Source organism: Argiope bruennichi, chromosome 3 (genome assembly GCF_947563725.1).
Source record: "Argiope bruennichi chromosome 3, qqArgBrue1.1, whole genome shotgun sequence".
Classification (NCBI taxonomy): Eukaryota; Metazoa; Arthropoda; class Arachnida; order Araneae; family Araneidae; genus Argiope; species Argiope bruennichi.
In genome coordinates this window covers 121632949-121705037 of record NC_079153.1, presented here as the reverse complement: position 1 = coordinate 121705037, position 72089 = coordinate 121632949, and positions in this window count along the sequence as shown.

The window sequence follows — 72089 nt, the reverse complement described above, 5'->3', positions numbered from 1 at the left end:
TACACAGGTTCAAAATGATACTCAAGACACTTTTTTTCCTTATTATATCAGGATCAAACAGCCAAAGTTTCTCAGAACGTAGAGTGAAAAAGATGGCCTCTAACCAAAAATTATACAGTGAAGATTCCAAGCCAATAATAGTCGCTTCTCTAATGGTAAAAGATCAAAGGAGAACTATAGATCCAAGCAAAATGAGATTACATTCAGTTAGCATATTAATATTTATTCTATGAAGTGTTTGGATATCGGAAATATTTAAATTAGTAATTTTATAAGATTACTATTTTCAGTTATGTTTAAATTAGAAATAAGTTTCCTGTGTGAACTTGTATAAAGGTGAATTAAAAATATATTCAGCATTTATAAAAAATGCTTTTCATTTTTTGTGGCACTTTCAAATATGAGTACAAATCAAATTGTGCTTCTTTTTTTGTTTTAAATAAAATAAAAAAATATATATAATATTTTTCTTAAATACCGAACTTTAAAATATAACGTTTTTTATTATATTAACGTATTTTTTTATGAACAAATATTCTTTAAAATGCTAGTTACTCTGATTTTTAAGGCCTAATACTTAATTAATTGAATGTTTCGGCAAACAAAAGGCACGATTTTCAAATTTCACGCCATCGCTCATTATGTAAACATTATTAATATAATATTTTCATTAATATCTTCAAAGAAACATGCAAACAATATTTTGAATAGATTAATTTTTTTCAGTACAACATATTTTACCAGATTTGAAATTCCTTCAAAACAAGAAGCAAATGTTTTAAATTTTGAAGTGGCAACAAATATGTCATTATAAATATAAAATGAATTTTTAATACAAATGATATTGAAAAACAAAATAAATTTAAAATTAAAAAAAATCGATTCTATAGGAAGAAAAATCAATGTAATAGGAGCAATACAAATTTTGATGATATAATTTATAAATGTTCTTAACATCAGTATTTGGTCCAGACATATAACAACAAAAAATCTCTCCTTTCCACTCGGTACTGGAATCAAAATGGCTGATACAAAAAGACTGTTCCCTTTATTTCTCCTAGTATTCAATGAATTCTTTCGGATGAAAACAAACATTTCTGAAATCCGCCAGACTTTATGGAGTCAGGCTTCATAAAATGAAAGGAAGTTCCAAGTCAGAAATTGAATTCTAATCCACATCAGCAGCCATTCGACCACCTCTTCGAAAGTCGGTTTGTTGCATTTCTACTATACTTGATCGGGTCCATTGAATTCGGTTGAAATAAGTTTTCTTTTGAAAGTGATACTTTTTATTGACATATGAAAAACTAGAATTGCTTCAATAAATGATTCAAAATCTTTTTTCCGTGAAAAATTTATTTTGAATTAAAGTTTTCGAATTAAGAAAAGCGGAGCCTTTTCTTGATATATATATATATATATATATATATATATATATATATATATATATATATTATTTTCTTAAAATATTTTTATAAAATGGAGTAATTATTATTACATTTTTTATTTATTTGAAAGAAATTTTTTAACATAATGCTATGATAACAAAGATGGAAACTTACATTACATGAATAGGATAATTTGATATTTTTTTTAGAATTTATTTGTATTTAAAATGCTGACTTTTCCTTTGAAATCTAAAAAGTGGGAAGCAAAATAATCAAAATTAATCAATAGTTTAATTGCATTTTGACCCTGAATATTTAGCATCTGACCAGTCTAATTCATGTTAAAATATAATCGATTTTTGATATAAAAAAAACTCATAATTTGCTTCGAATACGATGGAGGATTACATCATCGTTGAAGATTGTTGATTATTCTTAATAGAAGTGAAAAATAGATTTTCATGATAAGCAGATCGATCGACCTTATCAATTGTTCTTTAAAGACATGATAAATCGATTGTCATGATAAATAAATCGATCGACCGCATGATTGTTTATTAAAGGCATGATAAATCGATTGTAGTGATAAATAAATCGATTGACTTCATCAATTGTTCTTTAAAGACATGATAAATTGATCGACCTCATGAAGTTTTATTACAGACATGATAAATCGGTCCCCCTGATAAATTAATCGAGCGACTCCAGAATAGTTTATTAAAGACATGATAAATTCAATTCACAGAATACGAGTTTTAATATGAACATAATAAATATAAGATTTAACATTAATTTTCCTTGCACCAAAAGTTAAGCTAAGATAGATATATACATCTGTAATGCCTGAAATCTGCAAAAATTCCTGCCTTTAATACCTTAAAAGAAGAAATAAAGCTATATAGTTATATGTCAAATAAATTTTTTTTCTTCGTTTATTTTATTTCTTGAAAAATTGAAAAGTTTAATGAATCATCTTTTGTTCACGACAAGAATTAAAGAAGTTAGTATAAGTTAAATAGCAAGCCAATGTACAAAAAAAAAATTCCTTTACTTAAAAATTCCCTTCTTTTATTAATAATTCCTTATTCCTTTATTAATAACATCACCTTTTTAATGTTTCTTCTCCTTTACCAGCATTCCTTCGTTTTTAAACCCCTAAAATGGTATTCATAACGAATTGCCTAAATAACTTTGTCAGAATAAAATACACAATTTGATGAAATGAAATTTTTTTAAATATTAAATACATAAAAGACGAAGCAAAAAAAAGAATCTTTTTAGAACAGAACTAGACAAGCAATAAATTTAAATGATATTTTTTCCCAAGAAGTTACGAACTTTTCTCCAATGTTTTCTGAAAAAAAAAAAATATTTTTCGATTCATAAAACATTTCATTGAAATTCAATGATCTCAATGAAAGACGAAAAGCCAATTACCATTTTTCAAGCAAATGATCTGTTCATAGTCATTTGAATATTAGTTAGTTAACTATTCTAATTATATTATTATTTTTCATCACGCTCTTTTATAAATACATATGAATTCTTAGAATAATAAAGAGAGCTCATAAATTGAATATAAGAATTCAAACTTCTGAATATTGATAAAGATAATACATTTGTAATTCCTTCCATCAACCTCCATAATATATTTTGAATTGTTTTTTATTCACAGATCATAACAGCTTCTTAAATTGCATAGTTATTAAAAAATGACATCTGTTATTTTTTAAAAATATTATACAGGGGTAGCAAAAAAAAAATTGATATAACTTTCATGGTTTATAAAGTATTAGTTAATGGCACGTTCTTTCTCTCTCTCTCTCTCTCTCTCTCTCTCTTTCATTTCTTGAAAAAAGGCTTATGCTTAGATTTCCCACCATGTAATATTTAATAGTTTGCATTATGAAGCATAACTGTGTTTTCATTCCAGTCACAAATATAATAATTCTTACAGCAAAGGTTGTTGTTGTTTTATGACGATTCAATTTGTCGATCCATACTTTTAAACAAAAATGCCGCCTTTGCGAATAAGTAAAATTTATTCTGTTAACTAATATGATGAAAATAAAGAAATATTGAAGATTTAAAGCTGAATTTTTAAATTAGCCTTAATTTATGTGTTCATGTTAAATGATTTTTTTTTCCACTGATGTTTTTTTGCCACCATACTTTTTTACTGCATTTATGTTGTTTGTTTATTTGTTTGTTTAAATGCTTTTACAACACTTTTATTTATTTATTTTTATGTTTGGCTTTTATATTATTATACTGATTATTTTAAACAATTTTTGTCTTTTTCATAAAATATTCTATACATTTCCTATTAATCTCACTTGATTGCGATTTAATATCTAAATAGAAAAGCTGAATCCAGATTAAATCGCAGCTCACTATGATAATTTATAGAAAAGGAAACACTCTGTAGACTAAGAGATTGAGAATTGTAATCGAGTATTGTTGTTTCTTTGTAAACATTTACCCCCCCCCCCCGTTCTTTCCTTTTTTTTTCTCTTCATATTATTTCGTTTTGTAAATAGCACTTATTCATTAATCTTATTCTTAAATCATTGTTTTTGCCTAGTGCATTTGTATAATTTTGTGCTTTCTGTGTTCTTATTACCAATATATTTCGGTCAAAATTTGTCACACAGAAGAGCAGTCCAAACTTACGTGCCCAATACGTATAGATATTCCTTCAATTTTTATTTTAACCAATTGAAAGAAATACCATTACTGTCAGGGTTTCTGGTTTGTCTTCTACTTCATGTTGACGACATTGTTTAAATAACCTTAAAGGTTATTTAATACAGTGGGCATAAAATGGCTATGATAACTTTAGCTATGATAACTTTAGTACACGGAATTAGCAAAGCATATTGTTCTGCTATTTTTTGTTGGCATCATTTAGGCTAATTTCCATGCCATAAACGCATACAGGTAAGTCAAATAATATGGAGCCAAAAAGCTTAAAAGCTTTTTTAAAACAAGGAAAATTATTCTTTGTGTAATAGAAAAAAAACGACATACTACCCAAATGAAATTGCATAATTTATTATAAGGTAACATTTTCTTTAATAATATATGTGGTCTTACATATCATTGGATGAAGTAAACAGTCATCTACAATAAACCCGATACCATAGCACTCTTTATATTCATTATTTCTTTTATTTATCTTGAATATAATTCTACAGACAGCTGATTTAATTTGAAATGTATATTTAAAAGCAATGAATGTGATAACAATTTTTAATTATCATTGAGGCTTCAAGAATATATCCAAAAATTAAATACAATTTTTGAAAGTTAACAATAATATATTCATTGTTCTCCACCGTATGAAATTTTCACTGTTCTGTTTGAATGATTAACCATAAAAATAATTAACGTCAAAATACTTAAAATAATTAAACGTTAAAAACGTATTAATCACCGTAGAAGAACATAAGATGAGATTTCCTCCTTGTGTATTTCTGATGAGATTGTAGTCAGCCTGTAGCATGCAGCAATTTTTCATAATCGCGCTGAATCCACGTACAAAGCAAGGTTATAACATTTTTAAAAAAAGTTAATTGATGATATAATTTAAAGCAATAACTAAGAAATGTTTTTATTCTGTTATTTAAAAAAAAGAAAATTTGCTGAAACAAAAGTAAAGGTTTGTGCGTATGTCTGTGTGTTCGTTCCTATGTACGTGGCGTGTGTGCATGATGGCGCTCTGTAAACCAGACCACTTAATTATAAGACAGAAATTTTATTTTAATTGAAATTTTATCAAAAATAGATTGAATAAGAAAATTAATCGAAATTTTCTCAGAATAACAGCCGAAAATTGTATGTGTCAAGAAAATTATTTTTATATTATGAATATAGCAGTGTAAGTCTCCTAAAATTGTGTTATTATATGTTCATCGAAATTTGAAGCTATTTTATTAATATTAATAAAAATATTTTATTAATATTTGTAATAAATACTTATTAAATTTTTAGCATCATATAAATCCGACAAATCAACCGGCCGCTGCAAAGCAATTATATATATATACTTGTCCTTATTTCTAAGGGCATATTATTTTTTTAAATCTTACAGATTCAAAAGATTCCATAATTTCAAATAAAATAATTTTGTGAATAATATTACCTATGCAGAAGGCCCAAATTATTCAGAACATAGTTTTAATTTCATCATTTCAATAGAAACTGTCAAATCATAAAATACATTAAATACATACAATTTAGTTGAAAATCATTTATATTTTCGACATATCATTAAATAATAATAAATTAATAATAAAATATTAAAAATATAAATAATAATAATAATATGATATTAAAATACAAAAAATAATATAACACTTTAGAGATTAAATTTATTGAAAAACAATTATACAAATATATACACCCATTTATCGGAGGTACTTTTCAAGTTATTCCTTATAAATTTATCAAGAGTTGTATTTTAATTGAGAATTAAAATTTACTAAGTAATCGCTTCGATATTAAAAGAAAGTAAGGAGAAATATTTAAATATGAGAGTATCCTGTTTTCAAAAACATTGTTTATTATCATGTAAAATGTATCCTCAAGTAATTGAAGTGTCCATTACCAAAGAAAAGCGTTTGCAGTTACATACTTATTCAGATTCATCAGCGGAACAGTTTAATTATGCATGATTTTCTAGCTTATTCAAATTGGAGGTTCATATTTTTCTTAGTAGCACTCTTGAAGATTGAATGTAAGGAAATTAGTTTATAGCTATTTTACATAGAGATTACACTTTTTCATACCTTTGATCTTTTCAAAAGGCATTGCATAAGAAGTAAGAATGTTTTTTTACTCTTCTACTGGTTGTATCAAATTTTCATGATCTGAAAAAGAGAAAGCATATATTTTGAATTTAAAAAAAAATGAAACTTTTAGTCAGTTTTGTGTTTATTCATTACTGAAAAATAATAACGATTGAGCAGTCAGATTTTATTTTCAATTATATTTCTTATATAGAAATGAAGAGTTATTGAATATTTTGTAGATATTTTTCAGTTGTATTTAAGCTTTTTACAAAGACGGAAAAATAATACCAGAACATTTTAAGTCTCCAATTTATAAATTAAAGATCAAAGCCTCAATTAATTATGAATAATTTATTCCCTTAATAAGTAGTTAATGTAATAAAATACAAATTAACAGCAGTAATGCTGTGTTAATAAAATATAAAGTAACAAATGATGAATGAATTACTTAATTGCTTAATAATTTTATAATTCTTTTTCTGCAGAAAATATTTTCACTTAATATAACAATGTTTATATACAAAATTTATCTGCAAACTCTAATGTCAACGCATTTTTAATGATTCCTTAAATAAGAAAATATATGGCAATTCATAATTTTTCCCATTAAAAATGGAATCTGTAAGTTGTCACAAAAAAATTCCTCTGATCTAAAATATTTCATAAAGATTAAATGGAACTAAATTATACCAGAATAATCTCTAAAAGGTTTAGCTATATTTTACATTCCTTTATGAAACCGTAAGGAATATTATCAGAGTGTTCACACCTTTTTAGAAATTACCACAAAACTTTGGTATTAAAGGATCAACTATGTTTCTTCATCAGTCAATTGCTATCAAGATTCAGAAATCATATCTCAGACTACCGCTCTCAAAATTTTAATATTATTTTATTCTACTATTTTTTTTTACTTTTCATTTATATATTGTAAATTATAAACTTTTATATCAATTGAATGTGAATTAAATTCCGCTTGGCAAACGAATTTTCTTTAAAAGTTACGAATGAATAAACAGATTTGGCATTACTCATACATATTTCATGACGTCATCTGGTAAGTATTCAGACAGATTTACGAAATACATATTTTATACATTTCGCTCTTTGTTTTAACAAGATCATAAAAGAATAAATGATATTTACAGTAATAAATAGAATAATAAGATTATTACTGTAATAATATACTTATTACTGTAATAATATACTTATCACTATAATAATATACTTATCATTGTTAATAATTTTATTATTGTAAATATTTACATACGGTTTGAAAAATCATTTACTGTAATAAGTTTAATTACTTAAACTAAGAAAACTTAAGATAATATGAATCTGCGCAAGCGTGTGTGTGTGTGTGTATGTGTGTGTGTGTATGTGTGTGTGTGTGTGTGTGTGTGTGTGTGTGTGTGTGTGTGTGTGTGTGTGTGTGTGTGTGTGTGTGTGTGTGTGTGTGTGTGTGTGTGTGTGTGTGTGTGTGTGTGTGTTGACACACTACAGTCAGATCATTTGAACTGAAATTATTTTAAGCTAGAACATACAAATCATAAATATATACCCAAGAGTGATTTTTTGAAATTTTCATTAGTTAAAATATAAACGGAATTTTGGTATATATATATTATAGCACAAATTATAGTATTATATCATTTGCTTTTATATATTATAGCACAAAATTGAATTTTACCCAATCTCAAAATTTAAAATTTAACAAGATGATTTTTTAATGATATCAGTCCAATAGTCTTGAAAAATGTTCCTGAATTTCGGCAATATTTTTTTTTTAATTTTGCTCATTTCCAACAACAGATTGAAATTAAAATCATTTTTATTGATTCTTCAAAAAATTAACATCGACTTTTTCTCCCATTGTTAAGAAGGAAAGATTATTGCTTATTATATGGAAGTTTAACAGACGAATAAATAAGTGAAGCTATAATACCACAAGATTTAGAAAACAGATAAGGAGCGCATTTATATTTTTTGTAGCGCTATGATACTAAGAATCTTCTCGCACAAGAATCTTTCTATTGGCCTCCAATAGAAAAGTTCATTTGCACAAAGAACATAACATATGTAAGATAATTAAAATAATAAATCTTTATTGTCTCACAATTTGACGGAATTATGCACATGAACTTAAATCGACCCAATTTAACAGAAATTAATTAAAACCAATATCTACGACGAACCAGCAGACAGCCTAAGGCAATTGGTAAACGGCAAAGTTTAAAAAGAAATGACATTGATGGATGGCGAAAAGGAAATATGAACTCAGCGATTGCAGTTCCTATTATGAGGCTAATAATAGCCACACTTTATGGAGAATTAAATATATATCTGTATAACAGACTGGAACGCATATGAAGATTGATGAAATATTATTTTCAACAATCCAATTTTCGATATGGCAGTATGCTACCAAGAAGTAGAACATCGTTTTCACTTCATTAGCGGATGAATGGCCGCCATTCATAGTACTGGACAAAATGAAGGTACATTTTTAGAATAAATATACCTACCACATAACGTGTAAGGGCCAATTCATGAAAGAGATTGTTCAAAAACGGCCTAAATCATGGAATATGCTAGAATTAAAAAACCTATATTATTTATTATTTACAGAGCAATTTCATTCAACAATACATTTATTTAATAATAAGTTACATTTTTCTTATATTTAAATATTTAAGAACAATCAATCGTTGAAAAATGCAGTTACTCACAAATGTCATTCATTGTCTTTTTATACTTGGTTATACTCAAGATATACATTTTGAAAACGCAATGCTTTCTTTCATTAACTGGTCTGAAATGATGCCCGAAATTTTCTTTGGAAATTTGCTATAACAGGGGCTAAGAGTCCTCGTAATTTGATATAAGCTGCATCTACTTGTATTCTGTTAATATTCTCTACATCAGCAGGAAACCAGTTGCTGTTTATAAATAAATATATTAGATATTTCATCATTTCATAAATTGTATCCAAAGATTATTTTTATCTAAAGTCTATAAATCATAATTTTGTATCAAAATAAAAAACACAGACTGTTTTGAGAAAATATATTTGCCTATTCTTGACATGAAGATTTTACTGTTTTGCTCAACATTCATCTTCCTCTTCTTCCACTCGAAGATTACCAGCCAATTTCGGAACTTGTTTGATTTATTCTGTTTCAAATGGGTCTAGATTTCTGTTTCGTTCTATGCAATCTCAACGGCTTAAAAAGTATTGGGAGTTTATTTCCATATTCAGACAAAATCTTCTATAGAAAAAAAATGTGCATATTGATCCGCGTCCATCATGAAAGCAATTCTCTTTCAAAGAAGAAAAGAATATCTCGATTTGGTGAACTATTTCCTTCGCAGAAAAAAAGGATTTATCGCCACACAAGTGATCTGGAGCATTATTTTTTTTTTCTGCCTCAAAAGTTTTCATTCGATATTTTATAAAAAAAGAATGCCAGAAGGAGTAAATGATTCAATCTTCTTGAAATTGAAAACTATTTTTCTTTTTGCTGCTTTGTTTCATAAAAAAAACTTTTGATTTAAAATCTTTAAAAAAACAACAAATAAATCATATTTTATTTTAATTAACAAGGGTTTGATTAAAAAGTATAAAAGTTTGTTTTTCAGAATTTACAAAAAAAAAAGTGAATATGTATTCATTTTTAGAAGAAGTTGTGATGACTTAGACCAATTAAACAACTGTTTGATGCCATTTGTTTAATACTGTGTGGGATGAATGGCGAAAGCAGCTCGATTTAAATTATTATTAGTTTCTAATTAAGTTGACAAAAAATACAAATTCTATTAATTATAAAACATATAAAGACAACACTAGTATTTTTCTAACTATAATTGGTCCGGTTCTATTTCTTTCAATACAGTCTCTTATTTATTTCAACATTAACAAATACCGAACATCCGGTTAAATAATATTGAATACGAAAAGCATACTGCCCTGTCATGAGTCATATTATAATAAAAAATAAGAATAAATATTTTTATATAATTACAGATACAAAAATTTATCTGCAATAATTAACATGTTGAATAAGTTAAAAAAAAGCGTTGAGATGGGAAACTAAATTGATTAAAAAAATATCTGATAATCTGCGCTATCTAGGGACACAAAATCTCTTATGCATCTTTTATTTGACTTGACATCTTTCATGTTTGGCAAGACTTAATTCCGTAATCTATTTTCCATTTATTTCCTAAATTGCTAAAGTTTGAAATTTTATAGATTTTTATTTTTTCAAAGGCAATGCACTACATTGAGATCTATAATGTATATACTGATGAATGTTTGCACGCTATGCAATATTTAATATGTATAAAGATTTTGTTCGATTATGATGAAATTTGACTTACCTTTGCTTTAATAATAAATTATCCTTACTTTAATTAAATGGTCATCACTTTTCAAATTCAGTACTAATTAAAATTTTCTTTAAACAAAAGTTCAGCGATTTCAAGTTTTTCTACAATAGCTTCCAAAAATATAACTTTACCAAAATGATTTTTTGGACATTTTGAATTTTAAATCATTATCTTTTTAATGATCTAATTTAACCAATGTTTTATGTTTTTCCTAATTTAACAATGTTTTGATATTATCCAAACATTTTATTCATCTTGAATTGAAATCTTGATGAAAAAAAATATTATTTTATCCTTTGCTTATATTTTGAAGAAAAAAAAAGTGCAGATGAAGATATTACAATATGAAGGAGAAAGTTAATTTTTAGTATTTTCCTAATAATGTCACAACGTATTTCCTAGTTTCAGATTTAAAATGATATGTTTTAATAGCAAAAATGGCTTTCTGCCTATGTTTTTTTTGTCAGTTATTTATTTCTATTGAGACCTTTTTATCATTTTCTTTGAACAGAAAAATTCATAAACATTTTTTTTTCTTGCAGTGCATTCTTTCTTATTATCTTCAGCAAAAGAGGATTCATTCAAAATTCAACTTAAGAAATATTTGAAAAAAGGAAATCCATTTAAAACAAAGATATACCAAAATGGAAAAATTCTTAACAAAAAAAATCGAAATTTATAAGATTTATTTTTCTAAAAGCAAACTAATAAGCTTTCCTAACACAAATATTTCTAAAAGGATTTCGAAATTACATCTCTTTCATCTCTAAAGGGAAAAGCGGTTTTGTCAAAACATTTCTAGTAATTTTCTAAAAAAACGAATATTTTATTTTATTTATAAAAAAGTAATAGGATGATGCATTTTCTTTGAGATCTGTTTCCATGAGAGAATTTGAATGATTTTAAGAATAAACGATTGAAAAAAGAAATTAAATGCTATATTAAAATAACGACATTAGTTTAGGGGGGGAAAAATTATAAAATCACGTTGCATCAATGTCTAAAGACGCAGTTAAGTTTATTTGCAGTTGTAAATTTACTTATAATTTGAAGATATTCCTACCTCTCCTAAAGTTGATATTGTTTTTCTTTGTGAAATCCATAATAATATTCTTCGTACAAAAGAGCATAAGTGCCCCCCCCCGAAACTCCTTCGCATACTTCATTATAAAACTATCATTCTTTTCTCTTTCTTCATAAAAAATATGAGCTTTGGGCAAGGTGGTAAGTCAGCCATCTAACTCTCCGACCGCCACGAAGGCACACGGATATAAATCATAAAACTGAATGACCGGATCGCCGCAACAGCAACACTGGCTGGAACTGTCGTTGAGCCTTAAGGACCCTCACCGGCCACGGTACAACCCTCCCCGAAGGAAGTAAGTCCCGTCATCGATGGAAGGAGTCAGATCCGCCACCTATTTCTGTACCCTCCAGAATGGCGAGATCCAACCACCATGCCGGAAGCCTCTCATCCTCATTTCGAGGTGCCCCCCGGGGATTTGGGCAAGGTGGTAAATATAATGAATGCTCAAACTTTGATCTATAGATTCCTGTAATTGAGCGTTTTATTTTTCATAGTGTAGTGAAGAAAACAAAGTATGCATTTGAAACACAATTTTTTATCGATTTCGGCAAGAATTTGGAACACAACTACAGTTTTAAATATGAGATCAGATCGCATAGCAAATTCCATTAATCTACACATTCGTTTTAGCTTACATGCATGCGAAAACTGACAGGAACCCAACATATTCCCGGCACTAGTTCGAAACTTGATTCATATCTACATTTTAGATGATAAAACAATTTACTAAATTTAATCCATATGTTTCCTTACATTTTGAAGTCATTATGTCCACTTGCACTCGGAGAGACAAATCCATCCGAAGATATCGATTAAATTTTGTTTTGAAATCTACAAAGTGGATACAAAAAAATTCATAAATTTCATTCATCTAGTTCAAAATGTTTCATAGAGAATTCCAAGAAAGTATATTTTTTTTTGAGCTTGTGGCTAATTGAATTAAGATAGCATAGAACCTGGGACTCATGATTTGATGCCGAGTAACATGACCACAATACAAAAGCAATTGCTCGTGTAGCGTAGCTGTTAACTGACTTATAAGCTTTCACCACAGACTCTCCCTCCAGTGAGTCGGAGGTGAGACGAACGATATGGCTGTTGAGTAGTGATGTATTTAGCTTTTGATTCTAATGCGCCTGTACCCATTTGAGTAGCGCCAAGCGTTACGGCGAGCGTGTGTGGGTGCGTGGTTGCTGATGCTGTTGCTGCGTCAAGTGAGTCTTACGACTTTGGTTGCGGAAAGATGGCGCCACAACAGCTGTACGAAGGTTGAAGGTTCATTGTCCGAGGTCACCAACGTAGCGGATTGGTATGAGCGAGAATAGAACCTGAAACCTTTTGGTTCGCTGCCGAGTAATATGACCACAATACAAAAGCAATTGCTCGAGTAGTGTACCTGTTACTAGCTTATAAGCTTTCACTACAAGCTCTGGGTGGCTTGAAGCATGGAGATTAGTCAGAATATCAGGTTCCATTTATTTGACATTTACAGTACTTTCTCTTTCTGTACTTCTTAGTATAGAAAGTATAACTATACAAATAAAATCTATGTACTTGAAATAAAAACAAACTAAAATAATGCGTATTCACAAGGGAATATGCATTATTTTGGTTTACTGTATTTGATTTGGTTACCGAAAACTAACTACATTTAAATTATTTTTTTAATATAGAAATTGTGAAGTCATAGAAAATATGCCGAGCATTTTACAAATTACGCCCTGTCCACGTATAATTTCATAGTTCATAAAATTTTCCGCATACCTGTTCATTCTTCTATGAATTTCTGATGCATTATTTTCTTGTTCATATAAACTGCGATAATTATAGCTAAATCCTGCTAATTGTTTTAGAAATATGGAATTTAGAGAGAAAAAAAGAGCAACTAACTTTTTTTTTCACTTCATTTTAATTTATTTTAATATCATGTAAATCATTTTTTTCTGGTAAAGGGTTTTGTAAATTTTATTTTAAAATCTTCAAATCGAGGAATAAAAATAATAAACTGCTAATCGAACCACAGTTTTAAATCCTTTTAAAGAATTGCTAATAGTTATTAAAGCGAATTTGTAGCTGTTAGTAAAAATCCATAAACACAATCATTATTTATAACACATTGTAAGTGCCATTTTTATTAAATACATTAGATATATAAGAAAATCGACAATGAAATCCTTCCTTTAATATTTTTCATTAGAAATGTACAAAGGACTTTCTTATGATTCTAAAAAGTCAAAAATGAAGTTCATTTCATGAATTATGTCTATAATATTTGATGAAAAGAAAGATTTCAATAGATTGCAAAAAATAAAAACTATTTAAATTGATATTATTGTTATTTGTCTTAATTTCCACTTAGAAAATGTTTTTATAATTAGTTTCGCGATAGAATGGTATAATAAAATCGATGAATGTTAAGTGACGTAATACAACTTGATATAATTTTTAAATGACAGGATTTCATGTATAATTGTTAGTTATTTAATTGTCCGCTTATGTTAAAAATTTGCTGAGTTCTGATTCCTATCTTGTATTAATCAATTTTTTCGAAAATATTTTTGCTTAATTGAATTGAATCAATCAGTTATGTTTCTTTCTCCTCCTTCTACTAAATAATACCAACGATTGCCAACATTTTTCTACTTATTCTAATCATTTTTTTAGATTTAGGTTTTTATAATACTATTATTTTATTAAAAGAATCTGATTTTTGTTAGACAGTTGAAATAAATCGTTTGCTATATTTCTATATGCTATCTCTTCTTCTCTTATTTCCCGTGAGATTATTTTAATTTTTATATCGCTCCGGTTATGTTCCTTTACACAAGATTCTCTCATATTCAATAAATAAATTAATATCTAATTTTCCATTATTCCGAATATTTCGAAATGAATTAACTATGTAAAATTAATATTTAATTAATTTCCTTTGCTAAATCTTAATGAAATGATGCATAATTAATGAATATTTCAAAGAGTATTCAGCAAAAAAACACACGATCAGTTCTCTTCAGAAGGCTAAATTTTTTTTGTGCGAATCTTAAAATGTAACCAAGATTTATTGCTAATAGAGTTATATACCTTCAACCGTTACAAAAAAAAATACGATATTCAAATGTTTAATATTGTTGGAAAAATATTATTGAGTTACATGTGGATAATTGTAGGTAGCCACATCAAAAAATATTTAATCTTTGATTTTGGCCAAAAAAAATTGAATAGTTTTTTTTAATATTCTTCATATTTGATAGCATATTGTGTGTGTGTGTGTGTGTGTGTGTGTGTGTGTGTGTGTGTGTGTGTGTGTGTGTGTGTGAAGCAAATTTTAATTCTTCTTTTACGTTCATTTTGTTGGTGATGGTGGGGAGGAGTTACATTCATTTTTATTTTGCTGAATCCATATTTTTTATTTTATTTTCCATCTTTAAAGGCTATTTTCTCTCATTTGACAAAATTTTCTTATAGAAAACAACATAAATTAAAATTTAATGCATAATTGTTTAAATGTGGTACAATAATTTCTGAATATATTCTGCTGCTTTTGGAATAAACAATAAGCAATCTGTTTGACTCAAAAGCTTTTGACATTGTTTAAATGTTTCAAATGCAAAAAAAATATGTATTATTAGCAGTCAAATACCACAACCCCGTAGTCCTGGCCTGTGGGTAGCGCGTCTTCCCGGTTGTCAAAGCGTCCCGGGTTCAAGTCCTGGTTCTGAAATGTTTGATCTTTACCCTGCGTTCTATCTGAAATGTGTGTCAAAGAACACCCTTGTAAAAAGGGGTTGCGCAAGCAGGTGTCTGAATGTCATCTTCATATGAGATAAATTCAGACTTCTGTCCTCTGATACTCTTAAACTTAAAAGTTACCCTTAAAAGTTACTGCACCCCTATTTCCCAGATCTCTTGCCTTGGTTTGAAGTGGTGTTCAATCCAAGGGGGAGTAGCAACAAACATGCCATCATTCAATGATTGCATAAAAATAGTCTATTTTCTTTTCAAGGATTAGGCAGCATATTTTTTAAATAATTAAAAATTTTGGAACAATCTTTTAATCGATTTTTAAATTGGAATATTTTTTGCTTTATATTTCTTTTTAGCTAAATAAACCTTTTAATAAATTTTTATTTTCATAATCCTCTTGCCTTTTAATTGACATATTTTTTTAATTATGAGCGTTTTTTTTTTAAATTTATGTTTTACTGAATGTAAAAATGTAAATATTTTATTACATCTTTTAAGCCATCCATCAAAAACATAGTCATATACCTTTAAATTGTTTTTAATATATATATTGCCGCATTGAAAAGAGACAGTCGACTCTCCATGGTCGAATGGTCATAGCACTGGTCTCATAATCAAGAGATCGTAATTTGGAATTCCTGCTAGAGACAATGCGATTCAAAGTATCTGTAAATATTTAAATCCTTGATTTTATGTTTTCTTTTATTTCATGTTCCAGAAGATTCTATACCTTTCTTTAGTTTACCAAATAAGTGTTCTGGACTTTTCCTACTGTCTCCAGAAAAGTATTCTAGAACTTTCCCTGTTTATATAAAAGCAGAAGATCTGTCAGTCACTGGCTTCTGAGTTCAGAGTTGAGTTAATAAATTGGTTTAGCTCTACTTCTTGTGTGTGTCATTGCATTCCACACTAAAATACCTACGTGACAATATTTAAAGGTATTGAGAAATGCACAAAAATAAATAATATACCCAAATAAGTATGCAAAATATTTTTTTCGGATACTTTTAAATTCAGAATAAATGTCTGGGTGCATTTGATCCTATGGTCGTTGTAGATATCACACATTGACTACTCCGACTCGCTCTGATGCACACGGATAAAATATGAATGGCCGAACTGCCACGACAGCATTGACAGGAACTAACCTTGAGTCCTAAAGGACATTAATGGTCATGGTACAATCCTTCCCGTCATCCTTAGACGGTAATCGACCCCACACCATTTTTATACCCACCTGAGTGGCGTGAACCAACCACCATGCTCGAAACTTCTCATCTACATATCTGAGGTGACTTCTAATACGAGGGTCATTTTAGATATAGGAGAATTGAGAATTCAAAAGTCCTTTTTCAATCTTCAAGGATAGATGAAGCATGCAGAAACATGTTAATTTTACAATGCAGCAAAGGCTGGCAAACCCAGAGGAATACTACTAGAGGATGCTCTTTGAGAGTTATAATGCTCTGATCATTTCCTTCAATCTCCTTGACAGCTGAAAAATCACCTAGACTCGTAAAATTAAGAAGTATCCAATAAAAAAGTAAAAACCAAGGGAGAGAACAATCCATCTGAATGCATTTAAGCACCACATTACTATCTTGAAATTATTTTCATGTTATGGATATAGTTTTACAAACTTCATAATTTAAGTTGGTTACTCAATTTGAGAGTTCGTTCCTTTTTGCTTGTACAATATCTTTAGTCACTCTCAACATATATTTTAATATCAATTGGTAAGTAATGAATTGAGGAAAAAAAAGGGTAATTTTAAAACCCTTATTACAATTTTGTATTAAAGTATGTAAGAAAAGATAATAAGACAAAGTGCATAGATCATTTTTAATTATTGAAATCCCACAATAGCATAATAACCCAATTATATTGATAAAAAATACTAATCACGAATCATTATAATCCACATGTATTTCGATTTATTATTTCCACTATTACAAGGACATGCTATCCAACTTGCACTTGTATCCGTCCTGCTACGAAAATCATGGAATGCTGTTTTTTATACAACCATGTTTATGTAATATTGCAAATGAATATTCCATTAAACTTGTGCTGTTCCTTTTAACTGTTATAAGTTAAGAAGAAAGTTTACTAATTTTTATTTTATAAAAACGGTTTATTTTATTTTATAAGCTTTTAATGTTTTGCATCATGAGTGATTAAAATAAGATTTTCAGCATTTTGTTATTCCTATGATTCTTCATTTTTGTATCCTGTATTATATTTTGTTACGAAATTGAAAAGGGTTTGAGAAAAATTTTAAATATAGATTTTACAGATACCTTTTTAAAAACTTTTTTAGAATGTTTAAAAGATAAAACCAATTTGGAAATTTTTTATATTTTTCAGGACTTTCTTATACTAAGATAGACTGATAATGTCCAAATTAAAATAAATATTAAAGGGAGTTTTTTTTTTTTTTTTTGTAATTTAGAATAATTTGAATACTTTTTATTCTTATATGATGCAAAAAAGATCTAAAAATAGCATTGAACGTTTTAAGTTTGAAATTTATAATGCATGAATCCACATTTTTTTTCTTAAGTTTGAAGCAAAAATTCTTAACTGTCCCTTTTTTAGAATTCCCTATGGATATAAAATATTGCATAAGTTTTAACAAAAAAAAAATCTTTTAAAAGAACGAAATTCCACAGAATAAATTAAACTAAACAAATGTGTCACTATACTTTCAACATTATTCCCGCTTGTGCATACTTTTTAATATTTTGCGGCAAATGCAGTAGACAGCATGGCGACAGAAACAACTTTTCCTTCAACAAACCATTTTCTTTTTGCGACATTTAATAGCTGAAAAAAGGCTTTTGTGAAGAAGCTATGAATAATAAAAAGAACGCGCCCCTTTCGTTCAGAGTTTCAGTAATAGTTAGTCATCTGTTTCTTCGTATCTCAAAAGTGTGCTAGAATATAAATAATTTACAAAATACAGAAGAGATAAAAGAATGGTGAGAGAATTCTGGGCACCCCAACAATTTTTCTGACCGAAAAAATGTATTCCTTCTATAAATATAATGCATGAAATAATTTTGATGTCAATTATATCTTCAAGTATAACCGTTACAATGTAATGGAAGTAACTTTATTGAATACTCTCAAATAAAAGCGTTACCTCTCCCGCATGAATTTGTGAGCTTTAAATAACGTCGTAAATGACACAAATGCTCAGGTTTTTATTTTAAGAATATCGCACAGAGATGTAATATCACAAAGAAAACCAATTACACATTGTAACTCTTTTCTTTTTTTAATCGATTGCTTAAGACCAGAATTTGATACAGGACTGAAATTATAGGCATAAGAATCACAAAAGAAATTTCAATTGGCTAAATCATTATATTCTTGAATAATTACGGTTGCAGGCAAAACAAAATGCAAATCAACAAATGGTTGAACCCTTTTATTTAAATTTATTACGAATCTTACTTTTATCTTCTTACTTTTCAAAATTGGATATGAATGCTAAATTCGTTGCTAAATTTTTTAATGCTAAATTTGTGCTCCAAATTTAATCTAGTTCAAAGTTTGATAGGAATCATCAAATTTGATGCAAATAATACATAAAGAATTTCATACTTCTAGTTCAGTAGTTTTTTTTTTTTTTTTAACTATCTTGTTCTCAGAAAAACCTAATTCCAAATATATATTTTTCGGATTAAATGAGGAGATTTGTCGAATTTACTTAATACAATTTTTTATGATTTACTTAATACAATTTTTATGATTACTGTGTTTTCTCCTTGTATATTTCGTTTTCGAGAATGTAAGAAAAATTTTTTATTAAATAATATTTTTCGAATTTAATATTTTATCAAACTGAAGAAAATGTATATCTTCTATGAGTTTTCTGTAATGAACTTCAGTTTTACTTAAAATCGATATATTCATTTTCAACTTTTTTCTCATACTTCATTTGTTTAAAATGAAATGTTCCACAAGTATGAAAATATCGATATTGCATAAAATTATGTATAATTGAAAAAAGAAGTCATTGCTTTTCTTTTCAAAAATCAGCTAAATTTAAGAATTAAAGTGCTATAGTCAAAGTTTATTTCTGATGTTTTTATATCAATTCGTATTTTAGTACTAAACTTATTAAATTCATCTGTTATGCCTGATATTTTAATTAAAATCACATATTTTCCAAAAACTGAGATGTTTTCTATAAAGTCGAAAAGTGAGCTTTGAATAAAGAGTATTTTTTCAAAAAAAACAAATTTGGCTGGTTAACTAAAAAAGAACATTTATATCCTTAATTTTAAAAAAAGGATAGCTCATTAATTAAGAAAAAATATACATCTTCTGCAAATAGAATTTGTGATAGGATTTCTATCAAAATAGAGAACAGATTTAAAATAATTTGTAATCTGTCTATCTTGCTCTTCATGACTGCATAAATTACTGTTATGGAGTAAATAATGAAGGAGCTTCCGTACGGATCTCAGTTAGTTTACGATTACACTTTATGGACTCTATATTAAAGGTTAACTTCCGGCGAGTACCCCCTCTAGTACTAAGCACTTTCTCTGTGTCAAGAACATTGTTGTCAAGAAAAGATTTCGCGACATGCAGGAATAGTAGTACCCACTATATTTCTCCATTTTCAGACATGATTAATAACATGAAAAATATTAATTTCAAGGGGTTTGTTTGCTCTAATTATTTTGAAAAATTTATTAATTGGCATAATTCTCTATAATCACTTGCGAAATGGATATATATATTTAATGAGAGAGAAATTGGCGAGTTTATAAACTATAACGAACCTAAAAATCCAGTTATAACAAATGTTATATTTACTGTTTAATTTAAATTTTATACAAAGCTTATACTTATATCCATTACCCCCCCCCACTCAACAATGACATCTTACACCATAAATTTAATGCTTAAATATAATAAAAAACCTATGTGCTATTCAGTGAGACAATTTACAACTTCCTATCTCGAAAGCGGTGGAAAATGTGAGAAAAAAGTCAGATGGAAAGTTGTAGAGATATCTCGATTTAGTATGAAAGTATATCTTGCGTGCCTTAATATTGAAAACAGAACATTTATTTGGTCATGATTTGGAAAATTGTCTTGTCATAAAGAGTTGATAAAAAAAACTAAGAAACTTTCTTTTCTTTAGGATAATTTAATTATGTTGTTCAAAATGCTCTCCATTAACCGCTATGCACATTTCCACTTTGGCCTGGGTTGCTCGCTGCGTATTTTGCAACACGACAGGTATCACGGAGGCACAAGCATCAGTAATGCATTGTCGAAAACTCTTTAATGTTGACGGAAGAGATCACATAAATCTTCCCTTTTATTTATCCCCCATAAGAAAAAAGTCCAGTGGGGTCAAGTCAAGCGAGAGTGGGAGCCATTCTATAGAACCACTACACCCGATGACTTGATTCTGGAATGTCTCCATTAAATACCGCTTAACGTTGAAATCTTCTACGGAGGTGAGCCGTCATGTTGGAATCATTCATTGGTAAGGAAGATACATTGCAAAGGTAGATCGCAGTAAAATCGGTTATTGCATCCTGCAGAAGTTCAAAGTACTGTTTCCCGTTAAAGTTCCCTTCTGAAATACTAATCTAATGTGCCTGTCATATGTCAACCAATATTGTTGATAGCGAACTTCGATAGCATATCTCGTATTTCCCAGTGACCAGGTCTGAATTCTTCTATATTAAACATTCCGTTTCCGAAAATAGTGCATCATCTGTCTTCGAATTTAATCCCTGAGGTGATCTTTCCTCGTTTTGCTCACATCTCACGATGTCAAAGTGTTCACAGTCAAATGTTCATTTTTTAAAATAATTTTTCAAAAATTCATATACGCAAGATTTAAATTAAATCAAGAGTGTTTGTAATTTTTTATTGACTTTTTTCTCATACCTTTCACGGTTTACAAGATAGAACGGTTAATTCAAACGTTTACTGAAAGATGGCTGTATAAATTATCCCTCCGAGTAGAGCAAATCCTTTTTACAAAACTTAGACACCAAATTCATGGCCTTTTATTTATTTACTTTTAAACTTTAGAAGAGGGGGCTGGTTTTATAACATATGTGACCTATAAATTTCAACAGCAAAATTTTTATTGAGCTTGTATTTCACTTTGTCTCTTTTCTTTTGATGGACTGTTAATTTCTATATGAAGAAGAGGAATCATTGAGCCGTTGATAGCAATTTTGCTTTCAAAGTATTAAGAAGGGGAAAATCCACGCCAAAATCGCCAATTTCCATTACATATAAGATACCAAGGTGGTTGATGATGATTTTTGGCGATTTATTGCCGGAGATGTACAAATAAATAAACATCCACTTTATTAGATTTAAACTCTTTCATCTCTATTAAAACACCTTTACACATCAATTATATTTACTACTTATAGATTATTATATGAAAGAGTGCTTTCATTCTTTTTTCTCTTTAAATTTAATTCATTTTCCTAAAACAAAAATTTTGCACAAATAGAAACTTTTTTTCTATGTTTCAGGATATAAAATTGTTTAAAACTTTATATATCTCATTATACTTCATGGTTTTTAAGTTCCAGTGAAATTTCTCTTTTTATTCAAAGTTTAGTTTTTTTTCATTATTTCTCGTACTAGTTGAAGGAATTTCACCTATTTTTCTAACTGTATTATTGTTGGAAGGAAAAAGTTCGAAATTGAAGAAAACAAGTTCAATATCGCGGTTATGTCTAACTTGATAAATAGAAGATTCTCTGAGAATACTGATGAAGCTGGCTATTTTGAAAAAGTTTTTCTCTTCATTTTTTTTTTTATTTTATATATAATTTTAGTGTACAATTGTCTACCAACATTAATGAGTCGGTATTATTTGGTATAAAATATTCGTTTTTCTTTTAAATTTAATAAACAGGCTACCAAACTGGATAAAATGCTGGAGAATCGTGATGAAAATAATAACTAAAACATATAGTTAAAAGTTTAACAAGATCGTTTTCTTATCAAAACTAAAATGATTCCTTTCGAACTTTCATAAGTCTCAATTTTTTTTTATTCTATACACTAGTGCTAATGTATCAATTAATGAGAATCCAAAACTTTTTTCGATTTTTCAGTCAGTTTTATTAAAATGCATGCCTGAAGGATCTGTGCATATAATGGACTTTTCTTGCAGACTTCCGATTGGATTACATATTTCTGTGCTTTATTATTAAAGAATCTAAAATATTCAACGATATTCATTGCTTCTATCAAATAAATTTTCTTAAAGAGCATTCCTAATTCTTTCATTTTCTATTTTCCTTCCTCTCTGTCTCTTGAAATGGGGCCGTGAGTTCGGGACCCGATTGCACATAAAAACAAACGCCTATACGATGACGTGATCTTGGCGATATGTTTGGCGATCATTTGCCAATACTTCGAATGCCGTTTCAAAAGCAACAAAATTTAAAGCTGCGCGATTTTATATCATATGTGCCGGCGTCCTGGCATAGGGGTAGCATGTCTTCCCCGTGATCTGGGCGTCCCGGGTTCGAGTCCCGGTTTGGGCATGGTTGTTCTTCTGTTGTTCTATCTGTGAGATGTGTGAATGTGCCCTCCTGTAAAAAGAGGTTGTGCAAGCGAATGAGTGATGCGTGAGTGGCAAAGTCGTACTCTTGGCCCTAGTTGGCGCTGCTATAAAAAATAAGAGACGTCCCCCTCAGGCTTAAATCGCTGCCTTCGTAACAGTGGGCTTGTCAGTGGCAAGTGCCATAAGAAACAAACAAACATATCATGTGTGTGGAAGAAAAATAAATGATACTGTGTCGTATTTCGATTCATTAATGTACGATTTGAATTTGAAAATCAAAAAAATATTTAAGTAAATTAAATCTAATTAAGAATGTAGCTTTCTTAACTGGATTAATAGCACAATTTTTGCAACTTTTTTTCTGTTTTTAAGGTGCATTTCTAAATGAGTTATACACACTATTTTGAAAATAAATGAACCACAAGAAATTCTACAACTTCTTTTATTAAAATTACATTTTTATTGCTTTACGTTTTAAAAAAGCAAAGGAATTCAAAATCCAGAAGCCTTTCCTGTAACTGCAGAAGACCAATTTAAATTAGTTACGTCCAATACTGATCAGTTCAATTTCTATAAGCTTGCATAAGTGTTTTGATTAATTGAACAGTAATCAGAATACTATTGTTACAAAAGAGGCAGTTTCTTTTGTGGTTGGTCATGTTTCAAGATAATTACAGTTTTGCTTTTCTATTTGGGTAACAAATAATCATTATTAAAGTCTAATCAAGTGGCGTCACAGCAACTTAGTTGCAAATGCCTGTCGTTTAACATTTAAGAGAACTTTATTATTTGCTATTCTGTAACTCTCCTCTCTTTTCTTTTGGCAAAGAGGGTGGTGTGTCTTAAAGATTGTTTTGTTTCATTTCATATGTATCACGTAAATTTGAACTGACAATATTTGTGTAGTTTCTTATTCCATTTAATTTTGGGCCACAATTATCACTTTTCGAATCTGTAACCTTTTGAGGATGCGGTGGCTCGCTAGCAAAATATTGTCGGGGGACTAGCGGGTTTCAGGTGCAAAACCGATTCTGCCGAGGAAACAATGTGAGCTGTCCTAGCACTTGTTAATTCCATCGGAGCCAAATGACCCGCTGATTTGGTACGAAAGTTTGGCAAAGGGTCACTTTCATTTAACCATATATCTGACCACGGTTCAAAATTAAGAGCTCAGTTCCAAATCAGCCTTAATGCTTCTTTAATCAGGACATTAATAAAACTAAACAGAAATTTAAGTCTTTATTTAGTGTGCTTTGAAACTTAAAAATTTTGGAAACCAGTTTTAAAGTACCGCGCTTCGGGATTCGTGTATATTGAGAGTTGATAAAAAAAATCTAAAAGATGCAGGAAATTACAACAGTTTACGAGTCACAATTACACAGCTCCAATTCAGCTAATACAACATGAAACAACTTCCAAACTCAGAAGTCTCTACTACCTCATACAGATGACTTCTGTGCACTAGACAAGTATTCAAGTTTTCACTACTCTCTAATGATCATGGTCAATGGGGCGGTGATATTTATACCTAACTTGATGTGAAAATCTAGGACTTTCGCCAAGGTTCTGGAGGGTTTTAGGCTATCTCGCGTAGTAATGGTCCTAGAGCTTAAGTTATGGAATTTTCCAGAACTATCTATTTTTTGCCAAGAATCTCGCCAAAATGTTGCCAAGTCGCCAAATCACTAGAAATGTCGTATACATGTCCCTATAATGCGTGATTTTCGCCCCAGAATCTGAGTATTTCAGATCTGTCTGAGATATTTCAAGACGAATACAAATATTTACAGAAATGTTTACAAAGTTTGTAACAATATTCATAAAGATATATAACTACATATGTTGCTTATTTTTCCCCCTTTTTTAGCGTTGTAATACCATTTGAGGAAGTCTGTCTGTCCATCTGTTCGAATAGAATTTAAGACAATAACTACAAGACGTAGAAAGCTAGGTGGATGATATTCAGTGCACATATTCAGCATCTATAGTGTAAATACTATAGTGTCAGAGATTTCGTGACTACAAGTATTGTTTTGTGTCAAATGTTTGCTTCAATCGATTGAGAAAAGCATGTTTAAAATACGAATTCGATTTTCAGATATTATTAACAGCATGCCAAGGATTAATGGCCAAAAAACTCGCCAAGGATAACACGATAGACTCAATAAAAATGCTGTAGCCATACAACGGATTCTCTGGTATAAAACCTTTATTCAATAGTATGCTAGAAAGTTCTACTGTCATACTACTGTCACTGATTTTTAACTATGGACTCATCGTGAATCTTTTTGTAACTCTATACTGTAAATATTCCTCTATAATCCTTCTAATAACTGTTAAATACTTTTATAATATTGCAATTAATATTGAAGATTTTAGCCGTGATTTCATGTGTATTTGAAATAAATTTCGATATTTATTTATAAATTGTAAAACGATTCCTGAACTTTGAAAACTGTTTTCATTTATTTGCAATGAATATATTTTAAAAGTACTATTTTTTTTTATAATTTCTCCTCTTCAAATGACTCTTTAATGAAAACGTCACTACATCTTTTTAAGAAAATAAAAAGTTCATAGTTCCAGCAATAGTTAAATTATAATTTATGAATTATTTATTAATTATTGAAGTTCTTCAGAATATAACATTTCCCCATTCATCTCTGCTTTCAAGTCATGAGTTTTAACATACAAAACCAGTTCTTTTCTGACTAATTAAATAGTTTGCATCATATCTTGAGCAGAAAAGTTTTAATTACAGAAGTCTTGTTTCGCAATTCTAGATAATCAGACAGACATTTCGTAATGTATCAAATTTCTATTAAAAAATAGATGCATATCTTTTTCTTTTATTCAACTAACGAGAAACGTCGTTCTATCGTTAACTTTCCTAATGTTTCTGTCTTTTTCATTTACTGATCTAGCACTTGCTCTGAAATAGCATTGAGTAATGACAGCTAAAAAAATGTATTTCATTCCTTTCGAAAGAAAGCTGGAACTTTTGCAATTCTCCAAACGTCTCAGATTTCTTCACTTTCACTCCAAATTTCAGTCAGACACAATGATGTCGTACAAGACATAAAGGAAAAAAATATATACTATTTTCCCTTCTCGTCAGAATAATTAATAGACTGTCTAGAAATTTTATTTTGTGTCAAAAATTAATAATGCCATTTCACTTAATCAAATAGGCGAAACCAAAATTAATACATAGTTTAATTCGAGTATCTTCCCTTTCATCCATTGTTTGCCCTCTCACCAAGTTTAAGGCCACAGGGCCTCAAATTCTAAATTCCCTTGCACCAAAGATATTCCATGTACTCTTCAATTCAGGAAGTTTCCACATGTTACAGGATTTCATACGGCAATTGTAAGTATACAATAAACCATTTAAATCGCAAAAAATTAAGTAATTTTTTAAAACTAAGAATTAAGTCTGAAACATTTTCATTCTGCAATGTCTCATACTAGAAAGTTCATATCCGAGTTTTCTTCACAAATTGACATATATATGCAATGCTCGCATATAATCATATTTTATAATCCAATATATTTATAAAGCAACAGAATTTTCTCCAAATAATCTGTCATTATAAATAGCAATAAATAACAAGTCTTCATCAGAATAAACAACATAAAATTAAAATTTATCTTATGTATTTAACATAAAGTTTCGCGCTGTTATATGTAAAAAAAAGCTATAACATATATGAGCATTTCCTAATCTAAAACCTATAAACTGAAGATTTATTTAAAAAATTTAGATTACATTCTTCCCTTCTCCCCCCCCTCGAGTTCTTTCTGTCGTTGTTTGTTAAAAAATTGCCTACGGTCTACAGAGATTTTCCAATTTTGGAAGAAATCTTTAATACAAATGCAGGAACCTTCCGAGTGAATGCAAATTTCAATACTGATAATTAAATCTCATTACAGATCATTGTTGGATTCCAAATGAGTTGTATTCAATTCCAATTTGTGAAATGAGTTACGACTGATATTTTAAAAAAAAAAAAAAATCTTTTTTTTTTTCCATCAAGCAAGAAAATATCCTCTAGCCATCCTCTAAATCTTTTATTCCCTGCCGCGTCTAACGGAGTATTTTCTCCGCCTGTCTGGATGATCGTGAAGGGTGTATGAAAAAGTGGTCGATCGGTTTCGGAAGGAAACTATGCTTGAAAAGTCTCTGTCAGCAGAAAACCCGCGGGAACCCGGCTTCAGTGGAAAATTGATGGGCCTTATGGAAGAGATTTGGCATGGAATTCTGAAGAATATTATTCGATTTTTCCTTCTCTTGTTGCCTATAAATGCTGATGGAATTTTTGATGAATTAAAAAAAAAATTGATAATCATATTTTTTATTGTAATTTTCATATTTTTCTGCAGGTAGATTTCCCTAAGTAAACGTGTCTAAATATGTTCAAAATAATGGTGAACACTTAATACTGATTCAAGAGCATTATTACTAATATGTAAAATTGTTTCTTCGTGCAGTTAGTGATATGGAGAGATTAACTGTGATGGATATTAGGTTAATGACGTCCGCTTGGTGACGAATTTGGCGATTGACACAAACATGGTAGTTTTCGAAAACGCAGGAATTTCGGCGATATCTCTAGTTTCTTCGAGACTCGAGATTCATAGTTTCTTCTTGGAAGTTCCATAACTTATCGAGGAGGTTAAGAAGATAAGAGGAAAAAAATTCAATCAGTCAGTCTAGAGGATTCTCTCTAGACTGACTGGATTTCGGAAGTGTTGATCTCGAAGACAATTCTCAAATTGTTTTGCTCCATGTGCGTTGTGTTGCAGCGGTTGCTTGATAATCATTTGCTTTCTGCTAATGCATCTTTGATTTTTGCAAGTATGTCTTTGTGTGCCCTTCGGTTGTGTTTCGCTAAGAATGTTTTTGTCCTTTCCTCTGGATTAAAACATTTTTATCGAATTATCGAATTTCCTGGCCTTCTTATCATTCTATCGATGATTTTCGTAACACTATATTATAATTTTATTTTGTCTGCTAGAAAGCATTAAAAGACATGGTAGACTTTATTGAAAGAAGTCATACATATTTCAGAAGATATTTTGATCTTTTAGAGATCTTCAAATTTTAATTTAGTATTTTAAAATCGTATATCTATTTGAAGTTGATTTTAGTTTAAATTTATTTGCTTTTATAAATAATTTGTATTATTAAGTTACGAATTTGAACAATATCTTTATTATTCAAAAATTTAAGCCACATATAAAAACACGATATCCAGAATTGTCCATTTCTGATGAAAAAAAACAAATTTTGCAGAAAAGTAAAACGTAGAATTTCTACACATATTTTTATTCTTTAATAGTTTACGTAAATTTCAACATTTTGAAACAAATATTTTTAATTTATTATAGATTTTAATATTCACAATACGTGTTTGTGCCATGAAATTCAAACATTTTAAATCAAAATACGTACGGATTTAAGAGTTAGATTTCGTATATTTACGTCTTGTTTTGAGACTCCACCATACATATTTTGGAATGATATCGAAAATTTAAAGGATGTCTAAATAATAAGAACAGAAACTAAACTAGCAGTCCATTCTAAGTAAAGAATTTTGAGGGACTATGGCATAAATATCTTGCATTGACCCATGTACACATCAATCCTTCAGTGAACGCATGAAAGCTGATTCTCTGTTATAATGCTATATAACATCTTCAATATCCGTTATTTTACTATTTTTAATTTCGCCAAAAAATTCAAAAATTTATCGCCAAAAAATTCAAACTCGAAATTTTGATGCATCTCCTTGTTTCAGACTTTTCTGGACCCAAAAAATATTTTTTTTTAATTATCGTGTCTATCTTTAAACACGATTACTTAAAAACGATTTAAGTTAAGCGTTTTAAATTGTTATTGGTATATAATGGATTTCAAAATTAAATTGCCACTCATATTTTACATTTAAAACTAGAGGCACGAAGGATTTCATTCAGCTCATGCACATAACAAAAAAAAATCCACAAAAATCTCTTTGAAATTCTGAAGTAAATTTAGGAAGTAACTGAAATAAAAACACAAACAGGAAGGTTTATATTTTCTCGAATATAGAACCCCCCAATAGTAGAACCCCAGAGGTGAGTACTCAGAAATTAGAAAGACTTCTGCATAGTATTTTCATTTTCTGCGTGCTTTTACCGAACTTTCTAATTCTATTGACATAAATCGGTATAATTTTTTTCATTGGTATAAATTTATGTTTCACTGAATTTTTTAAAAATTAACGGTTATCAAGTTTCTCTAATAACGATCTCTATTCTTTCACAAAAGTTCAAAACTCATTAAAACCATTTACTGTTATTTTAAGTTATATCGAATATATTATTTTTCTTCAAAGAAATATGAGTAAGTTAATGGAAGTTCTTAGCTTACATTAACTTACTTTATTCTTACTTCTATTCAAGCTCTGAAGAAAAAGAAAAAAAAAACAATAAAACAGCACAAATTACATTCAGCGAACTGCCAACTTGCTTCTATTGATTTTTATTAAAAATGGCCGCAGTCTTGACAGTAATGCAGCCATGGAAAGTAAAATTCAGTCAGTCAGGAACATTAACGGATTTTCTAGATTGTCTTAAACCTTAAGAACAATAGATTACATTCTTAGAAAATCAAAATAGTTTTGACTTGATGAATAAATATATATAGAATGCCCTCTTAAATCCCTTACATCCCAACTCTTAACTTCAGAATGACGGAAATTATATTCTATATTCATGAAAATGATGTCGAGGCACAATAACTGTACAGGCGTTAGGCTGAGATAACTTTGAGCACCACTTAGTGGCAGCCTCCTATCGTTCCTATTTCAAAAGAGGTAGAAGATGAGTCACATCACTCACTCTCCGACTCGAAGACACACGGATAAATAAACTGAATGATCGGACAGCTGAAACAGCAACACTGGTGGAACTGTGGTTGTGTCGTAAGAGCCATCACCGGCCACGGTACAACCTTTACCGAAGGAAGTACGTCCCGTCATCTATGGGAGAAGCCAGACTCCTACCGTTTCTTGTAGGAGACTCCTACCGTTTCTTGGCGAGATCTAACCACCATACCGGAAGCATCTCATCCTTATTTCGAGGTGACCCCCGGGAGTTTAAAGGTAGAAGATAAAGAAAAAATTCTCCATTATGAAATTGCAGAAAATATCCTATTTAGTACTAAATTGTACCTGATGCAGATTAATGTTAAGAACAAAATGATCAAAATCAAAATTCGTTTACTCGTGGCTTCCGAAATTTTGACTTTGTAAAACATGTCAAAATGGCACACACGCAGAAACAAATAATTATCGCTGTTTTGAAATAGATTATAATTTAATAATTATTAATAAATGATAATAACTATTATAAATAATTATTAATAAATTTTAAATAATTATCGCCGTTGATTGAATTTTATCTCGCACGCCTTTTATCATATCATTTGGTGCTCTAGCACAAGCAATTTTAATACGAAGTCTTGCAATGTTTATGGAAACGTGGTATTTAAGCTTTTTGAGTACTTTACTAAAATTGTGCCAAGTTGGCGAGCTCTCATTCTAGGGTTGCATTGTTCGTATCTGTGCGGGTCATGACCCTCCAGAAGCAGAATTGATGACCGAATGCAATGCTATAGCCCTTGGTAGGGACGACTCCATGTACTTTCTCCTAGTTCAATGAACCGCTTTTTATAAAAGCATCATATTCATCATTTTTAGCTACACGGCAATTATTGGTTTACATTCATTAGCATTTTATTAGCCAACATTAGCCTTTACAGAGTTATTCGTGTAAGAAAAAAAATATTTTCCTTTTCTTGTCAGAAAGATAACATTTTCAGTTTTTGTCCATATGTTACGACAGAGTTTTAGAAAAATTTAAACAGGAAAAAAATATTCATTGTAATCATTCTGTTCCAGGCATAAATGTGCAAAAGGTGTCTTTTTGTATTAAATCAATAATTCTCTGCAATTCTGTAAGAACATGAGGGATATTTTGAGGCACCATTTTTATCCGTCGTCAAATGGCGAGGAAACGCATGTGCCGACGAGCCTTGCTCCTAATTTCTGGGGTGGAGTTTCGCCTTCAACATAAGATTTATGAACCAGGCTCACATACCGTATATTTTTAGAAATAGAAGGAAAGGAAATTCTTAGTACGAAAATCCTCCACAGCAAACACTTCTTCCAGGAGGTGGTTGTTTAGCCATATAGCAAACCCCAATTAACAGGAGAATTAGTGGCTTAGAAACTTTTATTAATTCTGAAAATTATGAGCAATAAATACAAGTTTCAAATTAAAATAGTACAGATCAAGATGAAAAATAAAAACAGAACTTGCCGGAATACGTTTTTCAAATACTAATAAAATGAATTTAACAGGAAATGCTGTCAAAAAGGCGCATTTCAAAAGTAGCCTGATAGCATGATCTAGTCAAAATTAACCTTCTCTGAAATAGTCTGGAACATATTCCAAATTTTCAGATTTCTTATAACAGCTTTACCGTTGTTTAGAATGCTAACATATTTTTTGAATCTTGAAGACTACTTCCATTGAAGTAGCAATACATTTATATCACGTAAATACCAATTTTTCAACAAGAAAAATTCAATTTCCAGTTGTATTTCATAGTATGGAAGCCATTCTGAAAAGGAATGGAAACGTCTATTATATAAATTCCTTCACTCCACGGTTGTTGAGACTCTGAGAAGTTATTGTCGCTCAAAGTTGAATGTTAGTTGAATTGCATTGTATTTAAAGTATGTGATTATGTTCGGGATAGAAATTTTGAAAAAAATAATGCGATGAAATAATTATTGTTTTGAATTTTTCCTTTAAATAGATAAAAGGAAACACTTATGAAAAGAATATTTGTCAGCTTAAAGCCAAAAATGGTTCGAAAGTTAGGAAAAATGATTCTAATTGTGAAAAGATTTTTACCAAACCAATTTTTTTTTAGTTTTGGTTAAAGCAAAAAATTTTCTGTTTAGAACTTTATCAAATGATTTACTCAAAATCTTGCATGTAGGAAATAAATATTTATTTCCTGAACTTAGAAATATGCTTTATTTCTATACACACTCCTTTAAATATTAGGTTTCAACTGATAAAAAAAATCCATGGAGTTGTCACTTTATATATATATATATATATATATATATAGCTGTGAAGAAGTGCAAAATCTTCTTAAGTATAAATATTGCTCCTTTTGTTGTTTTGAATCTGCAATGCATTTTGAGACAATATTATGATTAATTTCAGCAAAAATAAACATTAGAATTTAATTTGTGAAGTTTTACATAAGAAGATTTTGCCAAAAATTAGTGTTTTGGAAAATAGCGTTTAAAATTATAAAAAAGTATTAAATTCAAAATATGTGAAATAAAAGTAAATGGAACTTCTTAAAGAATAAAAGAAGGATAAAAATTCAAATAATTTTGTTTAAAAAAAAGCCGTCAGAAATTAAAAATGTTGAATAGAAAATAATCAATATTTCCGCCAAGTATCGATCTTGCAAAGTGATCACATACTTTAATATTAAAAGAAAATTTCAAAAATGCAAAATTTTAATATGCAAAATTTCAGATTATGCATATTAGTACAATCTCATAGTTTGTCGCTTATGTATTAAAATAAAAAAATTGGCATTTTGGCCTTTCTTCTATATTGATTTAGTTTCACAAAAACATGCTTAGAAAAAGTAAAAATATATATAAAAAATGGCACTAAAATATTTAAATTCATGCTTTTAATATTCAAAGAAACTAATATCGAGAACATTTTGTTAAAGAAAAAGAAACATATTTATTTTATTTTGTCGGCATTCAGAAACTCGTTAATCTGTAAAAAGAAAATCTTCTGACCTTTCTTTATATTAAACTTTTTCTAAAAATATTTCTTGAAGAAAATAAACACATTCTTTGTCATTCAAATACATGAACATGCCCTTAAAAATATAAAAAAGTGCCTTGTATTATAAAAGGAAACTTCTAAGACAGAGATAAAGTTTTAAAGAAAAAGTACCTGCACTTGAGTGAAAAATAGCAATTAAAAAAATCCATTTTTAACGTAGTAAGGTACTTTGCTTATGTTAGCTGGCTTGAAAAAGAAATTATGGGATGTCCCTACAGACTAAAGTAAATATCTGCCTTATTCTTTCCTATGAAATAAACTTCTATCCTAAAAAATTTTCCATCACTATAGAGATAAAGAACATTTATGGATAAACATTTTCTTTTTTCATATTATCCTGTTAAAAAGCAATTATTAATTGTCTAAAGAAAATTCGCAATGTTTTTGTTTTAATGATAATTAAAAAGGATTAAGTTGGTGCTATGCCTAAACCTTTGTTTGAGATTTTCAATGACTTATTAGCATATTACATTATTCGTATTTTGATTATTTCGAATTAATGAAAGGAATATTACATATTTGAATAAAATATTTTTATTCAGTTTTCTCTCAAAACAAACTACTGAATTTATGTATGAAAAAATATCTTAATTTCCAGTAAATACAGCATTTTCGTAATATTTTACTATTTTTTTAATTAACATTATTTTATAAACTGATTCCCCATTAATTATAAATCTTTTTTTCAATATCTGACAGTTTATGTGAGGAGGTTTTATTTCTATTTATTGAAATGCAACGATGAAAAAATGTATAAAAGCAAACAATTTTACATTTTTTTTTCTTTTTAGAAAGGCTTTTGTTAAAAATATAAATTTAAAAAATAATGCAGTTTATGAAAATTTTAATTATGTTCTTTTATATCCAAGATGAAAAAAAAATTCGTTTTTGCTTGACATCAGCAATAACATTATTTTTTATATGTATAAAAGATGTGGGAAATTCTTTTTATTTATATTTAGTTATTTTTCAATCGATTTATACTTTAGTAAGTATTTGTCATTGAAGTTTTCCGTAGGTGTGTACTCTAGGAAAGACCTAATAAGTGAGAATTCAGAGGCTTAATTTCCTTTCAAAACCGATTAATGTTTCAGATTTTAAAAGTCAGGATTACACTTGTAATATATCTTTTTTAAGTGTAATTGACGGGACGTGTGGTATAAAAGGTTGTATGGTTTCTTTTGAATTAAAGTGATAAAGCAGCTTCAGTCTGAGAATAGACTGCCTCATATGCTCTTCTAGAAGACTCAAGCTTTAAATCATACTTCAAACGGCCCCTGCATCACAAAGCAATCTCAATCACAAAGTGTTTTACCAATTTACGAAAATCCAATTTTACTTTTACATAGTTACCAATCAGAATACTGATTGCTACTTTGACCATGATATCAAACAAAGCCTGCTGCAGTGATCGACATTTAATCCAGTATCATTTGTCATACAAGCCTAGAATATAAGCCTTTGTTATACAAGCCTCTTGACATTCTCAAAGTCAACTAATCAAATTTGCCAAGAATCAAATCTAAAAGATTTGCATCAATTGAAAAGGATTTGTAAATGGGAGTACAGTCTCCTGAGAGAGAAAAAGGGGAGATAAGATTTTGATTTGTGAATTAGGATCTAATTGTTCAATATTGATCTGAATCATGATGTCAGTTTATAAAAGACAAACAGAAGGGTGTATTATGCATTTTTTTTATCTGACAATGTTACGGGTAATTTTAAGAGGGTCTGAAAAGTCTGAATTCTTTCCTAATTCAAAATTCCTCATTTCAAATTCCGAAAATCAGGAAATATTTATTGGTGTGTATATTTTTAATTTATAATAATTATATGGGCGTACATTATAGATTTCGATTATGAATCTGTAATCTATTAAAAGTAAAATGATTCAAAATTGTATAAAATTATAGAATTAATTTAATATTTATCGGTTTCCAAATATTTTAAAACATATTTGCTACAATTCTCGCACATATAAAAGCCTCGACAAAACTCAATTAAGCATTTTATCCCCAATGACTCATAACGAGGATATTATGAAAGTCGAAATTTATTTATTGGTCAATTGATATAATTTTGGAAACCTTCAATTCATTTATTGTTATCGATCTGAGAGCACAAAATTATAAAACACATCACACACATCAGGAAGCGATTTCAAAATGGTGGTAGAATTTTTATTAATACAAGTGTGAAACAAGTCATATTAAATAAAAGCGCGTGGAGATTTAAAAAATTCTGTTTGAATGATGCTTAACTATGATTTATTGTTTTGATAGTTTTAATTCTAGTAGTTTAATTTCAACATTACACAGGAGGTAGAAATCACAGTATCTGTTTTTGAAGAGGTATCACCAGTTCTAATCCTCCATCAACACTATTTCAGATTGTTATCAATTTGAAGTTTTCTTTTTTTCAAATAGAACAGAAAACAGTACAAAATAGGATTTTGTACTTCTAAGAAAAGCTTCTGACTGGTTGAAGTTGCATGGACAAAAATGTTTTTTCTATTTGGATTTGTGATATTTCATATTAGTTTCTATACTTTGTTTCCAGTTATTGTATAAAGTAGGCCTATTGATCACAAAAAGTTCGCTTTGAATTTAGAATTGTAATATAGTCGAATGCGTTGGCATCCAATCTAATCAGCTATTGCATTAAATAAGTCTACTGATGACATAATCTCCATTCTGTTTGGAATTATAATATTTTTAAATGATCAGAAAATATTCTTGAAAATATTCTTTTTGATCAGAAAATATTCTTTTTATTGGGAATAGTAATATATTCAAATGAGCTGGTTTCCATTCGATCTGGTATTTTGAGCACATAATATTATTTCTAGTTAGGATTTTAACTTCCTTTGTATTTAGAATTGTAACAATTTAAATAGAGATAGCATCCACTCTGGGAAGTTATTACATAAAACGCGTCTATCGTGAACAAAATGTTCTTTCTATTTGTATTTTAAAAGTTGCAAATCGATTATCCATTCCTTCCAGATATTGAATAAAACTAGTCTATTGAGGGCAAAATTTTCTTGCAAAATGTAATATTTTTCAAAAAAGTTGGAATGCATTCTTCTTTCCATAAATTCAACTGCTGCATAAAATAGTTCTGTCAATGGCAAAATAGTCTTCTTATGTAGAATGAATTGTAATCTTTTCTATTGAGCTGTTATCCGTTCTGTCCAGTTATTATGCAGAACTGATGTTGAGAATTACCTTTTTCTATTAAGGACAGTTACTGCATATAAGGCTGATTTATAATTAGCCTCTTGAAATTTAAATGTTAAGAAAGAGTTCTTAATTAGAAAAATAAAAATCTATTATTGTGGTAAAGCATATGCGTAGGTTACAACCGTGGCGAACATCGACAACCAAAACATCTGTTGCCAACATTCGTTTTCACAAGTTAACATAAGCTAAACGATTACAATTCTTTCATCGATACACAAAGTGAACCTTACATTCGGCCCCGCTCAATATAAAATTTAGACAGACAGAAGAAATTTTAAATTGAAGCGTAAAAATAAAAGAAACAAAGTTTTTGATGAAATCATAGTTCAAGTCTCTGGGGAACACAGACCAGTTAATATCTTTTTGATGATGGCTCAGTGTCTCTCATTCTCTTCGTCTGTGCTGCTTTCCTCGATGGTTGGTGAATTTCGTTTAAAGTAAGGGCGAAGATGTTGTACGTGGACAACCTTGATAAATTTGTTTTGCTGTGTTGTAGACTTGATCTCGTAGCACACGGCCCCGACTGGACGTATAATCACAAATGGTCCTTTGGAAATAGGAGAAAGTTTGTGATCTCCTTTTTTCGGCCAGTCGTACAATACGAGATCTCCTGCCTTGAAGGAATGGGATCTGCGATGGAGATCAAATCGTTTCTTGTTCTCCAAATGTGTTTCATACACATTATTTGCTGCTTCGGCCCTGGCCAAAGTTAAAAGGTCTAGTTGGTCTTCACGTGGCGTGTCATCTATGAAGCTACCAATGTGAAGTTCCCGTGGAAGGCGTGGCTCATATCCATGAAGTAAATAAAATGGCGATTTCTTAGTAGAATTTTGTTTTGTGGTGTTAATTGCGAGTAAGGCATTTGGAAGTAATTCGTCCCATTTATTCGGGTTTTTGTCAATCATTTTTTTCAAAGAGGACACAATGATGCCGTTGGCTCGTTCAACGATACTATTAGCTTGTGGTGAATAAGGTGGTGTCGTTGATTGTGTGATTCCATATTTTTGAAGAAACTGCTGAGTGTGACGTGCGGTAAATGCTGTTCCTCCATCTGATAAATACACATTTGGTGGTCCATATCTAAGTATTATATTATGATACAGAGCATCAGTCACTGTATGAGCGGCAAGAGATGCAGAAGGTGTTGCAATTACATAGCGTGTGGCGTGATCAATTTGGACAAGCATATTTGTATTTCCATTTCTTGTTTCTGGCAAACAGATTATGTGGTCAGCAGATACAATTTCCCAAGGTGTGGATGGAATCGGCAATTGCTGCAAAAGACCATAGGCATTAGCAGTACGTCGGTTGACAATTTGGCATTTATGACAGCTTCGAACATATGCTTTACAGTCCTTGCGCATATTTGGCCACCAATAACGTAATTGCAAATTGTGAAGAGTTTTTTTTGCGTCCATATGTCCAACATCATCGTGACAAGCGATCAGAGTTTTCTCTCTCATTGCCTTAGGAATCACTACTACAGATTTCGAATTATTATCTTTAACTCGCACAAGAGTGTTGTTATCGATATTATAATTGCATATGATTGACATTGTCCTTTGACAATACTTTTGAATGAATTTCTATTCTTCTATTAAAGCCATTCTACTGATACCAGATTTTTCACTCTATTTAGGATTAAGGTAATTCCAGATTAACTGGTATCCGTTTTGTCCATCGATATAGATGGCCTTCAGAATTGCTCCAACCCATCCAAGAAAAAAGATCATTGCCGTGATTTCATAAACATCCAATCCGAAATAAATAAAGAGTCTAATCCAAACAAAAAAGCGTCTCACCAGAAACCTGGCTTTGTCCAAATCCATCTCAATGTGCAAAGAGAGATATGTATCTCCGATAAAATCACGAATTAATCGCAGATCAATAAACAGAACGACAGTAATAAATCGCAGTCAAAATTACCAATCGCACTTTTCAGTAGCAAAGTACAAAATGTGATAAACAATAGCTAATAAATGAAATAATCAACTTTTACAAACAGTGTAATACTGAATTGTTTTTAAAATAAACAATTAAATTGAAAGCCTAACACTTGATCTTGTTTCTAATAATTCTAATTTCAACAATGTAAAGAGACGATATCATTGTGTTCTGAATATTTCTGTGGAATTATGTATATTTCGATAAAATAGTGTAAAATCTTTTAATTACCTAAATTAGAAAACCTTTCTAATTCTATAGTTTATGAAAAATCCATTCATCACTTCAGCAAAATTAAACAAGATAAGAAGGATATCATTATTCAAATACAATTCTTTATCGATGCCTTTAATTTTAATGACTAAAATTAAATGCTGATTTATTGCATTTCATGAACCCAGTGATACAAAAATGAAACTATACAAATGCAGTGAGAAAATATACAAATATAAAGCATCATAATCACCGATCAACACGATCTGAATTCTGTCAAAACTTCCCATTTGCGTTTCCGATCGTCCTGCATCTAAAACACATTTTATTAACCATATTCTTTAAATGGATAACTGAAAGTAGCAACAGACATAAAATTTGGTTTCTGGTATTGTCAGCAAATTTCCAGGTTTTTGTCAAAATTTAAATGGTTTGGTTTAGTTATATTAACGTCCCGTTTGAAGCAACACTTGGGCTATTTTGGGACGGACCTCGTAATTTTGAACCCTCGGTCAGATGACGAGGTCGGCACCTGAGCTAGCACCCCCCTCTCCACAACACACCAAACCAGCGAGAGGACAAATTTAAATGACATACGTGGGCGAAAGATATCGTGTCACTTAACAAATTAGAAAGCTATTCCTGACTTGGAATTTCAGATGAAGCACTTTTAGTTTCTTAAATTTTTTGAGAGATAATGAATATTTTTTAAGTATTTTTTTAAATTCAATAATTATATCGAAGGTGCAAAATTAACATTTTAGAATGTTGATTGCTTGTTAGATTCAACAGTGTGCAGAACGTCTTTTCTACAATCATTAAAAACAATATTTGGGCAAAGATGACAAGGAAATCATCTTAAAGAACACAAGAAATAAATTTTTCAAGCTTTAATATTCTTGTGGTTTTAAATTACAGCATTTACATTCATAAATAAAATCTGACCAGCTGCTTATTTTGCCTAAAATTTCACAAAGTTTTAAAATTGTGATGTAGAGACAATGTAAGAAACCTGACAAGAATGCGTTATTGAGTGACATATCTCTATCACCGATCATTTAACTATTACATAAGATACCTGACTGCATGCATTGTTAATAACAAAATCATCTCCAGTATATGACAAAAGAGGCGACAAAATGGCTTCTTAATGATGCGAACCAAGAGGAAAATAAATGTTCTATTTTATCGTTAACGTGACTTGCAACAACCCCGTCTCTTTTGTTTTGTTCTTGTATCTGAACCCTAATTAATCACTCCATCGTTGAACGGGATAATTAATTTACAAAGAATTTCCAAAGTCGATACATGTTTTCTTATAAATATTTGATTGCTTTATTTTTCTCAATTAAATTCGGTTAATTTATTACATAAAAAAAAAGATTTTTTTTATTTACTCGTTGATAACCCGTAGCGAGTAATGACATCAAATACATACGAGAACAAAAACAAGCTGATTATATTTTATCTAATCAGACCCAAGTTTAACATGTATTTTGCGATTTTATGTTTTTAAAACAAATTTTTTTATTAAATATAAAACGAGGTATAAATGGCACAGGAAAAATTATAGAAACTTAATATGGGAAATAAAATCACAATTAAAATGAATGATTAATGTAGCCATTTTTAAATAAAAATTTATGTACTAAGAGACTTTTTTTTAGTCAAGAGGATAGCAACTAAAAAAATGTCCTAATTTAATCCTTTATAGCAGTCGTGGGCTATCTGTTTGATCGATGAGACTAATAGCCGCCAACATTTTAAATTTCGTATTTTCTATCAGTTCGTCCTATTGATCAAGCATTTCAAGCCTAAATTTTTATAATAATATAACCTGTATATTATTTTAGAAGCATCACACCATGGTAATGAGCATTTCCATAATTTTTAATCACTTCTTAAATTTGAATACAACGTAAATGATAAAACTAATGCAGAAATGTTTTTGCTGAAACCAAACATATTTTTAAAAGAATATGAGTATGGAGAGAGAATAATTTATTAAACTCTTATGTATATTACTGATAGAATAATTTAACATTAATGTCTTATGTATAATACAGATTGATATTAAAGTCTTATGTATACTGCAAAATATATTTTTATAATTTATGCGGTATCTCAGAGGATTATTTTTTAAAAATTTTGATTTTACATAAAACTCAAGTAACGAAGTTAACAATGAATTTATTAATTATAAATCTTGGTACTGAAGGTCTGTTAAATATTTTAAAATTCTTTTTTACTTTTGCCGGGATTAGTTCCCCTTCCTAACCCCAGATGGCAGCGCATTCCCGTTGTCTTGAAAGTTATGCAGAAAAGATTTCTTGTTTACCTAGGCAGTCAAAAAAAGTAGACGATCAGGTAGAGGGTGAGAGATCAGTAACTCGTGAGGAAAAGCAGAGCAAATTTATTTTAACTATCACGTAAAAACCCAGCGAGTTTCTTTTGAAATTAGTACTTTATGAAGAAAATAATTTTTATTGTCCTGAAGAAATATTCATAACCATGATATGGAATTGCTTATATGAAATTGTATGAAAATAAGGTTGTTCGATGTGAATAAATGAATGACTAGTCACGAAAACTATTTCCTGATTTTTCTTGCATAGAATCTCCTTTTTTTTACAAACAGGAGCACAGGGTATGTTCTCACGAACAGTGCAGAAATACTCCGTTAGAGAAATGTCGCCTATATTCAACAATTTTATATAGACAGTTTTTCTAATTATCTGTATTATACTATTACTAACAGTTTAGAAATTGGCTGCAGAGTCATAATTAGAGTGACTGTCTCGTATGCACAGTATTTATATTTTATTTTAGCACCCAATCAAAGTTTGAGTGACTGAACCGTTTCTTCTCATCTTAGATAGATTTATTAAGTCAAATTGTTGCATTTAAACAAAAATTATAACCAGAAAAAGCATGCATTTTATTTGGGCATTGGCATGACATTTTTTTCCAACTTTTATTAAAATCCGCTTTGATAAAAAAAAAAAATGCTATATATTAACAATCTCTAAAAACGTATAAAGAAAAATATCAAAGAAAATTTTCCAAGCAGTTATTTTTGTTATCATCTTGTTGGGATATAATAACCATAAAAAGTAATTTAACAAATTCCTTATAATTCAATTTTTTTCAATGCATTATATTAATTATTAGTTATCTCAATAGATAAATATATTTCAATTATATGAGAAAACAATAATTTTTTGAAATTATTTTAGACAATTTTTTTCTACGAATAGGAACTCTTACTTTATTCATTAAAAAAAAATATTTTCTTAAATTGTTTTCATACAAAAATCTTGCATAAATTGCCTTTTATTACAAACAAAGATGGACGAAGAAATAAAAAAAGCACACTAGGAAATTGTCTTCCTGGTAATTATGAATATTTAAACAGCTCTTTCCTTCTCAGAAGTGTCTTTTTTTTCCAGTTCTTAAAAGGATGATATTTTTAGATACACATTTATGTTCTTGTTAATTAAACTAAAGTTCTTCATATCTCAAAGAATAGCATTTTATTTGCCTTCATGAAGATTTTCAGTTCCTTTTTTTAACATTATGGTTAGAGGCGAAATATAAATATATTAATTTGAAATTGAGTGTTTTCTTTTTCTTTTGTATAAAGTTAATTTTCTGCTCAGAATTTCTCAGAAATAAGGCTCAAAAAACGATTCATCTTTTTATTTTTTGAGATACTTGGGCTTCTTTTTTTTTTATTTTTCATTTTTAAGAATATCTAATTCTTTATTAAATGAGAGAAGCTCTTTTAAAACGCATTTAATGTTTTCTACAAAAAAGAATAAGTTCGTAGCTTAATTTCGTAAACCTTAAATGTTCACTTTTAAGAAATTATAAACTGAAAGAAAATTTATTTTTAATTGTCAAAGATTGGTCTAGTAATCAAATTCTATAAAAACAATAATCAGAGAAATGTTATTTTGCTTAGAGATTATTAAGTTTCCAAAAGGAAATCAAGCCAACAATAAATGAAAGGTTTGAATAAAAGTATATCTAAAGACATAATGTAAAAGCTAATAAAAATTTGTCAACAAGATAGGAAACGAGAGAGAGAATGATTTTAAGAAAAAGTATAATTCTGAAAAACTACAGTTGAGTATATTTAATTGTTGGGATACAAATACAGCACTATCCAAAATATTTTGGCAACGCCTGTTTCATCTTCCCCTTTGTGTTATCTTTATATAAACTAGAGAATCATCGGGAATAAAATTGGATTATTAGATTACAATTTCGCTTGCCGGCGTTCTAGCCTAGAGGTAGCGCGTCTTCCCCGTGATCCGTGCGTCCTGGGTTCGAGTCCTGGTTCGAGCATGGTTGTACTATATGTGAGGTGTATGAAAGAACCACCCTGTAAAAAAGTGACAGACAAGAAAATGTGCGAATGTTATACTCTTATGAGCTGTAGTCAGACTTTTGCCCTCGGTTGCACAGAGGTCTTGACCCTCAGCAGTTAGTCAAAAATAGTCACAGAGGGTGACATGATATATTCAATAAAGCAGCACCATAATATCATAGAACTATTGAAAACATAAATATCCGCTTCATCTATCTTCTAAATTTCGTGATATTTTAACCATTTTTTTTTATTTGTCTAGTAAATTGTATGCATGTTAAACAGAATTCTATCAACAATGGAAGAAAATCTTGCAATTAAATACTTGATTAAACTATGGAAATGATTTGAATTTCTACGCAACAATGTAAAAAAGTGCAGGTTCAAACTTCATTTTATTTATTTCATTGTTCATTTTTATTTATTTATTGCCGTTCTTTCTAGTGCTCCTTCAAGTGAATATGAATCATTTTATTATCTCATATCCTTTTATCCGTACTGATTTGAAAGCTTCATGATCCCGGGCACATAGACAGGCAGCAGTGTTAAACATGATAATGTTGTACTTTCTTCCCTGATCTTTAGCATTCTTCTAATTCATACAAAGGAACTTAATTTCTATATAGAATTAATAAGTTCAAAATACACAGATATCCTATAAACGACTTGCATTTAATAACTAATTTGTCTTTTTGAAAATAATAATAATAATGTTATAAAACATACTTTATGATTCCATATTGTTTGAAACTTTTTCTTAAGCTAAACAAAACAATCTGATGCTCAACATTTTGGTAGTTCAATAACTAATCATTCATAATTTAGACGGTTTCTTTAAATGCATCATTATCATAACCAAAATTTTTAAAAAAAAAAAAAAAAAAAAAAAAAAAAAAACTGGAGTATTTGACAATTTTTTTATTAAACAAAAAACATGCATTATTTTTTTACAAACTTTCCCTTCTTACGTTAACATAAATATATTCGTTCCATAAAAAGACATTTATTTCCTAATTGAAAGCCGCAACATTTTCCAAGCAAGATTTTATGCTTAAAAGTCGTCAAGTAAATGCGTCTAAAAAAAAAAAAATAATCTTTTCCTTCATCTGAATATGGAAGATGCTTTTCTTTCCATTAGAGTGAGAGAATTTGCATCTATTTCAGGCCTTCTGTAGATTGGTAGAAAATTAACGATCTTTCTGAGCTTTATTTTTCGCAACATCTGAGAATTAACAGAAGCTGAAGAAAAACAAAGTTGCGTGGTCTTTTATTTTACATTGCCTCATTAATGTTTAATGAAAAGAATTGGAAACTTTTTGCATAAAATAATGATTTTTGTAAAATAAAAGATAAGCTGAAAAGATTAAAACTTTTTTTTAACAATTTGCTACAACTGTTTCTAAAAAACTGTCTATGTTAACCATTAATGAGTAGTAAAAATGTCGCCATCTTTCCCTCTCTTTTGCATTACATTTTAAGAGTTGCCATTTTGTCATTGCAATGGCTAATTTTCTCGTTTCAGACTACTCTAATTCCGGAAAACACAATTTTGGAATTATATATGTTTCTCTGCAAAAGACAGATACAAACTGAAAAACACTTTCCACTACATGCATGAAATTTGGACATATGATCTTTACACCATACGTGTAGATTTCTGTTAAATTTTGAACGAAATTCATTAATGGGAAATCCGTCTATTTATCTGTCAGAGTAAAAGAAAACACGATAAGTGCAAAATATAAAGAACTAGAAATGTAGAATTCAATACACAAGTTTAAAACTGTAATGTAGATTTGTATTAAATTTAGAAAAAAATCCATCAAAAATAAAATGTAAATCTACCTGAATTTTTGCATGCATGTAAGCCTGATAATGCAAAAAAAACTTAACAACATAGTTGTTCGAAATTTGATTCGCAGATTTAAGGTTACAGCTTATATCCCTTTAAATTTTGAATTAAATCCATCAAAGGGTGGACCACCTGTTAGTCTTTATTTTCACAAGTATGTAAATCGGCTCCAAATAACTATTTAAGCCTGTAAAATTGCTATTAATTACTGTTATTGCTTTTTTTAACATTTTGATACTTTTCATGAAAATTGGACTTAACTCTAAACCACTATCATAATTTTATTTTAAAAGAAAAAAAAATTAAACTAGATTTTAAAAGAAAAAAGTATTTGGCTAAACAGAAAACAGTTACATTGGAACTAGTGAACTGAAAATATAAGAAAAAGAATGAGAAATTTTGGAAAACTATAATGCAGAAATAATCATGTAAATACAAAATAAATAAATAAATATCAAAACTGTTGTACAAAGCAAAGTTATGCCATGAATTTAAAAAAAATTCTTGCAATGAAAATAACACCTTTCTCTTTATCTTCGCCACTCGCTTACTGTAAAATCAAAAAAGAAGGAACAATTTAAGTATCAAATACATAATATTACATAAGCAGCGAGAAACTTACAGAAAAGAAATTTCACAAATGATATACAGCAGCCACTCGCAATCAGATAATAAAAGTCTAATATCCTAAAAGATGATTCAGAGAGGTTTGTCCTAAATACAGACACTTTGTTCTCTTCGACTCTCAGATAGCATAGAGAAAAATTCAACAGAAAAAGGAGTGTATCCAGAGCTTCTTAACTGTCTGTCATTAGGCTATTTTTTTCTTTAATATAAAAATTACGAACTGTAATTTGTCAAGATTTGTATGAAAGGCTTCCGAATAAATTCATCCACTTCTTCACTGAAGCGAGTTGATAGAGTGGAACACTAAATTTTGAGTGATGAAAAGTGAATGGCAAGTGAATCTACGTAGCATCACAAGTCAAAAATGGATTAAAAATAAAATTTTATATATCTATTAACAGGTAAATTAAAGTTTTAATATTATAAAATTTATCGACTGACATACATTTTGTAAAATAAGTGATATTAAAGTCATGTATACACAAAATGGAATACTTCATCAATAAGATCATTGATTAGAGCTACAAAATGTATATGCTTATGTATTAACCCATTGGCGATCTGTAGGTTTAGATACTTCATTGGCCGACATAGTCAAATAGATTAAATGATATTTTCGACGATAAATCGCTAGTTGCAATAAACGTTACATCTTGGTGATTTTTTTTTAATTTTTATTTATTTATTTGGCAATACATGGGGTATTTTTGTCTGCGCCCTGACCGCAGAATAACGCATCTCCCCCGTAATTTGGGCAGCCCGGGTTCGAGTCCTGATTCGGACTCGGTTGTTCTTTATCCTGCATTCTATATGTGAGGTGTGTGAAAGAGACCCTCTATAAAAAAGGGTTGTGCAAGCGAGCATGTGAGTGTCATCTTCATCTGAACTAGAAGTCAGGTATCTGCCCTTGGGTAATCAGGGGTTTATACCCTCAGAAGTTACTGAGTAAACACGGCTCAAATCGCTGACTTCGTGAGCGGGCTTGTCTATGACGCCATAAGTAACAACAACGGCAGCATGGGATACTTTTCAGGTGGTATATTATCATTAAGAAAGGTATTCTCAAAATTTTATTTCAATTCTTATTAAAATAATTCAAAAGGTCAAATTCTTCCTTAGTAACTTTGGAGTATATTTTAACGTAAAAATTATTAATACGCTACTTTGAAACACAAGCAATTAGATTCCAGCAAAAGGAGGTTTTTTTTTTTACAATTTTTTCTCTGCTTTTCATATATTTTTCAAAATTAATTTTAAATCCTATTTGTTAAAATATTTTTATTGTTGTAATAAAATTCAAACCAATTTTATGTTCTCATCAAGCCTTTTATTCACCTATTTGTGTACAAGTTTTTAAAAAATATAATAATTCAGATTTAAAAACAAAAGATTTTAGCTTGGAATTCTTTTTGTAAATTATGTAATACCGAGATCTTAATGCAACGATTGCTGCTATCGGATCAGACGAAGGCGTAACAGAATAATCAAGCCAGAAACGCCATCATACTATGAGTTTTCGTACAATTAGCTCTAAATATAAAGAATTTTTTTTATCACATTTCTTCTCTTTCTGCTTTAGTTCCTGGAGACAAAAAGGGCCTACTTAATGCCTTATTTCTTCATATTCTCAAACAATCGAAAAGATTATTTTACAAGATTTTGAATATTTTACAGAGTTGTTTAGAAAATATCAATAAACGAAATGTTGCATTATGACAGTAAAAAGTGCCTATAGGCAAGAAAATTCTTGCCATGAAGAAAAGATGTAAACACGCATACTTGTTTACTTTGCAATTATGCAGTGATGAAGTAAAACTTTTTTTTAGAAAATGTGCAAATTCTTAAGGTAATTGCTTTATTGGAATCGTTATAAGTAGTCATTAAACAAAAAATTAAATATTCTGTCCATTCAGCTGCTCATTTAGAAACAATGTTGATATTATCTCTTTCAATTTACTCAATGAAAATACCTTAAAGCGCTGTAGTTAGGATATCACCCTCGACGCCTATCATAATGATTTACATCTGTGTGAATCCTCAAGTAACGATAATGATGATGTTACCCTTTGAATCAGACAATGAAGAAATTGCAGTAAATTGGATTTCTGATGACTTTGTGGTCTTCCTCCCTAAGGTCATGTCATTTATTCTCCTTGTTTCGGGTTAATTACACCATCTGAAGTAAAAGAGTATGACATAAAAGTTACAAACCATCAGAAAGTGTGTGTTTCTCCACATACTATAATGGTACCAAATTACAACGCTAATAAGGAAGTGTGGATTTATTGTGAAAAGAATTATTAAAATATATTGAAATATAAATGTATTGAACTTGTATAAAATATCTGAAATGGAGAGATATACAATCAAGAAGTATATATAGGTAATTATGTATGGATTCTATACTGAATAAATTTATGATAGGAATTCAAATCGAAGTTAGAAATCAAAACGAATCTCTTTTGATTTCAAAAATTTGTATGCACATAAGTTATCCTGCTATCAGACACAAATTGTGTACAAAATACTGGTTTCAGTTCGAAAAAAACAGCGACACCTTTGACAATGTAAAGTTTATGTCTTCTTTTCCAGTTAAATTAATGATAATTAAGGAAAAAATGACAATAAAATTCTAATTAAATTGTCCACTTCTTTTAGAGTTTATTTCTCATGAACATATATTTTTCTTCATCAGTGTGTTACTTTATACAAATATTTATCAGATATAATTATTTTCGCCTATAAAAACTTCTAAGAAAAATCAAATTAGCTTTTGTTGAGACCTTTAATTTTTTTTTTTTTTCAAATTTGATATTTAGTCAAAATTTTATAAACTGTATTTAAAAGAATTAAATAAATACTAATAAAATGATGTCCCTGATAAGCAGTAAAAATCAATCTTCTTGGGTTACTTTCATTAGATAAAATTATAAAATGAAATTTTTATAACTCTGTTGGAATTAAGTTTTTATATTGTCATATAGACCGTTGACGTTCTACAGGACTGACCTTTGATCTGACCTTGAGCAGCCATACTTGGGACATACAGACATACATACCACAGACTCCGGAAATTTTAATCTAGGAGCGATTTAATTGAAATTTTAGTTAAATTTTTATTAAAACGAAATTTCACCGTTAATTTTCTAAAATAATCCACTAAAAATGATTTTTACATCATCTTCAAATCCAAAACAAAAAATTCATTGCTAAATATTATTATGTCATGTAATTTTTTCATTTAAAAAAAGCATTTGAAGCATATTTTCCAGCAATATATTTCCCACAAAATAAAATTAAAATTTAACCAGTATAAGCGTATCATGCTTGTTGGAAAAAAATGATGCTTTTATCAGCCTGTTGCCATCAAGCTGACAGAAATGCAAATTAAAATATTAAGTTAACTCTCACTACAAACCAAACAAAGAAAAATGTAAATTTTAACAAGTGTGTGCAAAAAATAAATAAATATAAAGTAGTTATTTTCAGGGGAAATTAATGGAAGAAAAATGTCTTGTTACTTTTTTTAAATGTCTGTATTATTAGTTAAAATATTATGTGTAATTTTAAGCGAGCTTGGTTTAATATATACATCATATCTACTGTAATACAGGCTCAAAAGCTACTTCCTAAACAATAAATAACAAGCATATGCATCTAATACTATAATATCAAAATGGCCTAAGTCAAGTAAAGAATACTATTTTACGCAGCTTCAATCAATACAAGTTCTTGTGAATTAAAAATTTTATATTTTTATGCAAACTTTCGGTCCTATAAGTTATATTTTACAAGATATTCTTGAAACACTAAAAGGTTAAATGAAAAGAAAAGTCTACTACATTTCGACAAAAACCAAGTGAATAATTGAAATTTAAACATTACTATCTTATAAAAGCGCTCAACTTAGATCGTTCCGTTTCAAAGAAGACGCTCCAATCTGACCTCAGATTTTCTCCAAAGCTATTTCACCTAAAATTATGAAATTACTGTTTAAAACTTTTAAATATGATCCCTTAGAAACAAAAGATTGCATAATACTTTCAAATATACCTTTATTGACTGAAACAAAATAAAAATATTATTATTTGCGTCATTTAAATCCCTTTAAAAGTAAAACTAAAAATTGAATTTTATGAGGAATCAGAGAAAATTTTATCGAATGATTTTTTCGATATTGGGCAAATTATCAAATATATATATATATATATATATTGTAGTGCATTGAAGATTTCATTGCTGAGCAGTTCTGTTTTCTGTTCTGAAGATTTTTAGAAAATCGGTTTCGTGTTAACTTAAAAAAAAAAAAAAAAAAAAAAAAAAAAATCAGCTTTAATTATTTCAGTTAGTTTCATATTAAAGTTCAAATTTTACGAGAGCTGGCAAAAGATTAAATATATGCATTGTGCAATCAACAGAATGATTCCTATAGATTCATTTAGAAAAATCTGTAGAACATTTTAGAAAATTCCATGTCCTGCCGGAAAACCTAAATAAAAGTTAGAAGCTAAAATGGTTGTTAGGAAAATTTTGTTTTTGGATGTGATAACATTAATAGCGAATGCATAGATTGCATTAGTGCTGTTGTTGTTTAATTAATTTGTTTATTGCATGTGCTTACTTAATTTCTTGTAGTACTGTTTTGGTGTACAATTCGAGTGCATTTTACAAACCTTGTTTCATGTTTTCTTGAGGAATAAAGTATAATTTTGCTTTATTGAGCTTATTGGATGATGAAGTCGTGCCCTCGTTACCACGGAAAGGGGTTGCAGTAGAATCAGAGAGTAAAGACCCCTGAGCAACCGAGGGCAGACGTCTGATTTCAAGCTCATATGAGGATGAAACTCACACATTCGCTTGCACAGCCCCTTTCTACAGTGGGGCACATTCACGTACCTCACAGACAGAGCACAGATGAAGAACAACCATGCCCTGAACCGGGATTCGAACGCTGGACACCCAGAGCACGGGGAAGATGCGCAACCTCTATGCAAGTACGCAGCGCTTACTGGATTTCTTATGCCTTAAACCCACAGAACAAATTTCCGTCGCAATATAATATTTTATTAATAAAGTTTATCTAAATTTACATTCGCTTATTTAGTGTCATAAAATAAGTTTATCAAAGCACTTAAACTTTTAATTGCGCCTCATATACGTACATTCCTGCAACTTATCCCACTGAAACAACTTCATTTCAATATTTTACTGAAATAAATGCTTTTATGAATGATAATTTTTGTTTAACAAAGCAGTGTATAATCCTTCCTAATGCCCGACTGTTTAAAGCTGTTTATCAGTCTTTAAGACCTGAAATAATCACGGCATATTTTAAAAATATTCAAATAGTTCTTAGTATATATATATATATATATATATATATATATATATATTGAAGGATCGTATGAAATTATTCTCGTAATTATGTAATAATATATAACAATATGCTGTATATTATTAAGAATATTAATGATAATATACTATAATTAATGTTTCAGAATGAAATAGAAGTGGATAATCCCCTTTGATTTATAATGACTGAGCTTCAATTTTAGTATAAAACTGATCATATTTTAGGTACTACATGACAAAATGAAGAACATTTCCTTAGTAGTTAGTTAATCAAATTATGTATATATGTTAAACTTTAGAAAACTGTCATTATTCAATGCTCTATGATATATTCGCGCAATTAAATGATGTAATATGCATTGAGATCAAGTATATTCTTGGCGCTCGAGTAAGTTCATGGAAATTCAAAGTAAATTTAAGGAGCTCGAAGCGCTTTTGAGTTATCGTGTTTACCGACCTACAGCTATAATTCCAAAAATGTGGTTTTTGGGCGTAGAGATGGGGAGTAAAGATTCATCAAAGTCTTAGATTTGGATATTTTGAAGATTGAAATATTTTCTTTTTATATCTTTCTTATTCGAAAAACAAAACAAAAAATAAGAAACAGTTGATTTCATTTTAATGGCAATGCGTTCGTTAGTACTTACTATTTGAAATTACTATTCAATTAAAATACTTCGCCTTCAAGTATTTTTATATGTAACATTTTCCAATACACTGATGTGGAAATTAAGTGGTTGCGTATTAGGAATACAATTTATTAATTTAGAGCTTTAATTATTAAAAAAAAGAAATTTTTAGTCTTTTTTAACTTATATTTTTTTATGATAAATTGTATCGTTTCTTAATTATTATGCCACAATTTTTGAGAAATTTAAGACTTTTGTCAAATTATCACAAACCGATTACGTAAAAAATTGAGATCAAAACGTTTTACTTTCTTTTAATGTACCGAATTATTTACATTTGAAATAAATTGTTATCTAAAAAAAACGGAAATCTTCGTCTTTATAATTATTTTAGACAGTTCTTTGAGACTTATTCTAGATTTGAGACTCTATTCTAGAGTTCTTCCGCAAAGCTTTTAAAATATTGCGAAAAAATTTAGCTACTTAATATTTTATTTCCTCTGATTGATTGATGATTTTAGTAAAATGTCCTTACTTGTTATGTACTTAATTTTAGACTCCAATTTATATATCTCTCAGTTTTATTTTGGACACATTGCCGTGACGAAGATTTATGTATCTGTCTGAAGTAGCTATCTGTCAGAAGGAATGAAATGATGAATGGTAATATTTGCCAATGCAAGCATTGATCATCAAAAAATTTCTTCTAAGTGATTGGCATAAATTTGTAGTTTTCAAACTTGATTAATGTCTCAGCTTTTTTTTTATTTTATCGCAAACAAAATGTATAAAGAAAATAAATCTGCAATCGTGAAAAAATTCCAACTGGAGATTTTAACGATTCTTCATGTTTCAGACATTCCGGAATTTCAAAATTGTATATATATATATATATATATATATATATATGTGTGTGTGTGTGTGTGTGTGTGTGTGTGTGTGTGTGTGTAAATTTGTCGATTCTTTTCAAATGTTGAACAAAATCCGTCAATAATAGTGCAAGTAAACACGAAAACTACAAAACATAAAGGATTAGATAGATAAAATTTGATATACTGATACAGTATCTAAATTGTACATCAGTATCAAATTTTGAATTGGATTCCTCAAGGGGTGGACGTCTATAGATCTATGCAGCACTTCCACAAGCATATAAACGTGACAACTCTAAAATGGAATGACCTACATCAATGAAATTCTATATATGATCTTATTACTAAATTTACAATTCTTTTGTCAAATATTTTTCTACAAAAAAGATGTCCAGAATAGATATTCTTATGCACACATGCACTATTTCAATTTTTGATAGACAAAAAGATATGCAGAATACCGGGTGTTTCAAAAATGACCGGTATATTTCAAAAATCAATAAAAACTAAATGGGCAGCGATAGAAATACACCGCTTGTTTCAATATGCTTGGGACAACAGTAAATTTTCATGCGGACAAACTTGTGAGCTTAGTTACAATTTTTAACAACAGATGGCGCTGCAGTCTGGAAAAAATCTAAACTACGATATTTTCCAAATATCCACCATTTGCAGCAATAACATGGCGTAGTCTCAGAATAAAATGAGTAGAAACCCGTGTAAACGTCTCAGGTGGGATGGCTTCACATGCAGAACCGACTTATTGCTCCAGTTTCAAGTGTCCCCACAGAAAGAAGTTTCAGGGGTTCATGTCTGGCGAATAGAGAGGCCAATCCACGCCGCTTCCTGTATGTGTGGGATAGTCCAAAGCAATCACACGATCATCGAAATGTTCGTTCAGGAAATTAAAGACGTCTGCCGTGCGATGTGGCCAGGCACCATCTTGCATAAACCACGAGGTGTTCGCAGTGTCCTCTAAGGCATTTTGTACCGCCACAAATTCACGAAGAATGTCCATATAACGTGGTGCAGTAACATTGCGGATCTGCAAAATGGTCCAATTAGTCCTTTGGAAGAAATGGCGGCTCAAGCCATTACTTTTTTCTGATACAGGAACGATGGGACTGCAACATGGGTTTTTCAGTTCCCCATATGCGCCAGTTCTGTTTATTGACGAAGCCGTCCAGGTAAAAATAAGCTTCGTCAATAAACCAAATGCTGACCAAATGGATATCGCTGTCATAAATCCTTTGCATCATATCGTTAGCGAATATCTCTCGTGCATTGATGGAAGCAGCGCTGAGAGATTGTTGATTTTGAGTTTTGTATAGACGATACGTGGACGTTGTCTTTATTTGGACCGCAGCTGCAACACGGCGAATGGAAACCTGAGGCCGCTGTTGGTGCCGCCACAAGCTGAGCATTGCCCTCTGTGGTTACCGCGGTCGCCCTATCTTTCCAGCAAGTTCATCCTTCACGTTCCCAGTCCGTTGAAATTTTTCAAACAGATCCTTTATTGTATCGCTTTTCGGCTCTTTGGCTACTTTAAACTTTCGTTGAAAACTTCGTCTTGTTGCAACAACAGTGTTCTACGCGGTGGAATTCCAACACCAGAAAAATCCTCTGTTCTAAGGAATAAACAATTTTTTCACAACAAACTTGCAATCTGTGAACAGCACACGCTTAAAGCAGAAAGACGACTTACAGAATGACGAACTCAGACTGCGTTTTCTTCTATATCTTTCAAATCGCCTGCAGCGCCATCTGTTGTTGTAAATTGTAACTAATTTCGCAAGTTTGTCTGCCTGAAAATTTACTGTTGTCCCAAGCATATTGCAACAAACGGTGTATTTCTATCGCTGCCCGTTTAGTTTTTATTGATTTTTGAAATATACCGGTCATTTTTGAAACACCAGGTACATATTCATTTGTTTCTATGTTTTTTCCCGGAAATGCACATATACCGAATTCTGAAAATAAAAGTGTGAACACTCGTCGGGTTCAAGATATAATACTCATGCTAGAAGGAGGAGGAAAAATATGGAAAATAATCGCCTGGACCTACTGGTTCGCTGAGGGCATTGGTTACTTTTAATTTCAGTTAAATCGTTTAGATATAACTTCATATTCATGATACCGTGAAATTAAGATGGGCAACTTTAATTATCTTACATATGCTCTGCTTCTTTTTTTTCATGAAAGTATCTAAAGGAGACAAATTCTACAACAAAATGTGTATTAAAATGTAAATATGAGGTTCATGTATCTTATGAATTACGTGGTATTGCTTAAATAATACAGTTATTAAACACAACCTTTCATTTTCAACCATTCATTCAGTGCCAGAAAATTACGCGAATAGATAATTGATGAAACAATAATAATGGTTTGAACTTCAGGGCAACAATGTGTTGTTGGAAATCCGGAAAAAAATTTAATAATTCTCAAAATTCAAAAGAAATAAGAATTGCTAATAAATTGATATAGTGAAAAATTACTTTTTAAATTTTGAAACGGTGTAAAATTTACTTTTTTGCAATAATACTTTTGGAAATTTTCGTGGGAAAATACCAAACTTCAACTTAATTATTAATTAAATAGAATTCTAATTAAAATATGAAAAAAATTGCTCCGAAGTGCATATTTCAAAGCCAGCAATATATGCACATTTTCAATTCCAAGCAATATGTCAAACAACACATCATTTATTAAACAAAAGTAATAGCGCAATAATACAATTCTCAGTATGACCATATTTAAAATGGAAGGTTCATTCATAGTATGAGTGCTGTGCTTTTTATAACATCCCACAAGATATAGATTTTTCTAGAAAGATCTCAAATCTCTTTGCTTAATGGAGATATCACCATAATTCTTGTATTTTCCAGAATTTTCATTTTTCTAGTTAAATTATCACAATCTGACATCCATTAAGAATAACTGTAAATCACTTTCCCCAGCGATGATAACAGTATTACAGAAAAAGAATGATACAGAATCGCAATAATACTAATTGTCAGCAGAAACTAAATCGTAATAATAATGAAGTTCAGTAATAAAGATGGTTGCCTAATTATTAAGATATAACAAAAGTTTTTCTTAATTCTAATTTTATAGCCTAATTTCTCCTTAATTTTATTTTTAATCTCGTTTTCTGACAGAAAGTACTCTCTTCATGTGACCTTTACAGTGGAACATCACAATCGTTTTGATTTATGGTATGATAATGACATTTTTATCACGTTTGGAACAGTGTTAGAAACGCATCGGAAATAAGCATCTAATATTGACAATATATATCTAAGCGGGTCATGTTACTAGTTGAATCAATATATTTACTGGATTAGTTTCTCATTTGCAAATAATCTCGTTGGTTTATATCGAAACGTCTGGGCCGGCCATTTTAATATCTTTTAGAGACGGAATGCTCGATTCCGAAACATTCCGATGAAAGATTGATTTATTACGAATATTATTTCGCTTTTTTGAGATTAATAGAGATAAAACGTTTTAATGTTAGAAAGAAAAATTCTTTTTCATGTCTTTAAATTCGTTTCTGTAATAATTATCGACAAATTAAACTTATTTAAATGACAAGATTACTATTTGGATTCACAAGTTTCATTATTTGTTTCTAATGATATTATACAGTAATTTCTTATCAGCAACAATACCATTTAGATGTAAAAAGTAACTAATAAAGCTAACAGATGGAAAAACTATTGTAACAGATGAATTTTTAAAATCAGTACTTTAAATTAACTATACTACTATCTGAAAATTAACGCTTTTAAACTTTTAGAAACAAGAACCTCAATCAAAATCACATATCACAAATGACGTTTTTAACTCACAAACGCCAACGAAAGCTTCAAGTAATATTGAAGTAATTAATGAATTAACTTTGGAATAATATAATAAAATAGTTATGCACAAAGAATATGTATCAGCTAAATTAAAATGCTGCCTTTTTACTACCTGTAGTACTCCATTTGAGTACTTTTATTATGAAAGAATTTCGGCATTATTTTTATTATTAACAAAGAGATTTAAATAAAATAAAACACTGATTTTTTTAAAAAAAAGTATTAAATTCTTATAAATAGAAAATACTTATTTATTTTAATTAATTGGCATTACAAGTATATATACTATTTTTCATTAATACAACAATAGCTGTTTCGTGAATTCCCAATCGAACGAAAATTCTAAATGGAAAAATTTTTTCTACTATTTCTGAAGTAAAAATTGTGCACTTCTTGGAAAAATTACATCGAAATATATAAGATTGCATACAACCATTTATTAAAATAAAAATTTATAAGAAATGCATGGAAATACATAGAAATTTTGGACTTCCATTCTTGCAAGCATGTTGCAGACACTCATATTTCTCAACGGAATTCTGGGAATCGAAATATTTGTAATGTGATTTTGTTATTTGTCTACATTTAAAGTTCGGGCACACAAAGCTTTTATTTTAAATAAAAACTCCATTACCTTTTCAAACTAAATGGCATTTCGCAATTTAGGGCAAAGAGTTTAGTACGATTTCGCAAACCGAAATTTGAACTTTGAATTCGGGTTTTTCTGTATCTTCTGAGACGCATCTGCACTTCTTTTACTGGATTGCGAACACGTATTTTTCTGCAGACAAAGAATAAAAAATAAAACTTTTTATCAAAATGTCGTAGTGATATTTGTTACATGTTCTGCTTGAGATCTGTCCAAAAGCATTGGATAGGTTTAAGATACCAATACTTTTTTTTACAGATGAGAACTATAATTTTGTCACGGCTTTTCAATTAAAAGTAAATTGTCACAATTCCTTATAAAATACGGCGAAATTACTGTTCTCACATTCCTGGTGCATTTTCTTCAAACAGTTAAAAGTTTCTTTCCCTTAAAAAGTTGAGAATTCTGGTAACAAGACATTTCGATAAAAAATAGAGTCATTAATCTTAAACCTTTTTCCATCGCACAAGAAACTTAAAACTAGAAATTGCTTGAAAAATTTCCTAGTAACTTGCAATGAAGGAAGATCTATTTTTTTTCTGTTGTAATACTTTTTTATTGCTATTTTTTCATCATCAAATATATTTAACAATTCTTAGAATTTTCAAGGTAATTTAATCTTTTGAATTTTTTTCTGTGAACAATCTCTATTCAAGAAATCTTAAATATTCGTGAATAAAGTTAAAATGAAATAAACAAGTGAAAATTAAACTAATAATCTTTAAACTGGCTATTAATATGTAATATAAAATAATGACATAACCAAGCTGATTACTAAAGATATTAATGCAATAGATTTTTTTAATTAATCGCAAAAGTTTGAAATCTGAAGACTTTTTACTTGAAGATTATAAAAAGCAAATAGCCATACATGTGTTAGGTTCATTATTGTAATTTGATACAAAAGTGTAACTTTGCTTTCCATCACGAATAGTGTCATCATAAGAAAGACTGTTTTACAGTCATCCGTATCGGATACTGCCAGATGCCGAGCCAGTCATCCCAGAGCTTGGCGACGAATTTGGCGAGTTTGGTGACAAAATGAATAATGCTCGGAACTTCGAGAATTTTGTCGATCCGTCCATTAGGAATCGAGACACTCCTGATTGGTGTAGAAGATTCTAGGCTCGCCTCCTGGGAACTATAAAAGGCAGGCATTCTGGAGCTGTGGTGTCGCCGAGAGTCGTCGAAGTGAATTGTAGTCGGAGTCGCCGACAAGTAACGAGTCTTCGAGAGGATAGCGAAGCAACAGCGGAGTACCAACGCTGTGTAGAGCGAGTGCTGAGCTGCTGTGTGTTGTCTACTGTGAAAGCAGCGTCGTATCTTTTGTATAGGAGCCAGTTGTGAGAAGTAGTGAGTCGGCAGCTAAAGCGAGAAGAGACAATGAGAAGTTCAGCCGTTTTGGAGAGACCATAGAGAGAAGCTCCGAGGATCCCCTCTCCTGCTGGATTCTGTCTAGCCGCTTTGTGCGCTGTGGACGATTACTACTTGTGTGCTACTATATGTTGTAGTGTGGTGCTGTGTGCTATCCTGTGTTCGTTTCGGCTGTAAATATTTGTCGTCCGTGTACTCATTGTCTTCGTATTACTGTCTTCGTGTAAATAAACGTCGTTGTTTTCTATTGTCGCCTGCTAATTGTGTTCTTACACCATACACCTACTACCAAAAGAACCCGGCGGTGAAATTATATCCGTAATTTCACCGCCGGGATCCGTAACAAATTATTTTAATCAATTGTCGGAATTATCATGTATGTAATGATATTCATCATTTTGATTCGTCTAACTCTATTTCAAAAAATGAACATTTTTAACATATATCAAATTTAAATCTCAACTGAATAAATATAAAAAAAATTATGTTGACGAAAATTCACGTAATAAATGTAATTGCAAATCATTATTATAATTATTTCCATCATTTGTCGAAAATGATCATGCATGCGTTGATATTCATCATTTTGATTCGGAAATGATCATGCATGTGTTAATATTCAACATTTTGATTCGTCTAACTCCATTTCAAAAATTTCACATTTTTAAAGTATATCAAAATTAAATCTCAATTTAAAATATATAGAACAAACATAATGTTGATAAAAATTCATGCAATAAATGTAAATGCTCTTCCAATGAGTTCAATCAATGAACTTAAGTCATGTTTGCCACAACGAAATTATGTGAATGAATTGGATAGAATGTGAAGAACAGAAAAAGGGTATCTTCCTAATTAAAGCAGTTCATGGAGTTTCGAACTTTTCTAAAAAAAAATGTATACTTCCTGTATAAAAACCATTAATTAATTTCGTCCCTGAAATAAAATAAAGAGGAGAAATGGAATTGGGCGGAGTGATATAAATATTTTTATTATACATTATTATTTATAGAAAGTGTCGGAAAGAGATTTTATGTTTTCTGAGTACTGACACAAAATGCTTAATATTTGAAATTGCTATTAATTTTTAATATCAAATAGAATGGATCAGTAAAGAGAAAAGAAAATGAACATAAAACATGCACTAAAATAACTTTACATCAAATTCTTAGAAATGAAATCGTACTGAATATTCTTTCAATAGGGAAAGTAAGTCAAATATTTTAGAAAATCATTGATCATAAAAAATTTATATTGAACTCAATATCGAGCATGCGGCTCGAATTTTTAAAAGGTCGAAGTTATTTCAGAAATATACTACTTTAAAATATTGAAATATTTAATAAAATTTTGTTCAGTCGATTCTTAAAAATGACTACATTTTTTTTTCTTTTTCTATACATTAATAAAAGAAAGCTAGAATTTAATATGCAGTTGTAAGTCCGAAAAAACTGTTTCATATTTAAAATACATGTGTTGATCTGAAGCACTTATTCAACTCATATGCATATTCGATAAGTGAAAGGTTATAACGGAAAATGTATTTACCATGTCAAAATTATTTACATTTCAATAAGGCTTACTCTTATGAGATGGTCCATAAACGTCTCTGTTGAAAGAGTAAACATAACAAAATGTACATTTTTAAATAGTAATATCAATGCTGACATCATTTATAATAAATAAAGAATTTGATCAATTTTAACACTTTAATGGACGCTCGTGTATGCAGTCAAATGTCTATATAACCTGATAATTAGGGATTGCAATACCGGTATACCGGGATACCGAATACCGGTATTTTGAGCCATTCGTACAATTTTGTAATAACGGTATTCACAAGTTTAAATACCGGTTTTTCAGTATTTACCAGAAATTTTTAAAATTGTCTCCACTATATGTTCAGGTATCGCGAACATAGCAAAATAGTATACGTTTTTGTTTTTATGTCTCCCTAACAGGCGAAATTAATTAGCTAATGAATGGCTTAATTAATTACTTAAATATAAATTAGCGAAACATGGATTATCCCTGAAAGAAAATATTTTATCCATAACGACTGATAGAGCAACAATTATGAAAAAAGTTGGAAAGTTGATTGGTGCAAATCAGCAGTTGTGCTATGCACATGGAATTCAATTAGGAGTAATAGATGTATTATACCAAAAATATAAAGAACAGAAGAATCCAAATACTGTGGATATAGAAACTTCGGATTCCAACTTTGAAAAGAGTAAGAGTGAGAGCGATATTGACAATGAAGATAATGACAATGTAATTGTTGAAGAAGACATTGTTAATGAGGATGAAATATTAGCCCATCAAGAATTGCTTCCTATAATTTATAAAGTTCGAAAAATTGTTAAAATATTTAAACGTTCCCCTATAAAAAGGATACATTACTAAAATATATACTAACTGAAAATAAAACAGGATATATGTTAATATTAGATTCTAAAACACATTGGAACAGTTTACTCCTAATGATGGAACGATTTTTGAAACTGAGAAATCCAATCCAAAAAGCAATAATCGACTTAAACCTGTAAATTAATTTTTTGATATTGAATTCGACTTAATATTCAGAACTATATCAGCTCTACTTCCAATAAAACGGACTACTGAGGCATTATGTCGGAGAGATTCTAATTTATTAACAGCTAATGCAATTTCATGTTGCAGTCACTGAAAGAACAGCACACATTAGTATCTGAAGAATTATATATTACATTGAAAAATCGCACAGAAGAAAGGCATACCGAAATAGAAAATGTCTTATGGTATTTACATAATTTTAATTATTTTAAAAATGAAAAGAAGAAAAGAAAATAACCAATTCAAATCTGATGAAGTTAGAGTAAAGTTTCTTAAAATATTTTTCGCACAAACCCATCCACATTCAAACTTCGGTTCAATTATCGAAGATAGTGATATCACTACTGTCGATAGTGAAAAGGAATTATCTCTTGAACAAAAATTAGAATTAGTGATAAATAAAAAAATTTCAACGAACCAAAATACAATACAAAAATCAGCTATATCCAAAACCATCCGACGAGAAATCGATTTATTTGAAGATGAGGGATTTAGAGCTAAATACTTGGAAAAAGTGTATCGCGCATTGCTGACAGTACCATCAACTAGCGTAGATGCCGAAAGAGCGCTTTCGACAGCAGGTAATTTTTACACCAAATTACTTTTCAGGCTTAATGACACTACAATTGATGCATTATGTTTTTTTATATCACATTTCAAAAATTTGTAATAGCACCACAAACTGAATTAGTGATATTTACACTTTTTGTGATTTAAATAAATAAGATGTTTCTTTACTTTTTTGTGATTATATACTGTTATAATTTATAAGTTACAAATTATTTTTTGTGATATTTACATCCTCTAACAAAATTGGCAAATAAAAAAAGAAACACCTGTGTTTTCTTTCTTTTTCCAAAATTTCTAATACCGGTATTAAAACCGGTATCCCGGTATTAAGATTTAAAAAATACCGAATATCGGTATTGAAATTTTGGTCCGGTATTGCAATCCCTACTGATAATATTTTTAAAGAATTAAATTTTTAAAAAGTCACGTAAATTCATGAAATGATTCAGCATGTGAGAAAGTATATATAAAACATAATGGTATCATCACACATGTTTGGATATATTTGTATTTTAATAATATTTATTTTTATATTAAAGAATTGTATCTAGCAACCAGTTTTATTTCTGATATTTTTAGTAAATGACAACGCTGCCGTAGTTTGAATTCTGTATCCATGGCCGAAATGTGTTACAAGCATATTTATTTGTCTCTTTATTTATGTGCCATCCTCTTCTTAAGTGTGAAAGCCATTGTGCAAGAACTCTCGTCTTTCTGTTCAAAGTGACTAACACACGTGTTGTGTGAGTGGAAATTATTATTTGTTCCAGTTATCCCGCATATGTTGTGTCAGGGACTATTAAAATGTTAAAAAATGAAAAAGAATTCAAAGTTCAAGTGAAAAAATTCTAAAACACAAACAAATTGTTCTTATTTAGGAAGGACGAAGAATTTGTATCTTGAGTTAAAAAAGTATAGATAAACACCAATTAATATCAACAATGAACAACGATTAATATTTTAGAATGTTGTTTCAAAGGTAATTAAGATTTCGTTATTGTATGAAATAAATATGCATATTGGATAAATTCATATTAGGAATATATATATATATATATGGATAGGAAACGGAATACACATCCTTCTTAAACAGATAATATTACCTTTGAACCACCATATTACTATTTAGCATCCTTTCATTAAAACGTGTCTATCAAACGTCAAGTTCTAAATCCACAGCCAAAATTAGACTGACCTCTCAATTACCATTCGTGAGCGAAAGGATAAGTCTGCTGCATTTTACAATTATATTTACTTTCTCTCAACTTATATCAAACGACTCGATTCTGTCGACTTGAAATTATTGTATAAACAATTTGTATGTCCAGTGGCGCAGAATTAGAATTACATGTTGGCGGCAAATTTAATTGAACGAGTAATACGTGGATAAATAAATTCATTTATTATATTTATATAATAGTGTTACAAACCTGTAATGTTGCTTCCCAGCATGGTTAATTCAATTAATGGAAAAACCGTTTTACGATTAGCTATGTTGGGTGCTGATCGGGTGCAGCGTCAGTAATATCAGAATCAGCGACAAAATAGATATTACTGAAAGCTTTCGGAATTTTAACGATTGAGCCATTTGGAACCGAGATACGCCTGGTTGGTTCAGAATCTTCTCAGCCCCCGGGAAATATAAAAGGCCGGCAGTCTCAATCTGTAATCAGTCGGTGTCGTGTATCGAATCGTAGAAACGATAACGAAGCAACGGCCGAATAGTCCAGCGAAGAACAAGCATATTGTGGAGCTCAAGCGATTGCTGAACTGAGTTGTGTGTCGAGTCCCGTTGTTTATTGTAGAAGCAGCATCGTGTCGTGTGTGGAGTAGCTAGTCATGTAGTAGTGAGTCGACAGTTGGATAGAGATAAAGCGAGGAGACAGTGGAGAATTTCAGACGTTTGGAGAAGCCGTAGAGTGAAGTTACGTAGATTTGATTTCCTACTTCTACTGAATTCTCTCTGGCCGCTTTATGTGCTATGGTTGTTATTACTACTGATTACTGCCGGCGTCCTGGCATAGGGGTAGCGCATCTTCCTTGTGATCTGGGCGTCCCGGGTTCGAGTCCCGGTTTGGGCATTGTTGTTCTTTTGTTGTTCTATCTGTGAGATGTGTGAATGTGCCCTCCTGTAAAAAGGGGTTGTGCAAGCGAATGAGTGATGCGTAAGTAGCAAAGTCGTACTCTTGGCCCTAGTTGGCGCTGCTATAAAAAATAAGAGACGTTCCCCTCAGGCTTAAATCGCTCTCTTCGTAACAGCGGGCTTGTCAGTGGCAAGTGCCATAAGAAACAAACTACTGATTACTACTTGTAGGCTACTGTTTATTGTAATATGATGCTGTGTTTTGCCTGTTTCGGCTCGGCTGTATATATTCGTCGTCTTTTATTACTGAAGGACTGTTTATTTCTGTATCAATCAACAAATCGCAAAAAAACCCCGTAATCTGTAACAATAGTTTTTTAAAGCTGTGATTAAAGTCACAATAGACACGTGAAAGATAAAGAACCAGGTAAAATCACTGACATAATTAGTAAATATAAAGATATAATTCAGAAATAAAAAAATTATGTCAAATATGTCCATGATTCAGATAACCTTTTGCAAGTGTATTCATTGATTTTGAAAATCTTTTCGACTTTAAAATCAAAATTTTGACCTTTAATTCAAAAACAAATTAAAGGGCAAATTTTTTGAATCACATTCTTCTAAAATTATTTGAAGTTTTATTGAAATTTCATTTCGAATACAGAATCAAATATATTTGAGTTCATGAATTGAATGTAGCAGCATCCTCTTCATTCACTTGCTAATTTTCAATAATCATGAATACATCCTGCAGCAGAGTGAAAAGAGGTTATTGTGGTACAATGAACTCCTTGGCCAAGTATCCAAAAATCGAATTTGTGCTTTAACACATTTTTCACAAAAGACTGAAACAAAAATTTGACATAAAACTGAACTATACTCATAAAATCCCATACCAAATTTGATATGTTTGCATGTTTGAAACTTGCTTCTGAAAGTATAGGTAGACAAACAATCAACTAACAACTGGATTTAGCTGAAAATTTGACAAGTATATAAGCAATAGATGTTCAAACTGTGTACCGAATTTCATCTATCTAGCTCTCTTCATTTAGCTATTGGCGTGTTAAATTATATTTAAACAGCCGGATTGACGGACTTTCTCTAAACAGATTTCACTGTCAAATTCACAGAATTCTCCAAATTTGGTATTAAAACCGCATACCAAATTTCAACCGTACAACTCAAAGCGTTTTTGAATTATCTTTGTCACAGACAGACAGACGGACATTTACCAAAAAACGTATTTTTCGAATTCAGGGAGGTCTAAAAGGTGTATATTCGTCATAATCTCGGTTGTTTTACGGTTATATACTTTCTGTATACCACGTATACCAGAAAATAAAAAAGTGTAGTACCGCAAATGTTAAAAGATAGGTGAATGGGACGATTATTGATAGTTGAAATCAGAAAATCTCTTTCATACTCCCTTAGAAAAATTCCGTTCTCACTTCTTCTCTCATAATAATTGTGAGCATTGCTTAAACCCAGAATGCTACGCTTAGATTCTTAATTTCAGTGTCCTACACATGAACGTTTTGTAATTCTTTTTATAAGAAAGAAAGCATATTTGATCGTCTTTTTATGCACCATTTGAAATCAAAATTTACCACAGAAATTTAAGTTAATTTTATTAGCAAGATCACATATCATACTTCACCCATCTAAGTCATGCAGAATGTACAGATAAATAGATGGTCAACCTTTAGACGTATTTTCCTCAGATTTGAGGAAGACATATACTTCAGGCGGGAAATCTATGCACCAAATATTATCTATTGTTTTCGGTTTATTACATTATTTTTAGGTTTATATTATCTTATCTAAAAAAGGCCCTCTGAGGGGCACCTGGAAATGAGGATGAGATGCTTCGAGAATGGTGATTGGATCTCGCCACCCTGGAACGTACAAGAAAGGGTAGGGGTCTGGCTCCTTCCATCGATAATGGGGCCTACTTCCTTAGGGCAGGGTTGTACCGTGGCCTGTGAGGGTCCTTAGGATTCACGGCAGTTCCCGCCAGTGCTGCTGTTGCGGTGGTCCGGTTATTCAGTATTTATTACCCGTGTGCCTTCGGGTGGGTCGGAGAGTCAGTAATATGACTTATGGCAATATATTATCTTTGAGTTTTTTTAATTATACTTGTGGTGAAAAGCTTATAAGCCAGATAACAGCTACCAAACATGGGACTTGCTTTTGTATTTTGGTCTTGTTACTCGGCCGTGAACCACAAGGTCACAGGTTCTATACTCGCTCAATACAATCCGCTATATTAGCGATCTCGAATAATGAGCCATCAACCTTCGTACAGCTGTTGTGGCAATATCTACCCACAGCAACCCAAAGTCGTCAGATTCACTTGTCTCAGCAACACAAAAAGGCCGCAGCAACACAAAGCCGTCAGACTCACTTGGCGCAACAGCGACCACTCAACCACACACACGTTTCAAATTTTTAGAATAGAAAGGAAATTTTATCTTGCTTCTCAGTTGTATAAATTCAATCATATAAAATCAAAACGCTTTGCTTTACTTCCAGTACTTATGTCTATGGTTATTTTTATTTTTTGCTCATTTGTTTGGTGATTCAACCGATTTGGTTATCGAGAAAAAAACTGAAATTTATCTATAATTCACAGGCCTCTGGATTTAACCCAGTTAGTCTGTGAATAATTCCATTTGATATAACATAACTAGGCATATCCGATGTCTCCTTGTCTTTCGATATAAGAGAAACGTTGCTTATTTTTGTTGATCAACACGAACAGAAGTAAATAGATATTATCTGAAAAGCAAGTTCGACTTTCCTATATCTAGGCTCAAATCTGTGATATTATTTTATAGCAATATGAGTATCATCGCTGAAAAGAGAGATATATAGACAATAAACGTTGAGTGGGTGAAAGCTCAACTCTACTTCGATTTTGACATGAAATGTGGTGATCTCGCCCACCAAATCGAAAGGTCTAAAAAATCTTAAAATTCTGTCTAACTTCTTTTAAAAAGATTCATTCTTTGTAGGATTCTTTAAAAAAGATTCATTCCTTGTCAGATTCGAAGAGCTCAGACCTAGGACCAATTTTATTTTTTGAATGTTATCACATTGTATTGTCTTTGTTGTTTAATTACTGATTTTCTTTTTGCATGTGTGTTGTTGATTTCTTTAAATCATGCGGTGAATCAGTCGTGCTTTGCTACATCCGCTTTGTGAAGTTTTCTTTTCTTCTTGCAGAAAAAAAGTGAAGCTGTCTGTTTCCAGGTGTCAGACTCTGATATATAGGGTGTTCATTAATTATTGTCGGGGTTTCCGTACCTCATAACTTTCGAATAAAAAATATTACGCAAAAACCGATTGCGTATTCGTAAATTACAACTCAAAGAATTTTATTAATGATATTAAAGTGTAAAGCTTGCACAATTTGCACTTTGTAGGCATTCAGCTGAAGGCGATTATGTATTCGTAAATTCGCGGAACAAATTTCGACTTTTGATAATCGTGCGGTTTCTCCGAGCCCCATATTCTACAGTTATGTTTATTCACTTTTTCTGACACATGGAAAGTGGATTCGTCACTGAAGAACCATTTCCGAAGGTAATTTTCATCATCCTCAATTCGAGTCAAAATTTGTACAGCGAATTTACGAGTACATTATCGCCTTCAGCTGAATGCCTACAAAGTGCAAATTGTGCAAGCTTTACACTTTAATATGATTAATAAAATTCTTAATTTACGAATACGCAATCGGTTTTTGCGTAATATTTTTTATTCGAAAGTTATGAGATACGGAAACTCCGACAATAATTAATGAACACGCTATATATGCACAAACACTGAAAAGAACGACATAAAAGGGAAGAACACTCCAGAAATTTGTAAGAATATGCAAAAAAGACGTAGTGAATTTGAAAATAATTGCAGTTATTAATTTCTTGGCATAAGAAAACATTTAGAAAAAGTTCTATATGATATGTTATAAGGAAATAATTTCATACTGTTACATAATAAATGTGAAATGACATATGAGATATAAAGCCTATATATATATATATGCAACACACGTCCAAGTTTTATATCTTATGCTCTTATGTAATGTTTTCGTGTGAATACATAACTTAATTATTCCTTTCATTTTTCCTTTTTTTTAGCTTCAAAATATATAAGAGATAAAGAAAATTGAATTTCAAGAAATCTTTTTAATAGAAATAGTCGATGCTGAAATTCAATTACTGAATAAATGATGCAAATTTCGATGTGAATAATGCAATCCATATATGCTAATTAAGTTACTTGCAAAATATTTGGAATTAAATTTATACAACTTAATGTTTGTCACAAATCTCATTTACACTGAAACGAATATCTGACAAAAGATCAAAGACTTCATAAATTCTTTTCAACTTTATTTACCGTCTACGTTGGGAGTTTACAGTATCTCAAAGATAAAAAGACATTTTCATTAATGACTTAAAAAATTTTTAGAGAAAAGAAAAAACAATAAGAATCCTTATTAGATTAAAATTCAAAGAAATAATTAAACTTACACATATATTATCAAAATTAGTATAAGATATTTAGGAAACGAAATCAACTAATGAACAAGTTTTTTCACATTATAACCATTATATTGCTAAACTAGGAATTTTGAAGCATCTTCTGTCTGATTCCATTTCTTAAATCATTATCCCATTTAGAATCTAGTCAGTGTGTTTTTCGGGGATAGTGTATTACTTAATTAACCTCCACATTTCCCTAAAACATATTAACCCAAGATAAAATTCCAAGAATTGCATTGCATTCACCATTCTAGTATTCTCCTTTCATTTAAATTAGTTTAAGCTGTGGTTTATGGACTGATTCTTGGACGTGATTAATAACTGATTCTTGAACATGTTTTATGCTTTATGTAATAATATTATAGTAATGCTTTATGATATAGAAATGTATTTGATGTATAGTACGGCGTTTATAATATTTGAGAATTTTACAAAAAGGAAATTTGAGTTAGAATTCTTCTTAGTATTGCTTTTCTAAGCACATTTTATATTTTCAAAGAGAAAGTGTAAAACGTATTACTTATGAAAAGAAAAATAAATCAGTAAATGAATAAATTCATTAATCCTAATAATAACAAATTGCATTTACTTTTATTTTTTTATCTGATTCTTTTTAGTTTCTTTTTTGTTATTTATCTTTAAACATATTATCTAAAATCTTTAATAAAGAAACCCTATAATTATTAAAGAACTTATAAGCTCCGATCAGCCATATAAAAAAGATAAGAGTAGAGAGTAAAATGGATTTATTATCAAAAATTAGGTGCAAAACATGATTACATTTCTACATAACGATGAGAAGATTCAGGAATTTATCATATCGGTGGACCAGATTTCAGATTCTCTCTTCGAAACGCGTTGTCGCCATAATGTGAAATTGAACTTAGCCTTCCTTTGAAGCTCCTTATTAGAGTGGTGCCGCGGTGGCATGGTGGTAAGGGCTCGGCTTCGGAACCGAAGGGTTTCAGGTTCGTGTCCCGATTCTACCGAAAAACCGTCATGTAAGGGGGGTCTGCTGCACGTTAAATTTGTCATGACCAAACGTCGTCCCGCTGGTGTGGAGAGGGGGTGCCAGCTCCGGTGTGCTCCTCGTCATCTGACCGAGGTCAAAATAACGAGGTCCGTCACAAAATAGCCCTAGTATTGCTTTAAACGGGACGTTAATATAACTAAACTAAACCTTATTAGAGCCACTGCAGCTCTAATAAGTAACTCTTACAGAAAAAAATTTTTCCTTTGGCTAAGTATTTAAACCTTCATTAAAGCAGTAAATGAAACTAAAATATGTATTCATTAATATAGCCGATGGGATTTTTTCTTTTACATTTCTTATGTGTCATAATTCTCTTAATCACTCTCTGTATTTCAAAACGAAGCGTTAGAAATGATGTTTGCTTTTAAATAATACCTTCAAAAAGTATATCGAAGCATCAGAAACAGCTGATAATATTTCTACGAGTGATGTAGAGATATGAGAAATGTCTTTGTCATAAATTAATTGCGATCACAATTGATTGCACCTCAAAAGTCTAATTGCAACTTGGAAGTGGAATAGAATTAGTGCCTTCATTCTACGTCTACTAACTGTCTTCTTTAAATCATTCTAACAAACAAAATTTCTTACAAAATATTTTTTAACATTTGCTTTTATTTCTGTATAAATAAGGCGAATCTCTGTATGTCTACAGATGTGAGATTCAAGAGGATGGCATAATAATTCATACCTTTAGAGAATGCAATGACTTGTATGTCCTTTAGCGTTAAGACATATCAGATTTAAATAAGCAGTATTTTCCTTGCCTTTTCAGAAATGAATTTTATATGCAGTGGAACACAAATTTGGCACCGAAATTATATTTTTTCCTTCTCCTTCTTCTATGTGAGTTTAAAAGGCAAAATAAATACTCCTCTATCCTTTATTCGCAGTACATCTCAAGATGGCCATTAAAGACATCTCAATACTCTTTCCAACGTAAGCATTTATTCCCTAGATTATAACACCATGTCGCTTTCATCTTTTTAATGCAACACTAATTCTATCGCTTAAAATTTGACTCGAAACAAGATTTTTTTTTCATAATTATTTTACCATTATTTTATTAATGTGAAAAAACTTTGGGAATATACATGAAAACAGTTTTTGGAACAAAAAAAATTGGAGGATAACCTCTGAAATGTTTTTCTCTGAAAGTGCAGTTATGTAATTAAAGGTTCACTTAGAAACTAGGATGAAAAATGAGTATAAAAAATTATCATGAGAGAAAAATCATACAGGAAGATATAGAATTTTATACGTCAGTAAAAATAAATCGCTAAAGGAAACCTATTTATTAATGATATTAACACGAAATAAAACAGCAATCATGGTAGTTTCTGTGCTGATAACAATAAAAAAACTAGTTTACAAATAGTATTCAAACAAAAAATGTATAATTAGAGAAAGCAGCCAAAGAGGAGAGTCACTGCAAAATTTAATTCCCTAATAAATTTACTTTTTTCTGCTTTCCATATTCATATAATTCTCAAATTCCAAGTATTCTCAGATTTTTATTTTCAGAGTCCCTCATATGACAATTTTGTGCTCCATGGGTATAAATTCTTAAAAAACCACAGGTATTTTAGATGCCTTTATTTTGGCTATTTGAAACCGAAATTATATTCGGAATCACAATTTTAGTGGTGTGGTGAATGCTTATAAGCCAGTTAACAGCTACGCTACCTGAGCGATTGCTTTTGTATCATGGTCCTGTTACTGGACTGTGAACCACAAAGTCCCAGGTTCTATCCTCGAGCATATCAAACCTCCACAGTGACAAGAAGGCATAACGAATTTTATTTAACTAAGTCGGTGTGTTTATGAGATATTTCATTTATGTGCATGCTAAAGTACAAAACAACAAATGATCAATCATTTAATATTTTACAAAAATCTACACATTAATTGCTAATAGGCATACAACTGGAGAAATGATACATCTAATAGCCTTATTGTGTCTGTCAGTTTAAATCAGGATATTTATTTTACATTTTTATTTCATCAAATATGTCATATAAACTTATTTTAATAAGAATGTGACGTTTCAGATTTATTAAGAATAAATAAATCAATATGAAAGCAATATACAAATATAAAATCGTTCATTATTAATCTTTCACGAAATTCTTCTTTTGAATAATCACTTGTTTTAAAATAACTGCTTATTTTTTTTTCTCTTTTTTATTTTATGTCACCTTCAGAATAAACAAATAGATAGCAATCGAGAATCACTATCTACACATTCGAGTTCTATCTTCAAATTGCTTTTGGCAGGAAAGATTGATTAATCAATAACTGATCATCTCTTTCCCTTGCTCTCTGGAAGTGAAATGAAATACTCATCATTTGGCGATGAATCCTTCGCGTTCGTGTTTCTCAACCGGAAAGAATAACGTGTTACTGGATTCAGATTATCGGTAGCGCTAAATCATGGCATCAGAATTTGGATTTTAAATACTTTCCGGAGGAATCTGCTTCAATTTCTTTTATACATAAAAAAAACATGAAAAAAATGTCTTTTTGTAGCACTATCGCAATTCAGTTATTAATGAATCAGCTCAGAAGCACAAGACATATTTTCAGTTATAAAAAGTAAAAATGCTAATTAATTGGTATTACTTGCAATGTCAGTTGCATATTTTTATCGATAGGAGATTAAGAAATCTTTATTAATCTTATTTTAATTACTTCTCATTAAATAAGAGGACGGCAAAGAAAAGTGAAATTAACAAAAGGTACTTCTTTTTCTTTTCCATAAAAAACTATTCTTTGGATATTTCGAACTTCTTTTCATTTCTCATGATTTCATTTTTTTTCAGCTTATCTTAAGAATACGATTGCCTTTCTATTTACGCATATTTTTGCCATTTAACTAGAATATTCCGGCGATTGTTAGAATAGCTCTTTTATTAGCCTAGCGAAATTCGTTTTATTTTTACATAACATAGGAAAGTCAAAATAAGAAATTAATTTTCCAATTAGTTTTATTTTCACTACTTCTTTTTTACTACTATTAGTTTTCATTTCATTTTATGATCACTGATTAAGTTAGTGTTCATAATTTGGAACAAATCATTCAGGAACATTCCTAATTAATAATATAACGTACATGTAATATTTCTGCATTTTTGAAATTTTATCTTATTTTTAAAGAAATTTACCTCTTATTACCCTTATTTACCTCTTAGAAGACTGAAAAATGCATTCCCAAAAGACAGGTGAGTAGTAATTAATAAACATGTTTTTATCCAAATTTTTATACTTCAATTGAATGAATTAATTTTCTGAAAGTTAAAACCTGCCTAAAACCACCAGTTCCACCTGCCTAAGACCACCAGTATTGG